Source organism: Pseudoliparis swirei, chromosome 5, assembly GCF_029220125.1.
Source record: "Pseudoliparis swirei isolate HS2019 ecotype Mariana Trench chromosome 5, NWPU_hadal_v1, whole genome shotgun sequence".
Taxonomy (NCBI): Eukaryota; Metazoa; Chordata; class Actinopteri; order Perciformes; family Liparidae; genus Pseudoliparis; species Pseudoliparis swirei.
The window spans coordinates 15,535,611-15,607,699 of record NC_079392.1 but is presented as its reverse complement, the minus strand read 5'-3'; the positions used below and the strand labels follow the sequence as shown (position 1 = coordinate 15,607,699).

Below are 72,089 nucleotides of genomic sequence, written 5' to 3'. Positions count from 1 at the left end.
CACCGCTCTACATGTTAATGACGGTGATGTTGGAGAAAAAGAAACAAGAGTGGGAATTTTCCCCCCATCGTCCGCTCCTCACGATACAGGATGCACTTGGCTGATAAAACGCCGTCCTCTCTCTCCTCCTCTCCTCCCCCTCCTCTCCTCAAGCCCTCGGTGTCTCTCGGCAGCTTGCATGGAGCAGAGATGCGCCTAGCGGCCTTGAAGGGAACTCCACAGCCCCATCACCCCTCGCCCGCCCCCACCGCAGTCTGCACGGGGAGGAGAGACCGCGTCTCCCTGTGTGTCTTCCAGGGGAGAAATGACACATCATGCATAACAAATTACACTGGTTATGACAACATTAAATATAGGGGATACATATCTGAGTCTGGTGTTACGACTCTTGCAATAAAAACGCATAATTCTTATTTAACATGAATGCTGAAAAGTATGAAATAAATACAAATTAAATATATATATACAGGACTGTCTCAGAAAATTAGAATATTGTGATAAAGTTCTTTATTTTCTGTAATGCAATTAAAAAAACAAAAATGTCATGCATTCTGGATTCATTACAAATCAACTGAAATATTGCAAGCCTTTTATTCTTTTAATATTGCTGATTATGGCTTACAGCTTAAGAAAACTCAAATATCCTATCTCTAAATATTAGAATATCATGAAAAAGTATACTAGTAGGGTATTAAACAAATCACTTGAATCGTCTAATTAACTCGAAACACCTGGAAACACATTTTCAAATGTTTGATTTTGTTTTGCTGTTATAAATCTTTTTTTTACTTGGTCTGAGGAAATATTCAAATTTTATGAGATAGGATTTTAGAGTTTTCTTAAGCTGTAAGCCATAATCAGCAATATTAAAAGAATAAAAGGCTTGCAATATTTCAGTTGATTTGTAATGAATCCAGAATGCATGACATTTTTGTTTTTTTAATTGCATTACAGAAAATAAGGAACTTTATCACAATATTCTAATTTTCTGAGACAGTCCTGTATATATATATATATATTATATGAATAACCAAGTGATTGTTTGGAAAAAACAATCTACATCTCCCTGAAAGGACCCGCCATTGCAATTAATATGACCCCTTCTCAAAGGGACAAGAACAAAAGGGAGAAAGCAAGAAGAGAAGCGACAGAGGAGGATTCAGACAGAAATAATTAAATAGCAACAGATGTTGCACACAAGAGATGAACAATGGAGTAGAATAATATCTGGCAAATAAACTGCAAACTCATATAGGGCTGCAACTGATGATTATCTACGTTATCAATTCATTAGACAATCTTTTGTGAGATAAACAATTAATCATGGGATCTATAAAGTCAGAGAAAAATGGAAAACATATTATTACAATTTCTTAAAACTTCTGTTGCTCATTTTGTTCAAACATCATCACCGACCGTCAGAAGCAGCACACTGAGACTGAAGAACACTCAGGCTGAGTGCTTACTGAGCACTGACTGTGCTGTTCATCTGCACACATGACATCTATTGCTTCTGTCCATTCTGGAGAGGGAGGCTCCTCTGTTGCTCTCCTGAAGGTATCTTCACTTTTTTCCCTGTGAAGGTTTATTTTTAATTTTTTGGGGAGTTTTTCCTGATCTGATGTGAGGTCCTGGGAAAGGGATGTCGTATGTGTACAGATTGTAAAGCCCTTAGGACAATTAGTAATTTGTGGTTTTGGGCTACACAAATTAAACTGCATTGAATTACTGCAGCGGCTTTGGATCCGACCCTCAGCCCTTTGCTGCATGTCATCTTCTCTCCTGCCATTCAGCTGTATCTAAAAGATGAATACAAAATACTATAAAATAAACTTTTGTTTTCCTGTTTACACAGAACAGATATGTTCAAATGCAGTAGACATATCTACGTCCACATTAGTAATCATTCCTCAAAATTATTAGTTCACTTTAATTATTTCTTTTCTTTAGTCCAAGTTTAATGAAAAAACTATGTTAAGTTAAACATATATAAGAATTTATAAACAAATCCACTAATATAACATTAGTATGATCATTAGTGTAATTTAAGTAATGAATTCTACTTCTAATAAAATACACTATTTTATTTTAAGATTGTATTCATTGTTTCAAGAAAATTGTAGAGAAGAAAAGAAAAACAACTATGAATTGTGTATACCAATGGGATTTATTTTTTCAAAACATTGCACTGTAACAGTTTAAATGTTTTACTGAGTTAATACAAACATTCCAACTTTACAAGAGGAGAAATGCAACATTACAACGTAACATGCAGACAAGCATTTAAATTCTTAATTTCAACTTGACTGGACAGAGGAACTGGGTTCAACATATCGAAACAGAACACTTATCTGTCTTGAGCATACACTGTAAAATACAAGTGATGGAACATTCATACTTATGCAACATAAACTTCAAGCAATTTTAAAATTGGTACCTTAGAAATAAAACATTATTTTAACTGCAAACAGTCTTTGGTGAGAAATGAGGATTAAAACCATGTGCCACTGCAGAATTACAATCCTAACAATACACTAGCACTGGAATGTATATATTTGCACTCAGACAGGTAGAAAAAGGAGACACAGCAGAAACATTGTGAAATGGGAACACCTGGGAACACCTTACATTGTGTGTGCTGCACACAGCACTAATCCAACAGGCCCCTCCCCCCCTTACAGAAACATAACATACTAAGTTATCTCTGCTAAACATGATCAGTGCAATACACGTTCTCAACTGATTTGTGCAAACAACTAAATATATCTGGTAATGACACAGTTGTTTGACAAAACATGGAATTATAAGTAATGACCACTTAAAAGTGTAAGCTGAAATAAAATCGGGTTTACAATGTACAGCCATGATGTTGCCGGATCAATTTGACCCGGTTAATGTTGAATCACCCAAAAGTGGTCCGAAACCAAAAAATCCTAAAAATTATAGTTTGTACCTCATCACCAATGTCATTACTTACAATTAAATCAGTTTTTAGTGGAATTGAGTTAGTCACCCCTTCATAGATCAGAGTTCAATCAGGAGAACTCACTCGTTTTAATGAAAAATACATGTTCAAACTATTTTTTAGGTACATTTAAAAAATCTAAATCTAAATTGCATTCATCTACAAAAACATGTATTTTCTCCTAAATTTTATTTGTATTTTGTAAGTTTTTAAAAAAAAATGGGGTGATGTAGATAAATAGAGATGAGACACCTGTGCTGTTCAGCGTCATATTGACACGCTCACTCAACATTTTTATTTTTATTGAAAGTAAACTTGAGTTATGTTTATTTAGAATGTTAAGATACATAATAACAAGCACCTGGTTCTTTTGTTTGAAGTTTAAAATGTGTACAACTTTATATATGGGGCTGTGAACAGGGGTGTGTGGGTGCTGGTGTGTGTGTTGGTGTCTGTGTGTGTTTGTGAGTGTGTGTGTTGAAGGGAGTAAGAGGGAGTAAGAAAGATTGTCCCACATTTACAAAGAAATAAATGGTCTAAACTTGACACTTCTGACCTCTTTTAGTCTCCACTTACATGATGTTTTTAATGTAGATTACACTAAATAAAGTAAGCAAAATAAGTTGTATACAGAAAAAGTACTAGAGAACTAAAGTAATATTTTTCCTAGATTTTAAAAAGGTTGAAACGGGTCAATTTGATGCGCAATATAACAGGCCAGCAAAGAGGTCTCGTGCCCCGGAGGACCACCAGCATGACACAATGACATGATGTCTTTAAAGTGAAGCCATATTGTAAATAGTCTGTGTGAATAGTTTTGTGTTTTCTATTTCTCAACATGTATATTATGTAGAATCTTTTAATTTTATTTATGTATAATACATATTTATTTAAAAAAAATGTAATTGTCATTTTTTATTTGCACACACCCCATGAAACTTTATTTGCAGTGTGAAGTAATTTCTCAGTCACATTTTTATCATTTTGGTGAACGGTGTGACAGACCACATCCTTTCCACTCAAAAATGTATCATACTAAATTTGGTTTTCGACATTTATTTATATGCATCTAGCATTGTATTCAGATATGTCACTGCTTTTGTGAACCTATGACCTTTGGTAAACCAATTTCAAACACCATAACAGTTCGTCCACATGAGTAAAGGTGTATTTTCACAGGGGATATGAAGAATTTTATAAAATCGAACTTCAATTTTCAGCTTTAGGGCCATATTCTTTTTCTTCACTTGTGCCTGAGGAAAATGGTGCCTCGTTATATAGAGAGCTGAGATTAATTTGGAATTTTTGATGTAAAACACATGGGCAAGTGCCTTTAAAAAGTGAATACAAAATTTGTTTGTAAAATCGAGAAAATGACCCCAGACACCAGAGGGTTAACATCCACAGAGGTTTGAGACATTCAAAAAGAAAGAACACACACACAAAAGTAGAGTAAGGCAGTTCACTTTAACATATTATCCTGACAAAATGTCTACCTGCTTCCAAACCTTGGTCACAGTCTAAATCACCCTTTGAATTGTTCACAGCTTCCAAGTTTCATTTGAATAATTATATTTCGAGGACCAAGGATGTAAAAGACACACAAATGCCAAAAAGTGATTTATGTCTGAATAAAAAACATAATTTAATGTGGTCATCTCACAACACCTCCACTCTCTCCTGACCCCGTTATTATTAAGAACCGCTCCATTTCAATATATAGATGAAAACAGAAGATTCCTTCACCATCTGCAAATCTCACCTGCGGTGAGTCCCTGGTTTAATCTTGACTCAAATTATTTGCAGTGTACATATCTCAACTGGTCTCTATAATATCATTTCATTGATATGCAGACCATATAGAGCTGTATCGACCCATGAAGCGGAACGACCCCAGTGGCCTGACGTCTCTCAACCTCTGACTTGTTGTTAAGAAGTTCTGCATGTGACAACACTTTCTACAACGACACAAAGGCAAGTCTGAGGATGTCTGCTCCACCAAAAGCCACTGTTCAACTTTTGGAAGACCTGCAATGTTAAAATCTCAATGTGCCAAAGATTTGACTCACTCTAATTACTGTTTGACACTCAGATGAAAGTGGAGCAAGAATGTCTCGTTCAGCTTAATTATACCATTAATTACGATTACTATTGTTATCTTGACCTCTGCAGCTCTCTTTATTCTGAATAAGCTAACATAAACCAAATAGGTTAGAAGAAAAGAGAGAATGGTTGTGTTTAAAGTCAGGTGTTCAACTGGGCCACAATCCAGCAGCACATGTATCAGAGCTGACACACGTCTGTCTCTACATACCTTTAAACCACATTCTAGTCCTCGCAATCAGCCTTTGACCTGCTCCACATCCCCTTGGGAATGAAATTGGTAATGGTTATTTAATTCTGTCTGTTTTTTTTAGATGGTTTGACCCGCCCTCTCATAATGGCACTGGTACATGGGTGTGGGCGATGCGTCGCTCACTGTTACCGCTTCAACTGGTGACACACATAACTATCATGATGCTACCCAACTGATTGCTGTTGCACATCTGCCACATACACTCAGACCGTGTGTCATACGGCACACTGTGTTTCATTGAGTACACTGCTATATACAGGGGTGCACATAACTGGTACGCAGGTACGCATGCGTGAAAATAATCAACAATGCGTAATGCCACTTGTGTTACTTCGCGCCTTTGCGTACTTGACCGATCAGATATTGATCGTCTCTAACCAACAGCATGTCATTTCTGTCTCTACGTGTCGCGTTAACACTTCTCGGCTCTCCGTCTCGCGCGCCGCAGAGCTTCGATGCCGGCGTGTGCGCGCACATCGGGACGAAAAAAAGTCACTTGCACTCCCCGTCAACAACTCTTCTCGGCGCGCGCGGCAGAGCTCCACACAGGTGAGCACACTCTCACTAGCACACTAGCAACATTAATATCATATTTATATATATAGATATATATGATATTAATGTAATGAACCCAAATACAAGGACATTTGATGTTCCGATGTTTGTGGGATTTCCACAACAAGTATAAAGCATATATAGTTTTTGCTGCTTTTAGTGTGAACGCAGCATGACACCCATGAGCCTGATTTGCAGTTGATATTGAAAATATAGGCGTTGGAATTAGTTACCAAATTGCTCCAAAAGTGATTTAACCCTATATGTTGCGGGTTAACTTGACCCGTTTAAAAGTTTGAAAATGTAGGAAAAATATTTGTATGTACTTTTTCTGCCTTCCTTATTTAGTGTAATCAAAGTAAAACAAAATACCCTAAAAAATCATGTATTTGCATACATTTTGGGTTGATTAAACATTAACCGGGTCAAATTGACCCGGAAACATCACGGCTATATCTAAGAAACGAACATAACAGGAGGGTTAAGCTACAAATGCGGTTTTCTCAACAAGTTGTTCCTGAGCATTCACTATTAGAGGTGCATATAACTGTGAACTAGATATTACTAACTATGTAATTGGAAGTTTCTAGGCAGAAATGCACCTTGGGAGTCCAAGTGATCATGGTTGGGGTATAAATGAATTCTGGTTAGAAGAAGAAAATAAATACATTTATTGTCATATTATATACAGTTATATACACATAAATAAAATGTATTATCTGCATTTAAACCATCCTTAGTTATTAAGGAGCAGTGGGTTCCAGTGAAGCGCCCGGGGAGCAACTGGGGGTTCGGTAACTTGCTCATGGACACTTCGACATGCAACTAAGGAGGCTAGCGGGGATCGAACGGACTACCTTGTGGTTGCAGAAGGACCACTCTCCCCACTGAGCTAAAGCCGCCCCTGATTACAATAAATAGCACTTGGTTGAGTTCATAGTAACCGGTTCTGTGTTGAAGTTATAATCTCTCCCTTTGGTGCGATATAGCAAAAAGGAATAACAGCAGGTTTCTTTTACAATATCACTTCCACAGATCCAAACAGTGTGACATCAGTCAGACGTTATTTTCTCTGAGGATTTGCATTAGTTTTTTTGTTTGTTCGTCCATGGTAACCGTGTACTTACAATTCTAGCAGAGCCTGAAAAAGAACCCACTTCACATGTGAGTTCAAGAGAGACTGTTGCGATTGCTCCAGACGTCCTCTCCTGCAGATCAACGGCTACTGGCTAAGAAGAGAAAAATCATTAATTGTGGGCCACTTGGGAATGTCAATGCAGACAACCAGTAAGCCATTATGGAAATGGATTTCATCAGCGGGTCAGAGGCTCAATAGCCATTTTGTTAGCTCATTTGGTCACTGACATGTTTACATAAAAAATCTATTTGATTATGATTTTAAAGGAGCTGAATTCAAAATTCAGAGTTGATCTATGGCTGAGGTATTGTCTCCTACGGCTCTCAACATGGTGGCGAGCAGCTGACGGTGCAAGCAGCACGAACAGCGCAAACAAGATTCACTTAAGAGAGGGAGAGTGACTTCACTCTCTCTTCAGGTAGAAGAGGAGTTGTGTCTACCTGTGTTCTACTTTACAGAATCAACAGTGTATTGTTGTTGTCTTAATGCTCCGAATTTAGAATTTAGCACCTTTTTACGTTTGATATTTTGTTGATCCAATCATCGACCCCAACCCTCCCTATAAGGTTTTGGTTAATAATGTCACCTCCTTTGCCCCCATCATAATTACTATGGCTTTGTCACACAGAGTGAAATAGATGTCTTGGAGTATTTGGTGAAATGACTGATGCTGTTGTTGTTACTGGAAGAACAGTCTCCATCCACCGTATGTCGTCTGAAAACCACACATCTAGCCCCGGTACTTCCGGACATACACTATCAAAAGGATTCAAACGTGTCAAACACTAACTGGGAAAATCCCCCAAACATGGTGGATGGGGAGAAATCTTAAGAAAGTCAGAAAGACATCCAGTCAGTCTAAGGATGTTTCATTTCCCATTTAACTTCACTCGCTCAGAGAGAAACTCAAAGTTTCTTCTCTCCTGGGAAAATATTTAGATTTAATAATTTGATTTGTGAATTGCCCTGTGGATTAACCTGCTGGCTGTCTGGTCGCTAAAATCCCAAATTTGCTTGAGTTCATCCCAGCTCGCATTGACCTCTGCCCAAGTGCTCACACCATTATTGTTCATACTGGTGTTAATAACATTTGGCTCAGGCAGGAAGTTAGGCTGAAAGGGGATGTTGAAACATGAGTGGATACTCAGCAGTTACAGAAAAGCTTGTATTTTAGGCCAATTACAGCAGAAAAGGATGCAGTGTTCTGAATTGTAATTGTATTACCTTGCAAGGCGGCTGGACTTAGCGATAGCACAGTATCATAGCAAGAGTTTGATTGAAGGCTAGTCGATCCAATCACCATTTTTTTTGTTTTCAAAACTCTTTCCAATGAAACCTCTTCCATCCTCGTTTGTGTCATTTGTTTTAAAGGAATAATTCCAGAGGCCTGGACCTCGGGGACTTCGTAGCTGCTACAGCGATGATGTTCACAAACATTGGCTCCAGCTCTGCTGCTCAGAGATGTAGATGGGAGTGGGAGGTTAATTTCAAACAAATCATCTTCTGGTTGATACTTATGAAAAGCAATACTAGTTGTATAAACCATAGGAAGTAGACAGTCTTTGTGAAGTCACCCATTGGCTTGTGGACTGTCGTTCGAGTTCTGCGATATTGCCGTCGACATGTTGTTGTTTTTTGCAACCAATAAACCGAATTTACGATATTTGGAATCCGAAGGAGTGAAGTCGAGACTCCGAATACGGCTTTGGTAGCAGCAGCAACCTGTCAATCAAAGTAGCCCACTGAGGCCATAAACTCATGTTTACAATATTTACTGAGGGAATAAATCAAGAGACAAGTAGTGTCTTTTTCTCTTGACTTCTATGCAACCAGAGAAGCCACCTCCTGGTGGTCAATAAAGATAATGCAAGTGTGGGCTTTAATTTGCAGAATTGGAGGTTGCCGCCTGTATACAACCCATATCATAATGAGCAGAACATGCAGGGCTGCCTCTTAGGAAATTAAGTGACGTATTATAAAAAGCGGCAAAGTCTGAATGAAGAGAATCAATGGTCATATAAACACAGGACTGTCACCAAGGGGACTCCTGGTCGAGTGCGTTGATTTATTTTTCTTATCTTTGTCATGAAACCTCCTTACTCAACTGCCTTTCTGCAATGAAGGTGATCTTCTTGCTCTTGTTGTTCTTAAGTAACAAACCTAAAATCATAAAATTATGAACTTTTTCTGAAAACTTAACCAATAGTTTTGTTGCTGGAACAATGCAGGTGCTTGCAAAGACAAGCCGATCGCTCTTATTACGCGACATTAGTAAGAGATTGCACAACATGTGAGCAATAACTTTTCGGAAGATATCATACAAACTGCTTGAGGATATAATACATATTATTACTATTGCATTATTATTCCACTATATCCACTGTTATTATTAGGGATGGGCATCGAGAACCGGTTCTGTTTTAGAACCGGTTCCCAGTGAACCGATTGTTTGGGATCGTCAGCCAAATTCTTTAACGGTTCTGCTAACGGTCCTCTGTGGCGTTGCGCATGCGCAAACTTTTTAGTTTCTTCTTCAGACTGCAGCAAACATGGCAACTAGGCAGAGGCGTTCTAAAGTCTGGCTCTATTTCACACGACAAAAAGTGCAAGTTACTTACACTCTCACCTCATACTAGTAGTATGAGGTGAGAGTGCGCTCACCTGTGTGCGCGCATTACGGCGGAGCGCTGCGCGCGCCACACGCTGTGAGTGCTGCGCTGCGCGTGGAGACAGCATTTAACGGAGCGGAGCATTGTGTGCGCTCTGATCGCTCTTTTAATGAAGTATCGATACTAAAAATATGCTAAATCACATCGTTTTTAACGTACGGGTACTTTGTTAGTATCGCTACACCGTGCAGCGTGACAGCAGCAGATGTAGCGGACTAACATTCAAGCTAACCTAACTTCCCAAACGCTGTCGACATCTGAACGCTGATTGGCTGAGACGCGACACGTCCCATCAAAGATGTTTTATTGCGAAGAGCACCACTTCACATTTTCTCCGCGTCTCACTGCAATCTCAACGGCAGCGGGCCAGGTGAACAAAATAATAAATCGGAACGCGTCTCTGGTATTGTTCAGGGGGCCGGTCCAAATGTGGAGGCGGGCCGTAGTTTGGGGACCACTGGTCCAAGGTAAACTCCTCAAAAGTGATCACAACCACTCACTGTGTGAAGCAATTTGCCTTTATTGTGTGGAGTCGATCAAGTTATCTTCTGTCCCTTCGTTTGAAGCATACATTTTAGCTCTGGCATTGGTCTCCCATTATTGATCACTTCACGTTTGGATAGTAATTGCTTGGAACATGTTTAAATTAAACAATACATTTTATTTAAGTTATGTAAGTTTTATTTTAAGTTCAAGAGGAATATGTATAAATGTTTTTGGTTATTATTTTTTTTTTACATGTGTATGTATACACACTGTATATGGTGTGTGCACAGGCACGTGCACAGATAGAGCCCTAGTGGTGCTCAAGCACCAGCCCCTTTGCCCTGGATGAGTAAAGTGCCCTTTTTGCTGGAGACACGTTTTTTTAATTCATCCGTATTTAAGAATAAACATTACTCTTTCTGTCATCAAGTCCCCCCAAATGTGTTTTAATATCCGACGGGGCATTTATTTGAGTTCTTGTGAGAATTTCGCCCCGACCCGCTCCGCGGCGCTCACGAGGCCCCCCTCCTCTCCCTCCCCCCGCCGCGCCCCCCCCCTCCTCCTCCTCCACTTCCTCCTCCGCGCAGTGCTCCTCGCGCCACCGAACGGCTGCACCTCCTTCTCCTCTGACCCGCAGCAACAGACACACCTGACGGTGTTTGTCCCCTGACGTTGTTTTGTGATAAATCAACCACAACATTAGCGCTGCTGAAAACATGACGTCACTGGTCCGACGGTTCCTAAACAAATAAACAAACAAAAACTCCGTGATTTCAAAGCCTCATCCAGCTGTTTACTGACGTTAGTTATGTTTAGAGAATAGAGAGAGGGAGAGAGAGAGAAGAGAGAGAGAGGGAGAGAGAGAATTCAAGAGAAAAGAGAGAGAGAGGAGAGAGAGAAAAGAGAGAGAGAGAATTCTTATTCCGTTCTATTCAACGGGCTAGTCTAGGATTTTCGTGGCCAGACTGAAAAAAAATCATAAGGCCAAATGTGGAGGCGGGCCGTATCCGGCCGCGGGCCTTAGTTTTAAAATAAATAAATTAGTGCTGTGAAAAATAACGCGTTAACTCAGTTAATCCAATTACAGGTTTAACTAGTTTTTTTTTTTAACGCATTTAACGCATGCGCAGAATGAGCTTCCAATCCGTCTGTTGTTGGTCGTTGGGACGAAAAAAAAGTCACTTGCAAAATGAGCTTCCAATACACCACTTCAATCTGAACTCTGTCCGCTCTCATGCAGACGGTCTGTTCATCGGTAATGATCCTTCCGCAGGTTCACCTACGGAAACCTTGTTACGACTTTTACTTCCTGTAGATCAGGGTCTCAACACGTCGATCGCGACCTGCCAGTCGATCGCGGCGTAGTGTTGGTAGATCGCATGACATTAAAGAGATTGGCCCGCGCCCTGACATGTTCTCTATAGCACGTCTTTGTTCTTTTATTAAACTAAACGTCTGTTGTTGATCGTATCTCCACAGCAGCATGTCATCTCTGTCTACGCGTTGCGTTAACACTTATCGATCTCCGTCTGGCGCGCCACAGAGCTCCGTGCGCGCGCATCGGGACCGAGCAAAAAAGTCACTTGTCAATCTGTCCACCTTTAGATTGTATCATGGTGGAGTTAATGGTTGACAAACAAGAGAAAAATGCTCTGTTTAACCCTCCTGTTACCTTTACATTTACTAACATATTTTACCCTCGGGGTCAATTTGACCCCAGCAATTAAAACCTCCAGAAAATTATTAGAATTAATATTGTTTCCCAAGTTTAAGTGTGAGGTACTTTATGTTTGTTTGTTGACTACCTAAATAGCCCTTTAAATAAATAAAAAGTTGATATTTCTGATATATTTGACACAGTGAAAATAGCCTGGGGTCAAATTGACCCCAAAGAACACCGACATTAAACATTGAATGGGGTCAAATTGACCCGAAAGGTAACAGGAGGGTTAAACATTCTGTTTAGGATGAAGATGTATTAATGTTCCATATGGAAGAAAACTGCTAAATAACTGCTGAGTTGCAGCACCATTGTATAGAAGAATGTATAAATGTATATATCCGTCTTTTGTCATAAATCTCTATGTTCTCACAAAATATACCGAGAATATCGGTAATATGTGATTAATCATGATTAATCCACAAAAACCTGTGATTAACCCGATAAAAAATTTTAATCGTTTCACAGCCCTAAAATAAATAAATATACACTTTTATTAATCCCCAAGGGGAAACTAGTTCTCTGCATTTAACCCATCCTTAGTTATTAAGGAGCAGTGGGCTGCGGTGAATCACCCGGGAAGCAACTGGGGGTTCAGTGCCTTGCTCAAGGACACTTTGACTTGCAGCTAATGGGGAGAGCAGGGATCGAACCCACGACCTTGCGGTTGAGGGACGGCCCTCTTACCCCACTGAGCTACAGCCTCCGTTTGAGGACCACTGCTCTTGGCTGTTGATGTCTATCAATATCGCTCATTTTGAAAATGACGTAAGAGGGCAATACGGATCCGTGTCAGACCAGCGAGGAGGGCAATACGTGGCTGGCATGACGCCCATTAGCCAATCAGAATGCTTGTACTGTTGTTGCTATCTAATAATTCATCTTTATTCATAAAGAAAATGTAAGCTAGCTGTCTGATGCTGTCAGAGGAGACGCAGGTTGAGGACAGCATCATCAGTGTAATGCTGCTTATGCTTCAACTCTGTCAGAATTTTTTTTTGGCATTGGGTGCCCTTTTTTTTGGTTTGAGCACCTGCCCCCCAAAATGTCTGTGCACGTGCCTGTGTGTGCAGCATTATAGAAAATTATAGAAAAGAAAATTAATGTAAATAAACCCGTTTGTGCTCTTTTTTTCACCCATTGCCCAATAAGAATCGATAAAAGAATCGATAAGGAATCGAATCGATAAGCAGGAATCGATAAGGCATCGGAATCGTTAAAATCTTATCAATTCTCATCCCTAGTTATTATTTGTAGTTGTAACTTTTTCATCAATCCTACTACTCTCATTAAATTAATAATGTATATCATGTTATAACTCCTTTATATTGTTAATTATGTACTTATGTCCATCCTGATAGAGGGATCCTCCTCTTTTGCTACTCCCTGAGGTTTCTTCCCCTTTTACTCCCCTTAAAGGGGTTTTGGGGGAGTTTCTCCTGATCGGTTGTAAGGTCCTGGGACAGAGGATGTCTTTTGTGAATGACAGATCGCAAACACTTTTGTGTTTACCTTTTGTCATTTATGTTTCCTTTACTACGCTCACATTTGTCCGAAGCCCCAGAATTCTGTACAGGAAGACCCCAACCAGCTTCTACAGCTGGCTGCTGGAGCTGAGGGGAAACAACATATGGAAACAGATATTTAGAGTTGTTCAAACTCGTTTTTTTTGGTGGTGGTTTTTACATCCCTGTTCCATTAAGAACAGGGATGTACCCCTTTTCAAACATGCCCCCTTTTTAAGGTTAAAATGGGGGCATGTTTGCTTGATTGACAGTTGCTGGAGCCTATCTCCCCATCCCACAACAGCATATAGCATCCAGTTCTCACTCCCAACTTGTCAGTCAGAGGCTCGGAGCGCTTCCTTAGTTCGAGCGTTTTTGACGTGGCAGGGATGTGTGTTATGCTGAGGGAAAGATCGTGGTTAGGGTTCCAATATGTTTGTATTTTTACGCTACAAGCTTTCACACAAACAGCTCTCCTGGTTGAACCATTGTTAAGTACAGACAAGCTAGATAAAAAGAGAGATACATTGTTCTCTGCTCGGGGAAAGATTACTATTATTACTGATACATTTACATTGAGTATAGTTGTTTGTGCTGTATATGTGCTCTGAATATAATATTGAGAACCTTTATATTTTTAGAAGCTGCATCAACATTTATTCTTTAATTAACAACTCCAAAAGACCTGGAACATCATATGATTTCAAAATAAGAACGACATTTAGTCTGTTTTTCTGATACAGATGAATTATCAAGTATACTTCTTCACTTTATCATCTTCAAAATATCTTTAAAAAGACTTTTGAGACTAGAGTAAATGAAAATGAAAGAAAGCTTCATTTCTAAAACTGTGTGTCTAATATACGTCACATTCACAGGGTTACCAGTATTTACAGCACCGTCAACACATAAACAAGCATGGAATGCTTCACACGGTTCTCCACACAGACAACACTGATGCAACGCACATCTCAAGCACTTACATACACAATTCAAATGCCACGCACACACACACCATAGATGACACATTGGTCGTTCCACACACCGGCTGTAACCACATGAGCACGAAGGCGCATTACATCTACACATTCATGAATGAAACAATCTTAACTCACGCACACCATAGTATTACAAATATCTGCTTTGTACAAATGCTAAACACACATTGCAAAGTCACACCTAAAACAAGTACAATATCATATTATGCCCCTGTGATGTCACATGTCCGATGTCTCCACACACAAATAGAGGCAATGCCACACACATTGTCAGTATCCACATCTGGATCTCGCACACCGTTCCAGCATTCGAGACAAAACACATTCAGACAACCCACAGCTCCGGTATCATTGCACCTACTCACCTGGGGTGCCATCTGTAGACCTGCTACATCTCACACACACACAACACGCAACACACACCCGCACACACCTACACACACATCAACACACTGCTATACACACACACACACACACCTTTGAGACCATGCCTCTTTTCTTTCTTTCTGAAAAACTGAAACAATGTTCCTGGGTTTTTCTCACCGTGTTCTTGTCCATGTGGCTGCAAAAGGCTGCAGGAGGCTGCATGGAACACCTCAGCATTTGACATTCGACGGTGCTTCTACTTCTGGTCGAGCCCCGAAGAAAACAACAATTAGTTGTTCTCATTAGCGTAGCGGTAGACTAGCTGCTAGTTGAGTCAAATAGCTTCTCAGTGTAGTTGAACTCTTTTATTGTTCAAGTAGTGAGGTAGCATCCACACAAGCTACATTTGTATATATGTATATTACATAATACATTATATATTAGTGGGACTGACTTGACAGACTAAATGCGGAGCTACTTGTGGAGTCCTAAAAGTAGGATGGGAGCCAGAGCCTTCAGTTATCAAGCTCCTCTTTTATGGAACCAGCTTCCAGTCCGGGAGGCAGACACAGTCACCTCGTTTAAGAGTAGACGTAAGGCTTTCCTCTATATTAGTGCTTATAGTTCGGGCTGAATCAGGTTCACCTGGTCCAGCCCCTTGATATGCTGCTATAGGCTTATAGGCTGCTGGGGGACATTTTAGGATACACTGAGCTCCTCTCTCCTCTTCTCTTTCTCCTTATGGACAAATTCACATCTCTTCATTGCACATTACGTACTAATTGTACTTCTACCCCGGAGTCTTTATGCATTCTTGCCTCATTGGACCTGGCTGTGTCTGAAGCTGGTCCTGACTCCTTGGCCCTGCTTCCTACATCCAGCCACCTGGCCTCCTTCCCAATGGCCCTGCCTTCTTCTCTGCGCTTCCTGCCTCAAGGGCCTGGCCTCATTGGTTTGGCCTCTTTCGCGATGCCTCCTGCCTCAGTGGCCCTGCCCCCTGCCATAATAATAATAATAATACAGTTTTTTTCGATTGCTAAACGACAGCGGGCACAACTGGAGTCACATGTGCAAAACTCTAACTACAGTCTGCACTACCAACAGTCACCTGAGCTAAACACTTCACATCACCTGCAAAACTCATTCCAAGCAACACAACTCTTAACACATGATTCAAAACACGCTCAGTGCAGCCAAACACTATGCACAGCCCTCACTGAGGTAACACACACTGTCACTCAGAGCACACTGAGAGTAAAATCACTAGCATCAAACACCAATACAGAAAATACTAACTTTTCATCTTTACAGTTTGAACAATTTCAGTGACTTCAAACAAAGTAATATTTTCTTCAAAGAAAGAGTGATATTCTAAAATTTTTTAGAACATAACAATTCTTTAAGGTAAATGAAAATTAGCAGTTTGCTTCAATAGTCTGTCGTAATTTACGGAATTACAGTAATGAGAAAAAAAAGGTAGAAACTAAAAGTACATGCTGTAATTCGAACAAATAATTGAGGGGCTAATCCTGCCTCTCTCTAGCATCAGGCCACATGTTGTCATCAACATCACATCTCATGTTCTCTCTTGCCACCTGGGAAGAACCTTCTGGAGGGCCTGATCCATCCCTGGCAGTCCTCTGGACTCGTGTCCTCACATCCGGCACGCATGGCTTCCAAAAGAGACATTTGGTCATGTGGGTGGTGACCAAACACTTTTGTTGCACCCTCAACCCTCAACCTGCCTCTCTCAATGAGAGACCATGGTTCACGACATGCTCTATAAGTGGAGCCCTTATTTCATCTGAAATAACAGCTCTTTGTCTTCCTCCACGCATCCACCCTCTACCTGCCTCCCTTCTCCCTCCATGAACCCATCTTCCTTGGTCCATTTCCAAAATGAGTCTTTCTGAGCTCTACCTATATATACTGTAATATATATATATATATATATATATGTGTGTGTTCACTAACAAGTCTAAAACAAGACACCTGCTTAGCCTTTCAGCTGAAATTGCAATCAGCAGTGTTTGAAAGGCACAAGGCTGAACTCTATTCCGTTTTGAATGTGTGGTTCACAGTTTTGACAGCAGTGTGTTAGCATTTGAACAAAGTGCTGTAGATCCACAGTGTTGTGCAGGTTGTGGTTAAAGTCATGGGATAAGTGTTAGAGTTTTGAAAACTGTGTTCAAGCAATGAAAAACAAACTAGAGTTTGGTCCACATGAACTGCTGCTGTGCAGACTGTAGTTAGAGTTTTGCACATGTGACTCCAGTTGTGCCCGCTGTCGTTTAGCAAATGAAAAAAACTGTAATAACCTTCAATTTTATATAGCGCTTCTCTAAATACCCGAGGTCGCTTACAGAGTCCAGTAGTCATACACACAGTCATGGTGGTAAGCTACATCAGTAGCCACAGCTGCCCTGGGGCAGACTGACGGCCCTGCTGATTGTGCTTCAGTGCTTCAGTGTGGAGTCGAATTGTGTTGCAGTGTATACGATTTGCCACATTGCCGGTCAATGCAATGCAGGGACGGCTTGTTAGTTTCCACTCATTTAATGCTTAGCGTCTCTCTTCTTCGCAGGTAGTTAGAATTAGGCAACAAAACAACTAAATTAGGTTTTGGAAAAGAGCATTATTGATGTCAACTTGTCTGTCTAACAACTCACATGATGAGCAGGTGACGGACAAGTCAACAACTCACAACCATAACAACTCACAGGCAAAAATGACCATTTTCACTTTTAGTCCTTCATAGGGCTTGACAACCCTGTATCACAAAGATGACGTTCCCCCAGAACTAAAACGAAATTTGCAATTACGTTTGACCGAAACATATTTCTCTCCAGATTATGTTTGTGTTTGACGTAATACAAATACGTCTCTAATCAACGTATCTTTGCCGTTTGTTGTCTCGCTTTTCTACAATGCTGTTATGAATTTGAAAAAGCGTCCTCTAGTCTTATTTATTATTATTTTATATGTTGTTTCGCCTGCGTATTGACAGCAATAGGCGTTGTAATGGATCCCTCTATATGAATTGGCGTGAAGACTTACTGCTGGTGACACTCCTTTATTTTCTTTCTTCAGGTGACAATGCATTTATTAAAACCCGTAAACTGTGTGTGTGTGTGGGGGGGGGGGGTGGTTGTGTGTGTTTGTATGTGTGTATGTGCATGTGTGTGAGTGTCTGTTTGTGTGTGTCTGTGCGAGTGAATATCTGTGTGTGTGTGTGTGTGTGAAAAGATGTGTTAGTTTGCATGCATGTCAGTGGAAGAGGAAGGGTAAACCATGTTTTATTAACGATTCCCAAATTATTTCCCCAATTTTTCCGCATACCTGCTCTTTTTTTTATGAGAAGTAAACATGCCTGTAAATAACGCCATAAAAGGTTTATTGTTTTGAGTTGTGCATTTTCCTTATTGATTTTAATGTATGCCTTTTATATTGTATTGTTTGAATAAATATAGACATTTTAATCTCCTTCGGTTTAACAGATAAATCAGATTTTTATTTTGAAAGGTTTAAAAGGAAGCTCATATTTGTTTCATGTTCAAATGCAAACTTTATAGTATACGGCTACAGATCTAACGGACAGATGCGTATTTTATAAAAAGTTGAATAGTTGACTGGACCCGTATGAGGCTAACTCTCTTAAGGTGGTGATAAGGTGGTGATAGTTTACGAGTTTTAATGAATGCATTGTCACCTAAAGAAAGAAAATAAAGGAGCGCCACCAGCAGTAAGTCTTCATGCCAATTCATATTCAGGGATCCGTTACAACGCCTATTGCTGTCATAACAGGCAAAACAACAGATACAATAATAATAAATAAGACTAGAGGACGCTTTTTCTAATTCATAACAGCATTGTAGAAAAGCAAGACAACAAACGGCAAAGATACGTTGATTATAGACGTATTTGTAATACGTCAAATACAAATGTAATCTGGAGAGAAATATATTTCGGTCAAACGTAACTGCAAATCACGTTTTAGTTCTGGGGGAACATAATTTTTGTGATACAGGGTTGGGCTTGAACAGGGGCATTCATTGTTTTATGGCACATTTGCTGTCAGGTTTGGTCTCAAAACTGTTATCAACCTCTTTTCTCCAAGAGCTGAAAACAAACTTCACAGAACCAAAAGACATCTCCTGATATGTGGTGAAAGTTATATACAAATGTATTTGTTCTCATGGTGGTGGCCAAAATCGATCTAAAAGTGATTAATGCAGCAGTAAATAGTTAGCCTCCAACTGTTCTTGAAGCTGTGGATTGTAAAAACTGACATTTATTTGTATTATTAGAGATTTTTTAATATACTTATTTTATTTCAGAATATAAATTGTGATATAACAACTACAGCCCTGCAAAATGGCCCTGCGATGCTGTGCATCAGCATCAACATTTCTATATCCATGTTAACATATTATAACTAAAAGAGCCTTCACCAAAACACATTAGTTTAGTTTATAGTCTAAACCAGTGGTTCTCAAACTGTGGGTCTCGCCCCTCGAGTGGGGCGCCAAGGCATTACAGGTGGGGCGCAAGCGGAAATGCAGATTTTTTTATCTCAAGAGTAAGACCTTTATCGAGAACTTCACATTTTACAAAGTACACAGACATAAAACTAAGTCATTAATAAATAAAGAGCAAAATCCTGTACTTTCTTGAAAATGTTTACGTTACTGCCATTATTCTTGGCAACTTGCCACATGCTACCTCCGTGTTGCCCTTAAAAACCAGAGTTCAACATTAAGCATTAATTGAGAGTGGCCGTATTAAGCCTGCAACCCCGTTTTCAAAAGTGATTTAGTAAAACTCTTTATTACCAAATATTTGAACTTGTTTTGTTTAGTTTTTCACAGGTTGGAATTTGTTGTTAATATCTTTCAAATATATGTGTTGTATCTCATACCACCATGAGGGTGCAAATAGCACTTTCATCAAACATGAAAAAGTTTCATATAATTCGAGGAATAGAGAACCACAGTATTTCTTGAGTCAGTGGCATTGATGATATAACGTCACATGCTGACAATGACAATGCTGACATGTTGGTATTTAGCACTAAACAACAAGTACTGCTGTGGCTAATGCAAAGGTCAATGGATTGCAGGGCCAAAGTGTTAGACACATTGGAAGTTTGATTAGAGGAAGCCTGAGACGATGGCTCAGATCCTTGGTATCGATAGGAAAAGTCAGGTGAACATCAACATCAGGATACAACTCCTGGGACATAAATTTTTTTAAATGTCTGTATTGCCATGAAATGTCTCTGTAGAATCTCTCAAACAAGAATGTACATATTTATAAATACCTAAAATTGTTTTGATATTTCATTCAGTTTCTTTTCTATTTTGCCTCATCACACTTCTAGCAAAGTTGACTTTCGTTGTCGTGGGGTTATTGTGTCTCTGTGTATAACGCCTTTAAACATTCTACTTTAATTAACTGGCACGGTTTTACACCTCAGGCGATGGCAGGAGGGCATTTTTTCCAAGTGCTTTCATGTACTTTTATTATTCAGTGTCTAGAGGTCCTGGTGTGACCTTTAAACATAGAGAAATGACATGTCACCCAGCGATAATGGCATGTCTTCCCATTCTCTTCGCCTCTTTCATCATCTCAATGCATCTATTTTTTTGCTTGCTGTTGCAGTGATTGTTATTCCTGCACTGAGGGTGGCCTTGCTGATATTTCATCATCTATGGACACAGATTGGCCTGTTATGTCCCCCCTCAACTCGTGGCTGAGATTGACTGAGAGTAAGCTTGACATTATTTGCAAATATCTGTGGATTGTGAAAGCATGGACCAATAGGATTTATTTTGACCCATTAGTTTACACTTAAGTATTGCAAGTACAATTTGTTCAAGTTCATATCAAAAGTTTTCATAAGCTTAATGTTTTAAAATAAATTGATATTTTGTGCTCATAGTTTGAATTTTAACTGTATTATCCCTCTGTTTTAGCGCCTTCTCTTTAAGCCCCCCACCCAAGATAAATATGATGTTCCTTTGCAAAGGTAGTCCTTCAGATGGAGGTATATGTGATGTAATGACTTGTTGAATTACTTGCTTTCCGATCCAGGCAGCCCACAAAAGCTATAATTGTAGTATATACTCCTCTGAACTATATTTATCTTATTTACAGTATATGCCCTAGATCTACCTGTAAATAACCCCTTAAAAGGTTTATTGTTTTGTGTTGATTGCCTTATTTTGTATCTGCTTTATTGGTTTTGATGTATGCCTTTTTATATTGTATTATTTTCATGATTTTGTATATGTTTTAATCTACTTCCGCTTTGAGCTAAATTTGACTTATTTTGAAATGTTAAAAGGAAGCGCACCTTTATTTTGTGTTAATATACAAACTTGACGGTACGGCTAAATGTTACGGACGGATGCGCATTTTATTTAAAGTTTGATAGTTTTAATGGACCCGTATGAGGCTAACGCTCTTACGGTGGTGACAAGGAGGTTCTAATTCAAGAGTTTTGGTTCATCATTATACAACGGAAGAAAAGAAATAAAGAAGTTCACCAGCAGTAAAGTCTCACGCCGATTGATATACGGGGATCCGTTACAGTAAGAGCGAGACCTCTCGAGCTACCTGCTAGTTACACCAAAGGAAGAACGTCACCTTTCCAGCTAACCTGCTACATTGAAGACTACAACAGAATAAACGGACAACTTCTACTGACGGAATGGAGAAGGGCAGCGGTGAACTGAAGACGGGGACGTGGTAAAGTAGCAAGGAGACGGAGGAAGGCTAACGAAAATGGAGGGAAACAATGCTGCTCTGCGCAGCGAGGATAAAGAGCAACAGATAGAAAACCTTCGAAAGGTAATTCAAGAACATAAGGAAATGCTAGACAAGGAAACAGAACAAGGTGCTGTTAGACAAGAACTAAAAGAGTCTTTGCAAAACAAACAGGACATTCTTGCTGAACTTTTAAATGATGAAGATGATGACGCAGATGTAGCTGTTAGACGCCATGACAGGACACGTGTTCCCACTGAAAAGATGCGAGCATACCGTAAAGAGGAGCAGAGCAAACGGGAAAGGAGACTTGTTAGTCTGTACGAACAGTGGAAAGCCCAAGCTCGTCAAGCACGTCAAGAACTTAAATCGGAGCTAACAGAAAGCCACTTGGCATCCCTCGCAGACAATTTGGAAACAAGGAAAATGGATATCATAAAATTGTATGATGAACTGAGAGGGTGCGGCCCACCCGATACTGAGCTAAGGCGTAAAGTTGATGCTTGTGCAGCAGTAACCATTGACATGATCAAAATATTGTATGAGAGACTGACTGGCGTAAATGGAGAATACAATGCAGAATATGAAGGCCAGCGCTTGCGTGAGCTACTTAAGCCCGACTACGCCCGGTCCATTTATGGCTCCTCTGCTTCAGCCCTGACTGGCAGTCATGGCTCCATGCACTCAGGTGTTGCAGTCAAGCGAGCAGAAGCAGCGGCGGAGTTAGCTGCTAAGGAGGCTGAATATAAGATGCTAACGCAGGAAAAGACACAAAAGGAAAAGATCAGAGTTTTAGAGGAAGAACATAGGAGGGAATTAGAAAAACACAAGGCCGAATTAGAACGATTGCAAGCTGAAAAAGATGTAAAGGCGGCCCAAGCCAGACTTGAAGTATATGACAGAGAAGTGAAAGAGGAGTCTGATGCCCAGTCCGTTAAGTTATTTCAGGACCCTATACGCCCCCTTCCCCCTGCCACAATGGACACTCACACCGTTGTCACTCCATCTCCTCCCATTGATGTATCCTGCCTAGCACAAGCTGTTCAGGACAGCCTTGCTATTAACAGACTTCCAATGCCAGAGCCCACAGTGTTTAATGGCAATCCAATTGACTTTGTGGAGTGGAAGGCTTCATTTATGTCGCTTATAGATAGAAAGAACATTCCCACTACCGATAAACTGCACTACCTCAAGAGATATGTAGGTGGCTCAGCTCGCAAATGCCTAGAAGGAACGTTCTATCGTTGTGACAGCGAAGCTTACAGTGACGCTTGGAACAAGCTCAATCAGAGGTATGGCCAGCCATTTATCATTCAAAAGGCTTTTAGAGAAAAGTTATCCAACTGGTTAAAGATACAGTCTAAAGATGCCGAAGGACTGAGAGATTTCTCAGATTTCTTAAATGCCTGTCTGCAGGCAATACCCCATGTAAATGGCTTAAACATCCTAAACGATTGTGAGGAAAATCAGAAGTTGATGCGGAAACTGCCAGAGTGGCTCGCCTCAAGATGGAACCGGCAAGTAACATTGCGTCTCATGGAGGGAAAGGATTTCCCTAGCTTCAAGGACTTTGCCAAGTTCATGTCCGTGGAGGCCGAAACCGCCTGCAATCCAATCACCTCTTTCCTCGCTCTCCATTCAGCTGAATCCTGTCAAGACAAGGGGAGTACAAGGGAAAGCAAAGGAAACAAAGCCAGCACCTTCAACACACAAACAGTGATGGAAAATAATAAGCAGACAATGTCAAAGGAAGAGTTCAAGACACCTTGCATACTATGCCAGGATATCAGTCACCAGCTTTGCAAATGTCAAGATTTCATGAAAAGAAAACTGGAATACAGGAGGATGTACGTAAAAGATAACAGACTGTGTTATGGGTGTCTAAAACCCGGTCACGGCGCGAAAGAGTGTCGGCATCGCCACACGTGTGACTCATGCAAAGGACGGCATCCTACATGCCTTCACGATGATGGCTACAGAAAAAGTGAAGACAAAGAATGGACAAAGAGGGAACATTCAGTGCAACGCAGTGAACCGGAATCCACATCTGCTCTGTCCCTCAATGTCACCAGCCAAGGTCAGTCAGAAAACACCTCCATGATCGTGCCAGTATGGGTGTCAAGCGACAACAATCCATCCAGAGAAAAACTTGTGTATGCCCTGCTGGATACTCAAAGTGACACAACATTCATTGAGCAAGATGTAAGTAAGGAGCTGCAGCTGACTACTTGCCCAGTTAAATTGAAACTCACTACTATGATGGGTGAAAATATGGTCCTTAAAAGTGAACGAATATCTGGTCTGCGTGTGAGAGGTTTCAATTCCACTGTGCACATCAAACTGCCTCCTACTTACACCAAAAACGGCATACCTGTGAACAGACAACATATACCAACGCACGAAACGGCAAAAGGATGGAGCCATCTCACAGCGATTGCAGACCAAATACCGCCTCTCCTTAACTGCGAAGTGGGGTTACTGATAGGCTACAATTGTCCAGGAGCTCTCATACCCAGACGTGTGATAGCAGGAAAAGATGATGAACCCTTTGCTATTCTTTCAGACTTAGGGTGGAGTATTGTTGGCTGTTCAGCACCTCACTCTGATGCACAATTGTCAAACGGTCACTGTCACAGAGTAAACGTGAAGGAGCTGCCTGCAGTGACTCCAATGGATGCAAGAAGAATTCTCGAGACTGATTTCAGAGACAATCAAGGAGATGGCAAAACAGTCTCTCAAGAAGATTTGATTTCTCTTGACGAACAGAAGGGAAATATAAATATAAACAGACATGGACATTATGAAATGCATAATGCACATCATGGATTAAAGCAGATCGCCAAAGAACAGAGTCACACACACCCATTCGGGTCACAGGTCATTGCCAGATTATTTTATGTAAACGATGGCATCATTAGTGTTGAGTCTGCTGAAAAGACCAGTCAGATGAGAAAGGAGGCACATGAGCTGTGTGCAAACAAAGGTTTAAGGCATCACAAATTTGTGTCCAACAACTGTGCTATTCTCCAGAGCATCCCCTCAACAGAACATGCTACAGACATCAAAGTAAAGGATCTCAGATTCAATGACCCAGCGTTAGAGAGAGCACTGGGAATAAACTGGAACATCGAGAGTGACTGTTTCAACTTCAAGGTTTCACTAAAGAACCAGCCCGCAACACGGCGCGGCATCCTGTCATCTGTCGCCTCCGTACATGACCCGCTGGGCTTCGTGGCTCCATACCTCCTCAACGGAAAGAATATTCTTCAGGATATGGGCCATCAAGAAACAGGATGGGATAACCCAATTCCAGGGCAGTTGAAATCACGGTGGGAGAAATGGCCAGATGACTTTGTTAAGATGGAAAGGATACAAGTAGCTCGCTGCTACCAGTCAGCAGGCTCTGAAAAGATGTTAAAAACAGAATGACATCACTTCTCAGATGCCAGCACCACGGACTATGGCCAATGCACATACCTGAGATTGAGGAATGAAAAAGAGGATCTTTACGGACGAAAGAGGTGGCACCAGGTGCAGTACTTGACGGAGCAGTTTTGGAGTAGATCGAAAAAGGAGTGCCTCCACAACATCACAAACAGACAGTGCTGGCATAGCACTAAAAGAAACCTCAGGTTGGTGGTATAGTACCGGATGCTGAGGACACTACCACGAAGCAAAGGGAGACTTGGGACAGTCTCAGAAGTCATTCAAGGCAAAGATGGACTTGTGAGACAGGTTAAAATCTTGTTTGGAGGGAAAGAACGGAACCACAAAGGAGAGCGCACCAGCAGGCCCGCTTTGGAGCGCCCTGTCCAGAAATTAGTTGTTAATTACTAAGCATTTAAGAAATGTAATATGGTTTACTGTGTGGTATAGCCTATACATTTGGAGGGTAATGCTGTAAGTGGAAATTTTGTGTTTTAGGTTTCCATTTTGTAAAACACTGTAATTTGGTGGGAATGTAAATAACCCCTTAAAAGGTTTATTGTTTTGTGTTGATTGCCTTATTTTGTATCTGCTTTATTGGTTTTGATGTATGCCTTTTTATATTGTATTGTTTTCATGATTTTGTATATGTTTTAATCTACTTCCGCTTTGAGCTAAATTTGACTTATTTTGAAATGTTAAAAGGAAGCGCACCTTTATTTTGTGTTAATATACAAACTTGACGGTACGGCTAAATGTTACAGACGGATGCGCATTTTATTTAAAGTTTGATAGTTTTAATGGACCCGTATGAGGCTAACGCTCTTACGGTGGTGACAAGGAGGTTCTAATTCAAGAGTTTTGGTTCATCATTATACAACGGAAGAAAATAAATAAAGAAGTTCACCAGCAGTAAAGTCTCACGCCGATTGATATACGGGGATCCGTTACACTACCATACACAAATGATCAGTCGGTCAGACACAATACATGGTTGAAGATTAAACGAGTAGTTCTAAAGCGTTTTGGTTTGTGACCCCTTTTAAAGAGGTAATATCATGTTTCCGATGTGATAACTCTTTGAGGCCCAACGATGTGAAATTATCAAATATTTTACAATAAAGATTAGAGAGCAATAACTTTTTTTAGCCAAGCTAGCAGATATGGCTCTAAGGAAGAATTAGCATTACATTTGGTACATACTTTCATGTTCAACATAGGATGAATATTTTCGTAATCCCTTAACCATTTCTCGACCATGAGGTTGATATTTTGTTTCAACTATTGTATTGATAGCTATGAACTTTGATACAGATTTTCCTGGTGTCTACAGAATAATCCCATTGGTGCAATAATTACTCTTAGGTGAGCACAGAAATAGGATGCCGAACACAAACTAATCATCATCATTTTACATCCCCACTGAGAGCTGTCGACTCCTACAACAGTGATTCTGGTATCTATAAAATACAATACTTTGTTGTGGACTGTTTGAAGAAAGTAATGTGCACACCCTGGACACTACAACTCTGTTTATGCCTGGCATTAACAAGCGGCTTGAATGATCGATCACAAGTGGACAGGGCCAAATTAAAGTAAGAAAACCACTGAGAAAATCTGACCACATATATTTAGTTTATTATTTTGTTCACATCCAGTTAGTTCTCAAATTGTGTAAGCTGTTGTAGCTGAAGGTTATAAGTTGCAACGTTGAAACAGACACTTTCCGTCCTAACCTTTCTCAATAAAAGCCCTAGATATATAAAGTGCATCACTGCTGCAGAGAGTATTTACATGAAGTTAAGCAAAAGTTCAGTCAGGAAGACTTTCTCTACAATAATTTTCATTCAACATCTCCGTCTCTAATTCTCCCAGTGATTACTCCATCAGCTGATTGATCTGCCTGCTGGATCGTGGAGGTCTCGATCATGGAATATGCCTACTACCAACTATTCATACACTCTTTCATATTCATTGATTGTGTTGTTACTGTGTTTTAATTTGTGTATAATGATTGCTTCTGTACACATGACATCTATTGCACCTGTCCATCCTGGAGAGGGATCCTCCTCTGTTGCTCTCCTGAAGGTTTCTTCCCTTTTTTTCCCAGTGAAGGGTTGTTAGGGAGTTTTTCCTGATCCGATGTGAGGTTCTGGGACAGGGATGTCTGTATGTACAGATTGTTAAGCACTCTGAGACAAATTTGTAATTTGTGAACATGGGCTATATAAATAAACTGAATTGAAAAAAATTGAATTGAATTGATTGGAGGCATGCACTGTACATTAACCAACCAGATTCTCTGCAGGTATGGGAAGCCAATCACATCGTTGTTATCAAACTTTTGAATAGGTTCTCCTCTCTGTGGTTGTCAGCTGTCATTTCAGCTCAAACCAGTTGTTACCCTCCTCCACGCCAGGCTCCTTCAATCAACATCCATCCTGCTGATCATTGGGTTATAGCAACTAGCTTCTTCACCACTTACCTCCATAATAATGAAGTGCTTTGAACGGCTAGTCATGTCACGCATTAAATCCATTCTCCCCCCACCCTGAACCCTTTCCAATTTGCATACCGTGCCAAACGTTCCACTGAAGATTAAATCTGCTCTGCTCTCCATGCAGCCCTCACACACATGGACAAAAAAGATTCAAATGTGAGAATGCTATTCATTGACTTTAGTTCAGCATTCAACACCATCATCCCACAACAACTCATCTGCAAAATTGACCAGCCAGGGCTAAACACCTCGCTGTGTAACTGGCTGCTGGACTTTCTCAGTGAGAGGCCACAAGCAGTACGAGTCAGCAACAACACTTCGAGCAGCATCACACTGAGCACAGGGGCCCCACAGGGCTATGTGCTCAGTCCACTGCTCTTCACCTTCCTGACCCACGACTGCAAAACCACCTACTGCACCAATCACATGGTCAAGTTTGCAGACAACACAACTCTGGTCGGCCTCGTCACCAAGGAGGATAGGAAGGAGGTCAGCCTTCTGTCCGCGTGATGCAGAGACAACAACCACCTTCTCAACAATAGGAAGACCAAAGAGATTGTTGTTGACTTCCGGAGAGGCCACACTGAACACCCTCTGCTGACCATCAATGGTGATGTCATAGAGAGAGTGAGCAGCACCACATTCCAGGGGGTGGACATCAGTGAGTACCTCTCATGAACAGCCAACACCACATCGCTGGCAAGGAAAGCCCAGAGACGCCTCTACCTTCTCTGCAAGCTGAGGAAAGTAATAACCCCTCCTCCCATCATGTGCACCTTTTACCGTGGCACCATTGAGAGCCTCCTGACCAGCTGCATCACTGTGTGGGGCGGGCGCTGCTCGGACTACAACCAAAAAGCCCTGCAGAACATAGTGAATGCAGCTGGATGCATCATTGGTGCGTCACTCCCCTCCCCTCCCCTCCCTAAAGGACATATATAACACCCGCCTCACCCGCAAAGTGACTATGATTGTGAGCGACTCCTGCCACCTCTCACATCGTCTCTGCAGCCTCCTGCCCTCTGGGAGAAGATACCGGAGCCTCCAGACTCGCACCACCAGACTGTCAGGAAGTTGAACTCTGTCCCCACTCTCCCACTCCTCTTTTAGACTTTTACACTCAAATGTCAAATGCTGTTTAAAATTCCATGTCTGACTGCTGCTACAATACAGACACAACGATTTTTATGGTTCTTGATTTATATATGATGTGTTGTCTAAATGTTCTTTGTTGTTAACTATTTGCACTTTATTACTTTATCACATTTCTTACTATTCTTATTACTCACTTTATGTCGGACAAGAGACAAACATACTTTTGATCTTCTGTATGTTCAACAAATAGAAAATTGACAATAAAGATAACTTTGACCATTGACTTTGGACTCAAGGGTGATTTTACCTTAACAGACAACAGCATCTCTACTCCTTGCTTATCCTAATTCAGAATGCAGTCCAAATACGAAAGACTTTGCACTATTCAAATAAATGCAATTGTAAAACAATATTCTAAATCTAAACAAGTCTTTCTTTATTGAAATCATAAATGTGACCTAATTCAAAAGGATAAGAATAATTTGCCTTTTTGTTATTTGGACTATTAATATCAGAAAAGAAAGAAGACAAACCCTTTGTAATGTATTCTTCGATATAGTTCTGGCCATTTTGCAGTACATTTTTATTAGGCAATTTTCCAAATATATTATCAACAACTTGCATATTTTGCGATTCCTTTCCCTCCCTTCTCTCGGCCTCAGATGATTTATGTCGGGCTCTTATGTCGTCATTCTATGCCATTGCTTCCATATGCCTCTCCAAGATGATAGCCACTGGGCAAATCACTGGCTCTGTCATAATCGTGAAAATGAAAGAGGCTGCTTGAGAAAGAAGGGGTCTATGCAAAATCTCTCCCAAAGAAATTTACTGCATCTCTACAGCCCTGGTCTGGTGAAAATGGGAACACAAATTAGATTGAACACATTCATGTAAAATCTTGTCAAATGCCCTGTTGCCCAACACTTTGATACATGGTTTGTAGAGAAATCTCTCGGTGAGAAATTAGATTTATGGGGAACACAAATGTACAAAAAACATATTTATAAATGAACAAAATCCAGCATTAAAAACAGGTTGTGGTTTTAGAAACAATCAAGATGAGGTCTACATATCCAGCTGATCGGATTTCCTCTGGGTACTCGGCAGAACATTAGAACTGATACATGCCCCTCTGTCCCTCCTTTCAAAGTCATTCTCACATTCCCAGGCCTTTGGATCTCTGTGAAGCTTTCCAGATGTTCTCATCCTTTCCTCATCTGAACAGCAATACAAGCCTCAAAAGAGAACTTTTCTTACCCGAAAACTAAAAATGTATCTTTACCCTGCTATTGGCAACTCTACTCACCTATAAGCAGGTGTTGTGTTTAGCATTCTCTGATATGTGTGTGGTAGTAGAAGGAGAAGGGACTGAATTCAATCAAAATACCATTCACATTTACAGGTTGTTGGTGAAATAGAGCAGTTCAAAGAAATCATCAAAACAAAGAAGGTTGATAGATCGGTCATCAGTTTTTCCAAATGTGGAGAAAGCCTTCTGGATGTACTTAACTCTTAATATAAGCAATACCTTTAGAGAGCGCTCCTTTTTAAAACGTATCAATAATTGACATGTTTACAGTAAAATATTCCTAGCTGATAATTATCCAACTCCCAAATAACCCTTCAGGGGGAAAAAAGGGAAGAAACCTTCAGGAGAGCAACAGAGGAGGATCCCTCTCCAGGATGGACAGGTGCAATAGATGTAATGTGTACAGAAGGACAGATTTAGAGTTAAAATACATTCAATGAATGTGACAGAGTGTATGAATAGTTCATAGTAGGCATATTCCACAATGGAGACCTCCACGATCCATCAGGCAGATGGTGGTGGGGAGGAGTGGGCGGAGTCTCAACAGTGGGCGGAGTCTCAGCAGGACAGTGGCGTAGTCAGGAGCAGGAATTCCATGACCCAGACCTCGATTATCCATCAGGCAGATAGGATCTATGCCGTCTCATAGGGTCCGATGACCCCATGAGACGTGAAGTCAAAAGGACTCCGGGGAGAAAGCAGAGTTAGTAACGTGTGATTGAGAGATGAAAATTCATCCTTAAGGAGAGAAAAAAGAGGAGATAGGTACTCAGTGCATCCTAAAACGTCCCCCGGCAGCTATAAGCCTATAGCAGCATATCAAGGGGCTGGACCCGGTGAACCTGATTCAGCCCTAACTATAAGCTCTGTCAAAGAGGAAAGTCTTAAGTCGACTCTTAAATGAGGTGACTGTGTCTGCCTCCCGGACTGAAGGTGGAAGCTGGTTCCATAGAAGAGGAGCTTGATAACTAAAGGCTCTGGCTCCCATTCTACTTTTTAAGACTCTAGGAACTACAAGTAGTCCCGCATTTAGTGAGCGTAGCTCTTTAGTGGGGCAATATGGTACTACAAGCTCCTTAAGATATGATGGTGCATCACCAATCAAGGCTTTGTAGGTTAAGAGAAGAATTTTAAAAGTGATTCTTGATTTTACTGGGAGCCAGTGCAGAGCAGCTAGTGCAGGAGTGATGTGATCTCTTTTCTTAGTTTTAGTGAGAACACGAGTTGCAGCATTCTGGATCAACTGGAGGGACCTAAGAGATTTATTAGAGCAGCCTGATAATAAGGAGTTGCAGTAATCCAGTCTCGAAGTAACGAACGTGAACCAATTTTTCTGCATCTTTTTGAGACAAGATGTGCCTGATTTTTGAAATATTACGTAGATGAAAGAATGCAGTCCTTGAGATTTGCTTTACGTGGGAGTTAAAGGACAAGACCCAATCAAAGATAACGCCAAGATTCTTTACAGTGGTGTTGGATGCCAGGGCAATGCCGTCTACAGAATCCACATCACCAGATAATTGATCTCTGAGGTGCTCAGGGCCGATTAAAATTACTTCGGTTTTGTCTGAGTTTAACATCAAGAAGTTGCAGGTCATCCATGTTTTTATGTCTTTAAGACATGCTTGAATTTTACCGAGTTGGTTGCTCTCCTCTGGTTTTATCGATAGATATAGTTAAGTATCATCTGCATAACAATGAAAGTTTATGGAGTGTTTCCTGATAATATTGCCCAAAGGAAGCATGTATAAGGTAAATAAAATTGGTCCAAGCACAGAACCTTGTGGAACTCAGTGATTAACATTGGTGGTTATCGAGGCGTCATCGTTTACAAATACAAATTGTGATCGATCTGATGAATAGGATTTAAACCAAATTAGTGCCGTGCCTGAAATGCCAATCGACTGCTCCAGTCTCTGTAACAGGATGTCATGGTCAATGGTGTCGAATGCAGCACTAAGGTCTAACAAGACCAGTACAGAGATGAGTCCTTTATCTGCTGCCATTAGGAGGTCATTTGTAATTTTCACCAGTGCTGTCTCGGTGCTGTGGTGTTTTCTAAATCCTGATTGAAATTTCTCAAGGAAACTATTATGATGTAGAAAGTCGCACAACTGATTTGCAACCACTTTCTCAAGGATCTTGGAGAGGAAAGGGAGGTTAGAGATCGGTCTGTAGTTAGCCAACACCTCTGGATCCAGAGTGGGCTTCTTCAGGAGAGGTTTAATAACAGCCACTTTGAAGGAGTGTGGTACGTGGCCTGTTAGCAGAGACACATTGATAATATCTAATAGAGAGCTGCCAATTAAAGGCAAAACGTCTTTAAGCAGCCTCGTCGGGATGGGGTCCAAGAGACAGGTAGACGTGTTCGAAGTAGAAACCATTGAAGATAATTGGTCACGGTTGATGGGAGAAAAGCCCTCCAAATATACACCAGGGCATACAGCGGTTTCCAAGGCCATTCCACTTGAGGACAGATTGGCACTGGTTAAGGTCAAGAGATTATTAATCTTGTCCCTAATAGTTAAAATCTTTTCATTAAAGAAATTCATGAAGTCATTACCACTGAGGTCTATAGGAATACTCGGCTCCACAGAGCTGTGACTCTGTCAGCCTGGCTACAGTGCTGAAGAGAAACCTGGGGTTGTTTTATTTTTCTATTACTGATGAGTAATAGGCTGCTCTGGCATTACGGAGGGCCTTCTTATAAGTTTTAAGACTATCTCGCCAAACTAAGGGGGATTCTTCCAGATTAGTTGAACGCCATATGCTTTCAAGCTTTCGTGACGTTTGCTTCAGTTTGCGGGTCTGAGGGTTATACCAGGGAGCAAACCTCCTCTTCCTCACTGTCTTCTTCTTCAGAGGGGCTATCGAGTCCAGTGTCATACTCAGAGAGCCTGTGGCACTGTCAACAAGATGATCAATCTGGGATGGACTAAAGTTAGACCAGGAGTCCTCTGTTATATTGAGACGTGGTATTGAATCAAATGCAGAAGGAATCGCTTCTTTAAATTTCGCGACAGCACTGTCAGTTAGACATCTGGTGTAGAAACTTTTGACTAACGGTGTACACTCCGGTAGTATAAATTCAAAAGTTATGAGGTTGTGGTCTGACAGAAGAGGATTCTGTGGGAAGACCTTCAGATGCTCAATGTCAACGCCATAAGTAAGAACAAGATCAAGCGTGTGGCCAAAGCTGTGAGTGGGTTTCTGTACTCTCTGGCAGAAGCCAATCGAGTCCAACAATGAGATGAATGCAGCACCTAGGCAATCATTATCAACATCCACATGGATATTAAAATCTCCTACAATAATAACTTTATCAGTTTTAAGAACCAAACTTGATATAAATTCTGAGAATTCAGATATAAACTCTGAATATGGACCTGGTGGCCGGTACAGAATCACAAATATAATTGGCTGTAGTGTTTTCCAGGTTGGATGTGAAAGACTAAGAACAAGGCTTGATTATAGACTATGAGGCCGTTAGTCTCTGACTAGATGATACACAGTTCATCAGGATGAGCAGCTGTAGAGTTACAGAACTTTATAGACTGAAACATTTCACTTCTGGCATCTTTTTATTTTTTAAGCCGAAGTCGGTCTCTAAAGCTGCGCCACTTCTCTCGCTGTGAGCGCTGCGCAGCGCAGTGTGCGCAGACAGCTCGACACGGAGCAGCGCGTGAGCTCTGATCGCTCTCTTAATGAAGTATCGATACTAAAAATATGCTGAATCACATCGTGTTTAACATACGGGTACTTTGTTAGCATCGCTACACCGTGCAGCGTGACAGCAGTAAATGTAGCGGGCTGACATTCAAGCTAACCTGAACCCCCAAATGATGTCGACATCTGAACGCTGATTGGCCGAGACGCGACACGTCCCATCAAAGATGTTTTATTGTGAAGAGCACCACTTCACACTTTTCTCCGCATCTCACTGCAATCTCAACGGCAGCGGGCCAGGTGACCCCCCCCCCCCCCCCCCAAAACAAAAACTCTTCGGATCTCCACGATTCACGTGGATGACCTATTTTGAGTTAAAAACTGTGAATTTCACCGAAAGGTGACAAGTTTGCAGGTATGAACCAGTGTCGAGCACACCAGCGTCAGGCTGGACGCGATGGGGAGACCGTCACCGGTCCCCCTGAACACGAGGAGACCGATGATGATGAGCAGCGGTAACTGAGATTAGTACCGGAACGTTTATTGCAAGTCTTGCATTCATAAAAGTAGGCCAAGAAATAATAAATTAGCCATTATAAAAGAAAATCAACAACCTTTTGCAGAGTGCCGCTCAAAGAACAACATGCTGCTCAGTGTCAGTAAAACCAATTAGCTGATTGTGGATTTTAGAGAAAAGGAGGAAAAGACACCCCCCCCCCCCCCCCCGGTCTATATAAATGCAGCTGAGGTGCAGCAAGTTACCAGTGGTTACTGGGATTTAGCATCACAGAGAAACTGACATGGTCATCACAAATCTCCATCCTGGTTTTGAAAGCTCCTAAACGCCTGTATTTCTTCAGGAATTTCTGAAGCAATATTCCTGCACTGCAAAAACTCGGCCTCAAAAAACAAGAAAAAAAAGTAATAAAATGAGGGAATATTACTTGAAGTAAGCCAAATTATCTGCCAACAGAACAGGAAAATTTGACTTGCCAAGATTTCTTAAAACAAGTAAAAGTATCTAGCCTTGAAGAACCCACAAATATCTTAAAACTAGTGTAGCCAGATGAAAAACAAGTAAATTTGTCTTGATACAATGAAACAATTTAAGAATTATTTTCTTAATATGTAGGAAAATGTGCTTAAATTCAGCAAATACAAGTACCATCATCTTGCAATAAGGATATATGTTAGGCAATATATCTTAAAATAAGTAATGTTACACTAAAAACAAGTACATTCGTCTTGATACAATGAAAAATGTAAGAATTATTTTCTCAATATGTAGGCAAATGTGCTTAAAATCTGGAAATGAAAGTACCATCATCTTGCAATAAGGCTATATGTTAGGCAATACATCTTAAAATAAGTAATTTTACACTAAAAACAAGTACATTTGTCTTGATACAATGACACATTTAAGAATTGTTTTCTCAATATGTAGGAAAGTTTCCTTAAATTTAGCATCCAATGCTCATGCAATATTCTTGGAATATCATGAAATTTACAGAGAAAAATACCATAATATGCTTAAAATCAGTAATTTGACAATGTATATCATACTAGAAATGTGTAGTTCTTCTGTAAACCCAATGAAAAACACAGTACAACCGTATAATATATTATGGTACTTTATTGAAAAGTTCCAATTAACGGTGAACATACAAGACATGACAGTAAGTTTTGTAAAAACAACAGTTATACTGTAAACTTTATTACAGTTACGGTATTTTATTACAAAGTTCAAAGGAAGTTGCTGGCAACTAAAGTCACCAGAATTCCTTTGCAAAAACATGGTACAGTGTATAACAATAGGTTGGCATAGATTTTACAGTCAACATTTGATTATTGTAAATTACAAATGGAAATATCTTAATAACACCTTTTGGAAAACAAGATACAAACCATCGTTGATGAAAACCTTAAGAAACTAACATTCTGTGAAAAACAGGTTGAACTGATCCACTCACATGTGTTGTATACTCACAAAGCATTGTTGAGATCTTGAAGAAACAGGATGTGGACATGAAGGATAGCCCATGAATAAGCAAAAGATTAGCCACTTGCCCAGAGTTGATTAAGAGCAATGAGTCTCTGTGTCCAGACTTGACTGAAGAGGGCACCCAGCATGGTAGAGTCTCACAGACACAAAGTTCAGGAAGTTCTTCTTGAAAACTCGTATGTTGACATCAGGTGATCCTCTCTGCAGCCAAAAAAACAAAGCAAAGGCAAAGTTAGATTGATGCAGTGCTTGAGCATGATACTGAAACAGATACACATTCACTGCCTTCTGGTAAACTGAGCTCCAATGATAAAGTCACCTTTATAGTTAAACAATATTAATAAGTCAGGTTCAATGTTGAATAAGGACTATTTTAGCATAAAGGCATCATTACAATGTGTTACATGTCTGTAATCTTGCAGCCTACAGATGAGTCCACTCAGGCAATCAAGACCATCATCACGTTTCACGTGGTTCGGGTTTCCAACTAGGGTAACAGCCCATCCAATTAATTCCATCATTTAAAAACATGTTTGTATTTTTTTAAGATACACTAACATAAAACCTTTTGATGTACCCCTATAAGCAATAACACAATTTGTATTGCAAAAAAAGGATAAACTAGATTACAGTCGAGCCTGTTGTGGATTTGTATAACTGAAATACTCAGTGTACAATAGCTGATATATCTTCCTCCGCCTTACATTTAAATTGTTTTAATGAGACCCAGTCCAATTGCAAACAATGCCCTCCTGCATTTATCATTACATTTATAGTACATGTCACCTGTGTGCAAAGACAGACTTGCAAACCTATTTAGGGTGGATTTGGGAAAGATAGTACACATGACGATATGCCATAGAATTAATTAAATGTTTCTGCTATACGTGGAACTAAATTTAAGGGGGATATCAGTTCAAACCACAAGAAAATTAATTAAGGATGATCAATTGAGGGAGGTTTGAGTTGTGCTTGCACCTATCATTTGCTATACTGAACTACATCACCGCTTACCTCGATTTAGCCTCGACAAGACTGGTGTCTGAGTCATTAGGTCCAGACTGAAGACAGGTGGGGACCGAATCTCCTGCAGACATGCCATGATGTTCAGGAAACTGGAACTTAAGGCAGGCGTAGTCATCATTACTGCTTGAAGACTCACAGGTCAATCGGTTGTCTGTGGGCTGACATGATTCTCTCTACAGTCAGAAAAAAGACAATTGAAAAGATTAACAATAATATAACTTTAAATAGCATTTACAACATGACAAAGTGGTTACAACAATAACAATTTATTCTGTTGTTAAATTAACACACTGAACTTAAAACCACTTACCACCGTTTATCCTTGACAACTTGTATCCGATCATGGGTCACACTAGTGGAACAGCAAAGAAGGTGTTGAGGTTCATGCTGGTAGTCGTAGTCACACCTAAAAAGAAAGAGTAAGGGGATAAAGGACAAAGGGAGGACATACATCCTCTTCAGTAAAACCAAAATCATCTCAAGCATCAACTTTTGCTCTTTTCAATGCCAAGGTTGTAAATCAAAATGAAAAGGCTAGATTCACACTCAAGTGCCCCATGTTGTCGTCATCATAGCGGCCAAGGTTTGATTTCCGGTGGGCCCTTTGCTGCAGATCCTCCCCTGTGGTGCTTGTGTGCGTCTCTAACACAAATAAAGAAAAAACATCTTAAAAAATGTCATGCTTCTTGCATTTAAATGGATTATAATCTCACCGTGTTGCTGGGTGTCATTAAGGTCACGAAGTTGTTCCATCCAAATTGGATGACTATGTCTGAAAGGTGGCAGGAGAAAATAATTAGCATTTTACGATAAACTAAATGTTCTTAATTATCTGTACATAAATGTAAACATCGACTCAAAGGACAATCTTTGGTGACGTCCTCATCTGATAATGTGGACGGTAAATGAAGATTTGATCATGAAACCATCCCCCCACTGGACAGCTCACGGCGCTTCTGAGGAGGTGTGAGCTGTCATGTCCGCCACAGCCAGGGTTGCCAGGTCTGTGTGACAAAACCAGCCCAATGGCCAATCAAAACCAGCCCAAACCAGCCCAATGGCCAATAAAACAAGCCCAATTTCAGAACTCAAAATATGCCTGTGCCAAACCATATACACTGCTTTTAAAGTCCAACAGCATTGCTATCATTGCCAAATGTATTGTAATATCTACAAAGTAACACCAAATGGTTAGTATGCCAGCATTAAAAGCAGTTTTCCCGTAACAGTTATTTCCCCTATGTCCTAAAATGGCCTTGTGCAATTAGATACAGTATATTATCATAAATAAAATATAGCTCTGTGAACGTGAAGACCAATTCACTGACGGACAAACTAACCTGTTGCTTTGTCTTGAGGCTTTCTCTTCCCTTTTCTCTCTTCCTCCCTGCCTGGACAACATGAATGTACTGTTTTTACTTCATATGCATTTACTGTAGTTAATGCAATACCTTATTTCAACTGAAACACCTTATGTTGCTTCACTATATTTTCATCATATACTTATAGTTCAATCAATGTACGCACTCGACAACTGGAGAACGGAGCAGCATTTCGAATGTGTTTCCCCGTTTTGCTGTGGTTTTGGAGATCACTGTGGTGCGCACGAATCTCGGTTTTGCAGTACCGACAAAAAGCTTTGGTATCATCCCCAGCCACACGTTCTATCCATTCTTTAATTCCGTTGTCACTTTCCCATTCTTTTGTATATTTCTTCCCGTATTTAGCCCACTTACCGGGTGGCATGTTTCTCCAGTGTAGCTAGCTACACTAACTACCAGACCAGAGTCGGGATCGAGCGGGTCGCGGGAGACTGAGAGCGGCGAGAGCTTTAGGTGCGTGTGTGTATGTGGGCGTGTCCCATGTCCATGTGTGTATGTGCTGATCTGGAGTCAGTTTGGTAGGATTTGGGTAGAAATAAATTATTTCATTTAAAATATGGATTTTTATTTAAAGATATTCATGTAATTTTCATGCAAAATAGGTCTACCCGAACCAGCGGACAACAAATTCAACCCGCGGCAACACTTCAAAAGGAGCCCAATTCCGCGGTTAAACCGCGGAATTGGCAACACTGGCCACAGCGCAGTTATAAGCATCACGTTAACAACAGTCACGTGAACAGAGTCCCGACCACGTCAACAGCATCACGTTAAGAGCGTCACGTGAACAGTCCCCACAGCATATGACACAGCTCAGTATAAAGCGGTCACGTGAACAGAGTCCCCACCTCACGTGAACAGACCTGTACAATAACGTGTCTGGTCACGTGACTGTCCGGACTGACCGCTCCGGTATATGTGAGCTTGTCTACACATGTCTGCTTGGAACCAGTTTCAAAGCACTTCAATAGAATGGTCGTTATTAGATGAAGTGTGTAGCACGTGACCCCTCAGGTGTCTTAACCCACCTGCCACAGTAATGAACCTATAATACGAAAGTTAGCTACACATTGCCTGAGCTAACATGTGGTAAAGTAAGCTAATGTTGGCTCCTTCAACACAGAAACCGACAACCTACGTTACATCGACGATGTTAAAGAAACGTGAAGACACTTAACCATCAGATAGCTAAGTTAACTTACTCTTGACGTCCAAGGCGACACAGAACTGCAGAACACCATGCCTCGAATATAAAAGTAGCTACCCGCTAGCTCACATGAGGCTAGCTCAACTCCTCACCAGAGAGCCGAGTAGAAACCTCAAAGTGTCACTAACGTTGCCCGTTGAATACAACTTTTACTCTCTGAAATTAAATTAAATTGCATTCTTACCTCAAGAAGAGCTGTCATGTCAGGAGGCTGTTGTTCAATCTCTGGCGTTTCGTGAGTCACTGAAGTAGGAGAGCAGCGCGCAGCTCAAACTGCGGAATAGTGGCGCGAAACCGGGTTCAACAGTTCAATCTGTGGTCGTTGCTTTCTGATCACTGCACCTGGCCTCGCCTTTGAACTCTCTCTCTCTCTCTCTCTGTTCTCTTGTCTGTCTCTGGCTGTCTGTGCTGTTTTCTTCTCTAGTAACTAGATTATTTGAAGAATACAATACAATAAAATAAAATCGCAGGACAGGACATATTACATTTAAGAATTTAAATAATAAAGGACATTTAAAAAATTATAAAAATGAAAGTAAATACAGTGTATCTAAGTGTATATTAAGTGAAAGCGGTGTAATGTTCATTGATGTTGTTCAATTTGAGGAGGATCTGGCCAGAGGTGATTTATTGTAAAGTCTAATAGTTGCCAGGAATGTTTTCCTGTAACTGGAAGGTTCTCCTGTATCTGGAAGGTTCTCCTGTATCAGGAATGTTATCCTCTATCAGGAATGTTCTCCTGTATCAGGAAGGTTCTCCTGTATCTGTCCTTGTGAAGCGGAGCTGAAGCAGTCTGTTGAAGAACGTGCTCCGCTGTCCCTGCAGTATAGGTGGTGGAGAGGGTGCGGTCCATGTTCTCCAATATGGACAAACATTTCTTCATGTCCTCCTCTCCACCTGTTCCGGATAGTCCTCTTTGCAGCCAATGATGGAGCCGGCCTTCCACACCAGTTTAGTGAGTCGGTTGGTTTCTCCAGTTACAATGCTGCTCCCCCAGCAGAGTACGGAGAAGTTCAGAGCACTGGTCCAACAGCCTGGTAGAACATCACCAACATCTCAGAGCACTGGTCCAACAGACTCGTAGAACATCATAATTGAGATTTTTCATATATTACAAACATTTGAGGACTTCCTTGAAAACCTTCAAAGGAGTGCATTTGTTTTCTTCTCGTTTTTTAAACCGCTACCAAGCAGGGATGCTACGTGCTAGATATTGCCAGCCTACATGGTTGGGCCCCATTTGGGAGTGGCTACAACCTGGAAAAGAAAGCTAAGATCTGATATGTTTAGAAAAAAAGAAGCTAAAATCAGCCCAAACTCTTAACAGGGTCTCAGATTTACAAAGCCACACACCCTCTTCAAGTCCTGGATTTCAGACAGCCAATTAACTTTTGTGGGTGTTTTGGGGGAAATTTCACCCCTTCATCTCATTGTAGGCCCTGTCTTGAGTGTTTGTGTTCAATTTTGGATATCCAGGACTAATATTTAGGAGATTATGACCATTTTTGTACTTATCAAAAATATGCGAATATAAGAGAATAAGGCCCAATTTCACCATTTGGACCTTTTTGGGGGCCCTTAAATTGCAGCTATCAGTCCCAAACTTTAGGGTATTCATATTCAGATGTCCCTCTAGAGGATCCACATCTCTAAGTTGCTTGAAAGTACGAAAAATTAACTAAAAGACTGGTTTTAAGGATTTTCCTCTTGTGAAGGTTTTGGAGGCGATTTCACCCCATGACCTCAATGTATTATATTTAGGTAAATATTATATGTAAGGTTAATTTGAAAGACAATTAGGAGGTTACGGGTCAGTTGACTGAGTAGTGTGTGTGTGTGTGTGTGTGTGTGTGTATGCATGTGTTTAAAAAGATGTTAGTGTCAGAATTTATTTTTATTTATTCATTATCATTTCTGATTACAAATATTTGACACAGTGCTGTCGTTGATTCAAGATTTCAAGATTCAAGATTCAAGATGTTTTATTTGTCACATACACACACAGGGTGTGCAGTGAAATGAAAGTGGCAATGCTCAGCAGGAATGTGCAAGGGCAACAAGTACACACTATTTACAAATAAAAAACAACACAATATTTACAGTAAGTGTGTGTGTGTGTGTGTGTGTGTGTGTGTGCCTAAGAGGGGCAGTTGTGTGGGTCTATGTGGGGGTCCTGGTGAGGTCGGAGTTCACAGTCCTGATGGCCTGAGGAAAGAAACTCCGTCTCAGTCTCTCTGTTCTTGCAGCGTGACTACGGAGGCGCCTGCCTGACCGCAGCAGCTGAAACAGTCTGTTGTTGGGGTGGTGAGGATCCTTCATGATCCTGCCGGCTCTGGTTCTGCACCTCCTGGTGTACAAGTCCTGCAGGGTGAGGAGTGTAGTTCCAATAGTGCGCTCAGCCGAACGCACTACTCTCTGCAGAGCCTTCCTGTCCTGAGCGGAGCAGTTGCCAAACCAGGCTGTGATGCTTCCTGTCAGGACGCTCTCTACAGCTCCAGAGTAGAAGGACTGAAGGATCCTCTGGGAAACTTTAAATTTCCTCAGCTGCCTGAGGTGGTAGAGGCGCTGCCTTGCCTTTCTCACCAGAGTGTCTGTGTTTGTTGACCATGTCAGATCCTCGGTGATGTGGACTCCCAGGTATTTATACCCGCTCACCCTCTCCACAGTAGTCCCGTTAATCCCCAGTGGTGAGTACGTCCTCTGTTGTTGTACCTTCCTAAAGTCCACAATCAGCTCCTTAGTTTTGGTGACATTCATGATGAGGCTGTTGTCCTGGCACCAGAGTGACAGATCAGCAACTTCCTCCAGGTAGGCCTTCTCGTCGTTGTCGGAGATCAGGCCCACCACCACTGTGTCATCCGCAAACTTGATGATGGTATTGAGTTGAACCTGGCCACACAGTCATGTGTGTACAGGGAGTACAGTAGGGGCTGAGGACGCAACCCTGGGGATCCTGTGTTCAGGGTGAGGATTTGGAGGTGTGTCTGCCCACCCTGACCACCTGTGGCCTGGCGGTCAGGAAGTCCAGGATCCAAGCACACAGGGGTGTTCAGTCCCAGCTCAATCAGCTTGCCGGCCAGTCTGGAGGGACTATGGTGTTGAAAGCTGAACTATAATCAATGAACAGTAGTCTCACATAGCCCCCTCTGGCTGTCCAGATGAGAGAGTGTGGTGTGCAGTACCTGGGAGACAGCATCATCCGTGGATCTGTTTGGGCGATAAGCAAACTGCAGCGGGTCCATGGAGGAAGGGAGGAAGGCGCAGATGTAGTCCTTTATCAGCCTCTCAAAGCATTTCATGACCACCGAGGTGAGGGCCACCGGTCGGTAGTCATTCATACATGCTGGAGAAGCATTCTTGGGCACAGGGACAATAGTGGATCTCTTGAAGCAGGCGGGGACCACGGACTCAGCCAGGGAGAGGTTGAATATTGTGGTGAACACTGGAGCTAGCTGGTTAGCACAGGTCTTCAGTACTCGCCCAGATATGCCATCTGGACCTGCAGCTTTCCTGGTGTTCACCCTCAACAGAGCCCTCCTCACACTGTGCTCGGTCACAGAGAGTGTGTGTTCATCCCCAGCGGTAGAACTCACCTCGGCTATGCTAACGGTGTTGTTGTTAGCCGGCGAGCTAGCGCTGTTGTTGCTAGCCTCAAACCGTGCATAAAATGAGTTCAGGTCGTCCGCTAGGGATGCGTCGGCACTCACCATTGCGCGGGTCTGCTCTGGTAGTTTGTGATAGTCCGTAGCCCCTGCCATAGGCGCCTGGTGTCGCGCTGCTCCATCTGTGATTCCACTCTGTCTCGGTACCTTCTTTTGGCGTCCTTCACCGCCCTCCTCAGTCCATAGACCGCTGCCTTGTACTCGTCCATGTTGCCGGATACAAGACCGGAGTTATAGGCAGCAGTACGGGCGTTCACAGCTTCACGGATGGATCTATCAACCCACGGCTTTTGATTAGGAAAGACCCTAACTTTTACCGTGGGGACGATGGTGTCCGCTAGCGTTGCTATGAGGCTCATTGCTACTTCCGCAAACTCGCTGACGTCACTGGAACTGGATTGGATCATGTCCCAGTCAACGATACTCAGAGCGTCCTGTAGCTCAGCCTCTGATTGGTCAGACCACCGCATTACGTTCCTCGTCACTACCGCTTCCCGCGCGATCCTTTGTTTATACTCCGGAAGCAGAAAAATGGCGGCATGGTCTGATTTCCCTAACGGAGGGAGAGAGACAGCCTTGTAGCCTCTCTTGAATGGCGTATAGCAGTGGTCCAACGTTCTTTCCCCTCTGGTAGCACACGTAATGTGCTGGTGAAAGTTCGGCATGACTTTTTAGGTTTGCCTTGTTAAAGTCCCAGCCACCACCACAGCCGCGTCGGGATACTTGTTCTGATGCCGACATAACACATCATGTAGGTCCGATAGTGCTACGTCGGTGTCCGCTTGTGGTGGAATGTAGACGGCTGTGGTGATGACCGAGCTGAACTCCGGGAAGGTAGAATGGACGGCATGAGATCGTCAGATGTTCCAGGTTCGGCGAGCAGGAACGAGAAAGAGTCTTAATGTTCTTGGGGTCGCACCACATGTTGTTTGTCATGAAGCAGACCCCTCCACCCTTAGATTTACCAGACTCTTCCGTTCTGTCTGCACGGAAAACAGAGAAGGACTCGGTTGGACATATGACTCGATCCGGCACCAGCGGGGTCAGCCAAGTTTCCGTCAGACAAAAGATGTTACAATCCCGCATGTCCCGTTGGAATCTGATCCTTGCCCTAAAATCATCCATCTTATTTTCCAGAGACTGGACGTTAGCAAGAAGGATGCTGGGCAAAGGTGGACGGTGGGCTTGAACTCTCAGTCTGTTCAATTCCTCCGTTTCCCTCGATGTTTTCGTCTCCCGTAGTAGCGGCTCCACTGCTGTTGTTGTGGTTCGCTCGTACGATCTCTGCCGGCCACGCTGGATCGATGGAAAAAGTGGACAAAAACCCTTGTTTTGCGCAAAAGTTTATGTCCAAAAGTGTGCTGCGGTCGTATGTTGTTAGTGCCGATGTGTTTGTGGCAAAGAAAATATTAAAAATAAACACAAAACTAAAAGCACAATCTCATGAGCTGCCGCGACGGCGACTGGACACAGCCGCGCCATCTTGTGTACATTTTATGAATAAATAAAAGTACACTTGTTCTCTGATCTTGAGAATTCACATTTATCTTTTATTGACGAGGGAATCTATGACAGATCTGCTCACTGATGTCATCGAAGGTATAGGCGCCAAAGTACTGAATGGTAATATGTCAGAATGTGGACTGGTGAAAAACATATTTCCTTTTGATTCCAACGTACAAGTAAAATACCATCTTGGAGATAGAATAGAATTGCACAACAGTTCAAATGACTCAGTGTTTTCCCCAGATATGTCTATTATATACAATTGTGTTCTGTATTTGGTCTAGGAATACATAATTGCTCCGCTGTGTTTTAATATTGACACCAAAACAATAAACTCCATTGAGTTTTTATTAGTGCTGTGAAAAATAACGCGTTAACTCAGTTAATTAAATTACAGGTTTAACTAGTTTTTATTTTTTTACGCATTTAACGCATGCGCAGAATGAGCTTCCAATCCGTCTGTTGTTGGTCGTCTCTAACCAGCAGCATGTCATTCTGTCTCTACGTGTCGCGTTAACACGACTCCGACCTCCGCCTCGCGCCGCAGAGCTCGGATGCGGCGTGTGAAAAAAGTAACTTGCACCCCCCACCCCGTCAACAACTCTTCTCGGAGCTCTTGCCTGTCTTGAGAGCCCTGTAAATGTATATATGTGATTAATCATGATTAATCCACAGAAACCTGTGATTAACCTGATTAAAATTTTTCATTGTTTCACAGCCCTAGTTTTTATCTGTTTTTAATTTGTAAAGAGATGGAAAGGATGGGAAGCTTGAAATAAGAAAGTCTGACTAACAAAGCAGTTCTGTACTTGTCAGTGTTGACCAAACAGCCTTATGATTATGTCAATTCTTGTTTCAAGCATTAACTTGCTCAAAACAAGTAATAACATCTCATTAACAAGTTTTAATACCTTATTAAGATAATTAAGGACTAAAACACTTAAAACAAGTGAAATGCTCCAACATGAAAACTGCCTTGTAAGAAGAAATATCTTGTCAGTCAAAAAACAAGCATATATTGCCTTAATTTGAGATATTTCATCTTACTTAGATTTTAATTTTTGCAGTGTGTGCCAAGTTGTTAGCTCAAAGCGCTATAACACTACTTTACTCATTCACATCCAGGGGCTACCATGTAAGGTGCCACCTGCTCATCAGGACTATCTAACATTCACACCAATGGAACAGCCTGCCGGAAAAACTTAGGCTAAAGTATCTCGTCATAATTTAGCCGAGCCGGGGATCAAATCACCGATGGTCTGATTGAAGGACGACCTTGCTCACCACTGAGCCACAGTCACCACAGAAGAGTAATAGAAAACATTTGACTGGAAACATGACATACATGGGACGTTCATAGCCAAGGACAGGAGGGCTCTACTGCGAGTAATTAAAGCTACCCAGAACATTACTGGTACCATCTACTGAGCATTAGTGATTTTAGGGACAAGATCTGATCCTGTAGTCAATGGGGGGGACACATATAAGTGAGGTATATGTTTAATGTGAAGTCTTTTCAAACAGAATGTTTTCATATTACTAGAGAAACATTGTTCAAGAACCCCACCCGATTTTTTTAGGTTTCTGCTCGAAATGACATACCCAAACTAAAAAGGGTGTAGCTCTGCAACCACAAAAGCTATTTGAATAATGTTGGTGTTATAATAAAGGCAACACATGTGAGCTTTCGTTCAGATGTGTAAATATTAGTATATATTTTACTGGTTAAGAGTAAATAAAGATTTTCATAGAAGTTTCAGGTTCAATTCGAAAAAAAGCACTTTCAGGAACTTGTGAACCGTCTCTCTGCAAAGTATGACTCAGAAGAAATAAAGCAGAACAATAGTTGGAGAGTTTTTAGTAAAGAGCATTTAGGCGAGGGCTCTAAAATTTCCATTTGGGCACATTGGAGCACCATCTGTTCCAGTTTACTTTTCTCATGTAGGCCTACCAAACCATATATTTCACTTTTGGTGTTCAATACATCCAAATACATCATTCTGTGGCTTTAAAACAGTAAACCAGAGATTAAAAAAACGATAAAATGCGCGTTCGTGCTGCGCGTAAAGCCGTTTTTTGGATCTGTCACAGCACAGAGCGGATATATCCATCGGGGAATGGCGGATTTAACAAAACATGTCATTGGAATCCTTAGAGCCAATAGAATCGATTGGTACCAAGTCAGACAAGATTGACAGCACTGTGAGCCAATAGGAGACAGAAAGGCGTGGCCATTTTTGAAATATGAAATCTGATTCGCTGAAATTGAAGTTCCTGACAGCTGACTTTTACATACTCCACAAAGGTCCGCCTGATTTTTAAAGGGACAGATACACATACGGAATACATGCCAGCGTGAATGTATGGGAGAAAATATTGTTTTCTTCTTCTAAAGAACAAATGTAAGTTGAATTTGCTGGCTATAAAGCTATGAAGTGATTAATGTGGCTGTGTTCTTTGGCTCATAACTCAGAAGGATTCTGTAAATATATTTAGAATCTGTGTGAAGTCCTCTTGCTTTCTAACATCTCGTTATTTATGAAAGCACGGAGCTATGCTTCGCTAGTTCCGGAAAAGTTCTGAGTGGGCCGACTCCTGACAAAATTATGTTTATGATATTTTAATTATTATTTCAGTTGGTGTTTGAGTTGTGTTGAAATGGCTTACTGATTCTTATAGCCCCAAGTCCAAGAGGGTTAAGAATGCACTTGACAATAGAGAGCAGCACACAGCCACTTCCCCAGGCGTTTCTATTGGAAGCGTAAGTATGGAAAGTAAAGAAAAACTGCACTGCATTAATGTTTTATAGGCTGTATTTTTTACCATTAGTTTTTTTTAGAAATGTTTGTTTAAATATGTTATTTCCTAGTGAAGTTTACTGCTCATTATTCATTGCACAGCAACTTTATCTGTGGTTTCACAGCAACTTTATCTGTGGTAGTAAAGCGCGCCTTGACGTATAAGAGATGTTGGAAGCAGCTCAAACAGCTGATTTAGTCAGGGCCTTGGGGAATTGGAAGCCAGTGTACAAACCTATTGTTCCAGCTTGGAGAGAGCAATCAACTGATATCAAAATGATGAATCTAGAGGCGAGTAAAGTTGAGGGACACAAGTATGGTAGTGAAGGAAAAAGCAGATGAAAAAAGGAAAGATGGAAAAGAGGAAGTTAGGAACAAAAAGCAGAAAGGGCTTCATGAAAAGTGAGATGGGGAAATCAGAAAAGGCCAAATATACTCTCTCTCAGGTCTAAGACATGACAACTCATTGTTCAACACTTCAAATGTGAGATATATCTTCTACTTTTACTTCACAAAGCTGAGTGCCCTTAACCCTTGTATGGTATTCGGGTCTGTGGGACCCATTTTCATTTTTTATCAAAACAAAAATAATATGATTCATTATTTTTTTTAACTCAGACTTATTGGCCTTGGCTAATTTTCTGCGAAGAACATATATCAGACAACATTTTCATCGACAGCACACCGTAAACCCCCCCCGCCCCTACACATTTGTATTACATACAGGGTGTTCGGGTCCATTGGACCCGGACTAATAAAAGTGTGGAAATGGTTGGTCCTGTGTACCTTCAGTCTGTCCTCCTCATGTCTGGGCCTGCTGTAAGTGTGTGTGTGCCCGCGTGTGTATGTGTGCCCGTGTGTGTGTGTGTTCACGCGCGTGTGTATGTGAGTGGGCCTGCTGTAAGTGTGTGTGTGTGTTTGTGGGCCTGCTGTAAGCTAAGTATGTGTGTGTTTGTGTGTGTATGTGAGTGGGCCTGCTATGTGACCATGGTTGGAACGATGAGAAAAAACAGGTCTGAGCTCCCACCTCAATTTCTGCCTACAAAGAACAGGCATGTCAACTCGTCCAAGTGTGTCTACACGGCTGACACATCCCTGGTATCATATGTGCCAAAGAAAACCAAACATGTGGTACTAATAAGTATACTACACAGGGATGGGAGAATCTGTGGCCTGGAGCATCAGAAACCAGAGATACTTATGGACTACAATGCCTCAAAAGGAGGAGTAGACAACTTGGACAAGCTGGTGTCTGCCTACAGTTGCAAGAGGAGGACCCTACGCTGGCCACTGGTGATTTTCTTTGACATGCTGGACATCTCGGCGTACAACGCCTTTGTCATCTGGATGGCATTGAACCCAGAGTGGAACAGAGGGAAGCTCCAGAGGAGGCGCCTCTTTCTTGGGGAACTTGGATGGTGAAACCACAAATCCTAAGAAGACAGCATGTTCCGAGAACCTCAGCCTCTGCAGCCACCGTGAGGAGGATTCAGGAGAACAATGCTGGTGCCCCATCCACCCAACCTACAGAACCACCATCTGCAGAGCCTGAGGTAAGTGTGTGTGATGCTGTTTCAGTATATGTTTGACACTCATACCTTACGAGACAGAGGTTTTAGTAAAATTCATGATCTTTTCATCGTTCTAGGTTGCGGCCGGCAGCAACAAAAAGAAACGGTGCGAAGTGTGTGGACCCAAGATGGACAGAAAGACGCAATATACATGCATCAAGTGCAAGAAGTACATATGCAACACACACACACAGTAAAACTCTGCCACTCATGTGTTGAATAGGCTGGTATGAAAAGGCAATGTGTTCAACAATGTAATGTGTTCAATGTGTAATGTAAACTGTGTGTTGTGCTATGTAAAATTACCTGATTACTAATGAAATTCAATACAAATAAATAAAAGTCAATAGTTATGAACAACCTTGCTTCATTTGTAAATTTGTTGAATATTGTCCACTCATATCTTGATTAAAATTAGTTTTCTTGATTTTATCAACAACAACAAAAACCAGTAGCACTTTAATTCGTAAATGTGTTATAACAACAAATTAGCTGTTTATATTGCTCGTAATTGGGATGAAGAAAACATCTGTTAAGTATTTTAACATCAAATTGTTTGATTGTGTTGAATTAAAAGCCCAAAAATACAGCGGGTCCAACAGACCCACAACACCTTCTGAGTAACAAAAAAATTAATACCATACAAGGGTTAAATCATCCCCTTGGAAAGTTTAGGTGACAGACTATGTTCAAAACACTTAACAGAGGCTCCTCTGTCTAAACTCCTCTGGGAGAGTATATTTTGGTGAGAGACGTGTCCAGAAGCAAGACAAACATCCCGTCTATATTCATGGAAATGCATGTTTTTGAAACTGTTTCAATTGTATTTATACAGGTTTTAAGATTAGACTACTGCACAAACTCAAATCACACATTTGGACAATGGTCTGGTAATTTAGGTGTGATTATTGTTGTGACTTTACAATGTGGCTGAAACAAAGGACCTATGCCAACATGGGATTTCCAAAGCCTGGGCTGGTTTATCTACACCAACCCCCACCAGCACCAAGGCTATATATATCACTGCTGACTAAGGCTGCGGTCGAATAGTCCAAAAATGATCTCCTAGTGTGTTTATATTTATCAGAATTATTGAATTGGACTGTCCTATCCAGGTCCCTTGAAACCTCAGAATAAACAGCACGTAGCAGCTGAAGTATTTGCCGATAAGTATTATGTCTGCCTCTCGAAGACTCGCTACTCCGCCTCACGTAAATCAACACACACACACACATCATGTTGGTACAATGAGAGAGGGGGACAAGGGCCCCCCTTGTGTGAGAAAGGAGCAGACGAGCAGATCCGAGGTCAGGACGACGTCACGGAATGTGGGTGTTAAAAATGTGGGTGTTAAAAAAAATGTAACATGTATTTTTCATTCAAACGAGTGAGTTCTCCTGATTGAACTGATCTATGGAGGGGTGAATAACTCAATTACACTAAAAACTGATTGAATTGTTAGTAATGTTGTTGGTGATGAGGCACAAAGTATAATTTTTAGGATTTTTTTGGTTTTTGACCACTTTTGGGTGATTCAACATTAACCGGGTCAAATTGACCCGGGAACATCACGGCTTCATGTAAGAAACGAACATAACAGGAGGGTTAACATGTCCATAATTGTCACCATTTATGATTAATAATAATAAGGGAACTGCCTTTTTTAGTAAATAAACTACTATAAATGGTAAATGGACCTGTACTTTTATAGCGCTTGTCTAGTCTTCCGACCAGGGCTCTCAAGTTTTGAAGACAGACAAGAGTGACATTTCCATCAGCGCACCCGCATCCCCCCCCCGCAGAACGAAATTTTAGGATATTAGTCAGTCGCGCGCAATTCCACAATGCTTTATTTGCATTGGTTGCTGGATTAAATCTTACCCAGATACAACAGATACGTTTTTTTTGCTGATTGTCTATTGTGTAGCCCATTTCTTTTTTTTGATTGGCTGATAAGTGGCTCCTCACAGCAGAACGCCAGGGGAGCGCTTGATTCCTCTACGGTGAGGGCAGCGCGGCCAGCTCATGTTTGCGCGCTGCGGCACATTAAAACATTAAATAGCCGAGAGTTTCTTTCAGCGTGAGAAATATTATGTGTGGCGGGAGTGCGTGACTTAAAGCCCCACTATGTAGTTTTTCCCTTTTAGCGCCCCCTTCAGGTTTTTAGGTATTTAACGTTTACTTCAGTGTCGTAAATACCCAGTTACGATAGATGCAGCCTCGCATACACTTGTATTGAGTTGGGATCATGTGTTGTCCTGTATTATAATATTATTATTATTTGTACGTGTCACGGGTTATAAAAGGTGACGAGGGGGAGGTGACGCAAGTTTTTTTTGGTTTGGAGCGCGCTGACAGGCGGCGGACTCAGAACGGCAGCAATCCGGCGACTGTTTCTATTTTGGATTCATACCAACGGGCGGGATCACTAATAGAAGACTGCGCAGGAACACTGTGAACTGGCCCAGCACCTACCGGACTAAGGTGAAGTAGCGCGGGGATTGAATGCGGCACCTCGCCATGTTTCCGCCTGGTCGGTCAGTTGTTTGCTGGCTTTTTGGGGGGGGGCGCGTGCAGTCATTTACTTTTGTTTTGGGGGACTGCAAATGTGGAGTACGTGTGATCGAATACAATATTGTTGACAACACCAAAAAGCTACATAAAAAAGCTACCCTTATACTGGAGCTGCGAGCGTGGAGTGGCACTTTATGACATTGCGTAATCACTGCCAGAAAGCAGGTCGAAGTACATCCGCCGGATGGACCGGGCGGCTCCAGAATCTTACATAGCGGAGTTATTTCCCCACAGACCCCCGATGGCAAAAGCGGAGACGCAAATCGTCATATTAAAAGTCATTGTAGCGTCACAATTTTTTTCAAGCTGTTATTTTAAGGTACAAAAACTACATAGTGGGGCTTTAAGACCGAAATGCGTGAGTGTCACGCTCAATGCGTGACACTTGAGAGCCCTGTCTGAACATTCAAAGCACTTTAACACTATATGACATCATTCACACATTGAAGCACACATTGAACCAATGTATGTAAATATTTGTGCCGTTGAGGCATTTTTCCATTTAACTGGCTGCAGGTGATGTGGAACGTTTTGTTGAAGCCACTATCGTATTGGTAGAAGATAAACAATTCTGATTCCAAACCTTTAAGTGTACCTTTTACATTGGGGTTCCGGACTATCTGATCTCTGTACGCCTGCAGTAAGAGCTGTGTTCGCATTCTCGGCATCAAGTCAGACAGGTTTCCAGTGGGTGTTGGCCTCCGCCAGTACTGCCTTTCATCACCGGTCCTAGTTGTGATTTTAATGGACAGGATATCTAGGTGCAGCCTTGGGGGTGGAGCATGTCATGTTTGGGGTTCTCTGGATTGCCTCTACTGTTTGCAAATGATGTGGTCCTGTTAGCATCCTCGGACCATGACCTCCGTCATTCACTGGGGCATTTTGCAGTCAAGTGTGAAGCAGCAGGGATGAGAGTCAGCACCTCCAAATCTGAGGCCACGGTGCTCTGCTGGAAACCGGTGGATTGCTCCCTCCAGGTGGGGACAGAGTGCCTTTCCCAAGCAAAGGAGTTCAAGTATCTCGGGGTCTTGTTCACGAGTGAGGGTAAGATAGAGGAGGAGATCGACAGGCGGATCGGTCAAGAATTTTGGGTCGTGACCGAAAGAACAAGGTCCCGGATACAAGCGACTGAAATGAGTTTCCTCCGTAGGGTGGCCGGGCTCAACCTTAGAGATAGGGTTAGGAGCACGGACATCAGGAGGGAGCTTGGAGTCAAGCCGCTACTCCTTTGCGTCGAAAGGAGTTAACTGAGGTGGTTTGTGCATCAAATTTGGATGCCTCCTGGACGCCTCCCTTTAGAGGTTCTCCAGGCATCTCCAACTGGGAGGAGAGCCCGGGGTAGACCCAGGACACGCTGGAGGGATTATATCTCCCAGCTGGCCTGGGAACGCCTCGGGATCCTCCAGAATGAGCTTGTAAATGTTGCGGGTGAGAGGGATGTCTGGGTCAGCCTGCTGGGACTGCTGCCCCCTTAATCCGACACCGGATTAAGCAGATAATAATGGATGGAGGTCTGATGACACCATAAGGATTTTTTTTGCCAGACCATTACTAATGATTCACCTTGAAAAAATAGTATTCACTTCATGACTTCTTATATTTATAGGTTTTAAAGTATACTTTTTCAGGATTTGTGAGTTTTTAAAAGAAAAACACAGTTGCCAATCACTGCCATTGTCTCGTACATCTTTGCATTGGGATCAGGTAGTCTGTTATAGAAACGCTGTTAACTCTATCGAAGAAAAAACATGAGGGAAATATTCACAAACTGTGCATGCTAGCGAATTGGCATGCAGTTAGTATCCAGCTGGCCAGTACCTTCGCATGCCAATTTTGTCCTTAAGTGCTTTGCCACGTTTCAGTGGCACAGCCGGTTCAGCCATGTTAGGACTTTGCCTCTGATGTGGAGACTGGAAATACATAAGGCAACCTGGTACCAACTGACTGATACTAAATCAACTTTAAACCTACACCATGAGGTCAACAAGTGGAAGTGACTCGGGGCCCACAGCAGTCTTGGTTTATTACTGCATGAGAGAGGAAGACAAAGAGGAGGGGGAGGAGGAGAAGATGAGAGGGTGGGGTGGACAGCAAGGATAAGGGGAGGGAAGGAGACAGAAACAGATTAAAGACTGTGTTGAACAGAAAGCCACAGATAAACACAACGGCTGTGTCTACTACCGCGCACTTCACGAAGTACACTGCAATTCAGTGCACTGCATTGCAGTGCACTGAATTGCTGATAAGTGCTGTCTCAAATGGAACACTTACGTTAACCACTTGGCGGAAGTGACGGACGCCAATCTGTTCACGGCACCCGCGAAATTAAGCCGGGAGTGACGTATGCAAATCTGCTTGCGATACCCTAACCCTTAAACTGACAAAATTAATGTACTTCTTGCCCTCTTGTTGTCCCTTGTTTACCCCTCTCTCCACCCCATGTGGAAACTGCGATACCTCCACAATCGCGGCAGGAGCCTCCGCCTTCTGGCTGAAGTCGAGATGGTATATGTACATTTAATTGTGTGATTTTGCCTTACCTTCACAGCATAGCTTCATGTAGTAGTTGCAATTAAATTCTCCTAGCTAGGTATGCTAAATTCTCAATTATCTTTGTCAGAAGTAGCCTTCTTCTTTGCAATCCACATACACACCATATGGAAATAAAACATGACAAATCTGTACATGCTTGTCCCTAGATTCCAATTAGTTTTAAGAATTATCCACTGAAATGATAGGCATCATCTGCTTGAATTCACACAGTAATAGGCCTACTTTGACTGACTGTACTTTTATACACATCTCTGTTGTAGTTAAGTTTACCCTGATACAGGAATCAATGAGCAATTGAACACACAGGCATATTAATTATTGTTACAAACATGCATCAATTCTAATATAAATCAGAAAACGCAATAAAAGACTACAAAACCTCAATGACAACATTTTATTGATAAAATGACTTACATATTAATATAATCTTCCCTTCCCCTCCCCACACACTCTACAGCAGCCACCCAGTCGGCGCTGCCGTATCAATGTTGCAATGCCACTGCTGCGTTGTATTGTGATGGCCACAGTGACATGAGGGTGGACTTCAGGCTGACCGAGAGTCATTCAACGCCCTCATGGCTGTGCTGGGCACTGACTGTGACCACGGTTGGGGCCCGAGATCTCCTGTCTAGTTTTTATTTTTTGACTTGCCAGCACCACCTCCTATCGGGTGGTGGCCAGGGCCTTCGACATGCCCCGGGCCACCGTTCACCGGCTGGTGCACAGGATGAGTGGGCAGATCGCTGCGCTCCTGTCCACTGTTGTCCGCCACCCTCCAGGAGAGGAACTCCCACGCCTAGGTGCCCGCTACGCCCGTCTAGCTGGGTCGGCAGCCTTCAGCAGAGTGGTGGGGGCTATTGATGGCGGTCCATCTTCTTAAAGGCCCTGGAGGTGGATGTGAGGTGCCAGAGGTCATTGGAACCAGATGTCGGGAGGGCAGCCAGCACCTCCAGGAAACGTCTCTGGGGCAGAAAACAGAAATAGGATAGCCATTCAGTGCTATGTCCCAGACCACGATTACATTTAAAATAATACATACATGCACGACATAAAAAAAACAACACACAACGATGATTGAAAGCTACAATTATTTCTAGAAGGACAAGCTTAGATAGCTATCGTAACGGTATTAATTATCGGGCGGCGTGTGGGCAAACGTTCGCGGTGTCATGTTAACCCGTTATTAAACTGAGCATATCCATTGTTAATCCATTATTAAAATTGCTATTTCGATTGTTTAACAGAACAGCCGTTGTTTAACACTGTCCGATGACTGACATAGCTATCTGTCGTCGGACTTGCCGCTGGCTGGAGCAAGCGCCTGGAGCCGACCTGCCCCCGCTCGTCAAGCGAAGAGTGTCCGATAAAAGTGCACCTTCGTCGGACTGGCAAGAGGACCGGGTGGTGGATTACCCAGATAGCTTATCATAACTGCCATGCAGATCCAATGGCATCTAATGCTACCTAGGTATGCTAACTGTCGGTATATATCATATACATCGTTAACTCCACCAACTACTCATGTCGCTGGCTTTAATCTGAGAATGGCACGTTAGTGGTACATCGTAATACCAGTACAATGTGTAATTACCGCTGATACTTACATGTACTGTAGCTTCATGGTCTACCGCTTGTGCTGTCCGCCATTGTTTTAGAAATCAAATGAAAAGCTGGCGAAAGGGCTCCTCCTCTTCCGCTACGTCGCCAAGATGGCGGCCGCTTAGGGCGAGTAGTGTCCATCGTTTTACACTACATTTTATGCCCGTTTGCAGTGCACCATCCGGGTACTTTCAGTGCACTGAATTCTGCTGGTTTTGTCAGTGTGGCGCACTTCGAGCACTTCGAGCACTGAAAGTCAGTGCTCGAAGTGCTCAAGTGCGCGGTAGTAGACACAGCCACAATCTCTAATTAAGTGCTATCTGATAGGTGTTAGAGAAAAGAAGGGGAAGTAGGAGGTCAAAGAGATTCTGGTGGGAGGAGGAATGGGAAGGAGAGCAGAGACGAGAACTAGACTGTTTGTTTCTGTCATTTTCTAGCAAGGTCAACTCGACATTGCTAGTGCTATATGCATTCTGCACACCTCCTCCTATTCCTTTTTACGACTAGCTCTCTCTCATTTCCTTCTCTTCAACTTCCATCTCTGAACAAAAATTATATTTGTTGTCCTTGCAAGACGGGGGGGGGGGGGGGGGGGAACTGTCATTGCTTTGAATCCTGTATCTTGATGGTTCATATTAATTCCTTCACTCCACACCTCACCAACTTCTACAGTCATTTTACTTTCATGACAAAACATAATGACTCGCTCAGTTCCAAGAGATGGATGAAAAGAGTGCTCATCGGAGAACCCCAGTTCCCCTAACCCTAGGGTGAATTCAATTTCAATTCAGGTCGTTTTGTATAGCCCAATCTCACAAATTACAAATTTGCCTCGTCGGGCTTTACAATCTGTACACAGACATCCCTGTCCCAGAACCTCACATTGGATCAGGAAAAAAAGGGAAGAAAACTTCAAGAGAGCAACATAGGAGGATCCCTCTCCCCGGATGGACAGGTGCAATGTGTATAGAAGGAATCATTACAGAGTAACAACACATTCAATGAATATGACAGTATGAATAGTAGGGATGAGAATTGATAAGATTTTAACGATTCCGATACCTTATCGATTCCTGCTTATCGATTCGATTCCTTATCGATTCTCTTATCGATTATTTTGGGCAAGGGGTGAAAAAAAGAGCACAAACGGGTTTATTCACATTAATTTTCTTTTATATAATGCTGCACACACACAGTATGTATACATACACATTTACTTTTTTTAAATCACCAAAAACATTTATACGATATTACTCTTGAACTTAAAATAAAACTTACATAACTTAAATAAAATTTATTCTGTTTAATTTAAACATGTTCCTAGAAATTACAGTGGTCCTTCCTTTTTTAAAAAGGGTATATGAACTGAGCTGCCAAAAATGAAACTAGCAGTGGCAAATACCAAGTGTGCAACCATCAATTGTATGGATCATCAACAATTCTTGTGCAGAAAAATAAGCATGTCTGCTTTCTCCGGGAGGATACGCGATCTCTCAGGACGTATTGTGTCTCCAGCCGTGGAGAACACTCTCTCAGATGGGGTGGAGGATGAACACAAAGATATGAGGAGGTGTACAAGACGTGCTGTAGCCTGTGACCCAGGCAGACGACCAGCCTCTGAACCGGTCTGACTCTGAACCTCATCAGCTAAATGGGATGGCAATGGAGATTATTTATATAGTGAAAGCTGGTTTACACAATGAAACAAATGGCACGAACAAAATCGCTGAATTTGCTGAGCTGACATAAAGCCACATTAAGAGGGGAGGCAAACACTACCTCGTCTCAATGTAGGGTGACAATGGAAGATTCTGTAGCTAAGCTAGCGTAGCTATATGCTAAATTTAATAATGGATTAAAAATCGATATGCTCACTTTAATAATGGGTTAACACGATAACGCGAACGTTTGCTGATAACACACGCCCTCCAATAATTAACACCGTTACGATCAAACATTTCTCAAAACTGGACTTTAAATCCAAACGTGAAGTGATCGATAATGGGACCAATGCCGGAGCTCAAATGTGTGCTTCAAACGAAGGGACAGAAGATAACTTGATCGACTCCACACAATAAAGGCAAATGGCTTCACACAGTGAGTGGTTGTGATCACTTTTGAGGAGTTTACCTTGGACAGAAAGAGATGAAGCGCCGGCGTTAGCTGAGCTGCTGCATCGAACACATGACATTCCTGTCATTTAATTCCACGCTGTGTTCAAATGCTTCTTCATATTAGTTGTATTTCCTCCCTTCGACGAAATAGATTTTTGACACACGTTACAAGTGGCGTAGTTGTCATTTTGTCGTGTGAAATAGAGCCAAACTTTAGAGCGCTTCTGCCTCGTTGCCATGTTTGCTGCAGTCTGAAGAAACTAAAAAAGTTCGCGCATGCGCAACGCCACAGAGGACCGTTAGCAGAACCGTTAAAGAATTTGGCTAACGATCCCAAACAATCGGTTCACTGGGAACCGGTTCTAAAACAGAACCGGTTTTCGATGCCCATCCCTAATGAATAGTAGGTAGTAGGTATGGGCCACGATCCAGACCCCCATAAGCAATGTATTGTCGTTCCTGAACTGCTTTTCTCGGATTTACTATGTGCAATTGTGCTAATGATCACAATGTTTATATGTGTTTTATATGATCTGACAGTACTATGGCGGTAGCTAGACACTGACAATGTACAGCTTTAAAATTGAGATTCGATATTGGTACATTTGAATCGTAAAACAAGTAGGTATGAATAACTATGGAAAGTTCGATACTTAGCATTTCAAACCTCTTTAAGTATATCAGAGAATATCACGTTGAAATTGTAACACATAGGCCCACATAGACTGGAATGTTCTAGTGTGAACATGTTGGGATACTGTGTAAGTCTGCCCCTCTATAGATTTTGCAAAGTAAAAGTGCTGTCCAATTCTCAATACATTGTTTACCCTAACACCAGATATACTCAACTTGTTTTGCCCAGGGCAACGGCAGGAGGCCAGTTAATAAAGACATAACAAATCCAAAAGGTAGTAATAAGAGGTTAAAAACTCTTATCTATAAAGAAGCTCTATTAGTCTATTTAGATGCTTTTCAATGAACTCTGATTACAGCAAAAACATCCTCACTGTTAATCAATTAATTTTCATTGTGAATCAGAATAAATGTTGAAATGTCTGCACCTTCGTGTAAATGTTTACGTTAAGGCATTAACAGGTTACGCATGTGCGACAGCCGAGATTATTGGCGACTTGCCAGGTTTTACCTCCGTGAGTTGGGCTTTTCTGCTGTTGTCCTTCAAAACAAAAGCTCAACATTGAGCTTTTTTTTCTTGTCTAATAGAGCAATCTGGTTTACTTGAAAGTGATTGCAATTACATGTATTCTATTATTTGAAAAGGGACAGATGCAGGAGTCACAAATGGTGATTCTCATAGTTATTATTATGATAATTATTTAAATCTAAGGATGTCTGTTGAGTTGATGTGAATGTAATCACCAACGGTCTGAGTTCAGAACCAGTCCCAGATGAGAAAACTTTCATGAATACCAAATTTGCCCCGAAAAACTCGTCACCAAATCAAAGACCAGGAGCTGGATTACTGACAGACAGCTCAGACTGCCTCAGACCGTCTGTCTGTGCTTATGAACTAACTACAAGCTCACAGACAGAGTTCAGTCACAGCCATCACACTGACTGGAGTCACATGGCTTGATGGCATTGTGATGAGAGCTGAACTTACATGAGTTACATTGACTGATCATGTTGTCAGTGTTGTGCTGTAATTGGATTGGATTCAATTTATTGTCATTGCTAGAGTAAAGGTACAGAGGCAACGAAATGTAAATAAATACAACATTTATATTGGTAGTTCATCCAGCTGCTCATTGCAAATGTGTTTTTTCTTGTTCATATTGTGTGCGGTTAACAAATATCTTACTTGTTATATTACACTTAAATTCTGTGTTCCTGGTCTCATCAATTTGAACGCTGGACCAAAATGACAATTAGGCCAAATAAAAAGTCATAAGTCCAGTCTGGACAGTCGTTTTCTCTCAACGCCTCAATAGCTAGATCTTGCCGGTCATGAAGGCGGAGGTCAGGGATCTTGGGCTCAAAAAGGTTGGTGACCACTGCACTAGGATATTCTCTAAAACTCGATATAAAGAGGCATGGGCCTTCAATGTGAAATTTCCCAGTAAGATAGGTGTCTCTGCTTCGTAAGCCAAAACAGTCATAGCTTTAGTGGAGGGAGGATGTTGTTCTTAAAAGTATAGCTCAGTACAACAGACAGAGAAGAACATTTTGTCGATAACTTTGGCTCTCAAAAACTCAGTCAAACTGTTTTCCTGGCATCAAGTTAAATTACTGTAGTGTGAAAATATTTTTAGGGCTTTGAGGAATTGTGGTTTCATCATTGGTTATACAATAAAATTGTTTGAACTTACATTGTCTCTTCAATATACTGGATGCCGTTGGTATGATCAGGACATTTTCTTTGCTGTGCATTCACCAGTCCATAAGTAGATACACGGATACAAGCGGCCTTAATGTCGTGTATCTTGGCTTAGCCTTACAGATAGCATGAGAAGCTCCGAGTAGAGATGCTGCTCCTTGGCGTCAAAAGGGGCCAGCTGAGATGGTTTGATCATCTGATCAGGATGCCTCCTGGACTCCTGCCTTAAGAGGCTTTCTGGGCACGTCAAAGTGGTAAGAAACCCCGGACTAGACCCAGATCATGCTGGAGGGAATATATATCTCGTCTGGCCTCGGAGCACCTCAAGGTCACCCATTGTTGCTGGAGAGAGGGACATCTGGAATGCTCTGCGAAACCTTCTGTCACACAACCCGGCATTGGATTGATGGAGGATAATAGATGAATGGAGCAGTAGATATCTTAATGTCTGTTAACGACAGGGATAGAAGTAACAAAGTCCATTTGCTCCCATTACTGTAAGATAAAAACCTAAAAATAGGTATAGGTTTTAAGTAATGAGTACATTAAATTGAGTAGAATATTTTACTGCACTTTACATCCCTGGTTAATGATTTCAGAGCTGAAAATGAAGTGTTGTCCGATGTATTGCTCTAACTCTCGGTCTCCTCTCTCTCCCAGTCCTCCACACTGCTCTCTTTTGATGTAATTGTGTCTGACATCCAGGAATACCGACTTTCTTGGTGAAAGCAGAGCACTTTTATCATGTACAGATTGTTTCTCCCCCCCTGTAATGCACTTTGATCTGCTTCGGCCTCAACGTAATGGATGAGAGACAAGCATCCACCGCCCATGTTGGATATTCTCAAAAGACAATTTGAGTGAAGCACTTGAAAAGAGAGGGAAGTGGAGATTTTATGCTGAAGAACTTTATGTTGCAGGATGTGTCCAGACCAGGTTATTTGGGGGTTCATAGCATCACAGGCAAAGGCAAGGGTTTAAACTTGATTAATTTCAGATGGTATATTTTTGATCGATGTCTAAAATGCAGAGCAGCTAAAACAGGTCTGCTAACTCAAACGTGTTGAAAGGGGGGCCAGTTCTCAAGCGTTATGGCAGTTGCTTCAAATCGTTGCCACAAAAGCATGATTTGTACAGTCTGCTGGCATCGAGGACGACTATATAATCTATTCTTAATGGCAGTTAAGGTTTTGTTTTCTACAAGGGGAACAAAATGCTGTCATTGGTGAAAAAAAAAAGTAAGTTAAGGATCTGTTAGGGAGGTATAGGCATGGGTCTGGTTATTCCCAAATATCCATAATGCCAGAGCAGCATATTACTCATCAGTAAGAGAAAAATAAGAATAACCCCAGGTTTCTCTACCTGATGGATCATGGAGGTCTGGATCGTGGTCCATGCCTACTACGAACTATTCATACACTCTGTCATACTCATTGAATGTGTTGTAACTCTGTAATGGTTCCTTCTGTACACATGAAATCTATTGCTTCTGTCCATCCGGCGAGATGGATTCTCCTCTGTTGCTCTCCTGAAGGTTTCTACAAAGAGAGTTACAACACATTCAATGAATGTCAAATTTATGGACCACAATCCAGACCCCCATAATCCATGAAACGGAAGGAAGAAAAGAGAGAGAGGGGGCATCAGCAGGGCCATATCAGGAGGCATCACGCAGGAGGTGTCATGGATAGGGATGGGTATTGTTTGGGGTTTTTTTCGATACCGGTGCCTAAACAGATACTTTAATAAAAAAATAGCACAATGACGACATTAAAAACCGCTTTGGCCATATTCAATGTAAAAGCCGTTATCATGGCCTTACTGACAAAACGGATATCAGACTGTTAACATACACAATATATGTTCTCCATTATATATATATATAGTTATTCCTGTTACTGTTTTGATGGGCAAAGAGAACAACCAATTAGAGGTACTGAAGATGACATGTGACAAATAAAGTTTAGCTTCTGACAGCGAGTTAGACTGAAACAAAGTGATGCCCAACGTTCCTTATTCCTCCGTAATTATATTCCCGGTAACACCGGGTATACAGCCAGGATCGCTGTACATCCCACACACCTGCTAGCAGACTGTCACGCTCGTAGCTTGTAGCTAGCGCTAGCTACGAGCTACGAGCTAGCTTATGAATGCAAGACTTGCAATCAACGTTACGGTACTAATCTGAGTTAAGGCTGCTCAGCGGGACGGAGACGGGACAGCGGGAACAAGAGCCGGCGACATAACACCGGGGACAGGAGCTGGCGACGGAACACCGGGGACTGAAACCGGTGACGGAACACCGGGGACTGGAACCGGTGACGGAACACCGGGGACTGGAACCGGCACATCGGGGACTGGAGCCGGCGACAGAACACCGGGGACTGGAACCGGCGACGGAGCATCGGGCACTGGAGCCGGCGCAGAGGCAAGGGCCCGGAGGGACTCCAACATTTCCTGGAGAAGGTCAGCGTAAACTGGCCAGACAGGAACCTTGCTGCGGAAACTGGAGACTGCTGAGTCCCTGTTCAGATGCATGAAGTCTGTGTCCATCTTTGGTGGCTTCGGTCTGTCATGAGGTGTCACGAATGTCGCAGCGAGAGAGGACCCAAATGCCGACATAACTTCCAAAGAAATATTTAATTCAACACACTAGACAGGATGACAAAACGCAAACCAAACGGTACGAAGCCACCCTGGGAATACACAGGCAAGGTGGAGGTGGTTGGACAACGGGGAACAAGTCACAGGTGGACACAATGAGTGAGGGGCCAGCAATCACACAGAAGGAAACAATCACAGTGAGACAGATGACACAAGGACTTCAAAATAAAACATAAAACAAGACGGAAACTCCAGATGATGACAGGAGGCACAAAGGGGGCAGGGCCATTGGAAAGGAGGCCAGAGGCTTGATGCGGCAGGCAGGACTGGCTTCAGACACAGCCAGGACCCTATGAGGCGAGAAGGCACACAGATTCCTGGGAAGTAAATCCGTCGATAAGGAGTGAGAGAATCGAGGAGCTCAGTGTATCCGAAAACATCCCCCAGTAGCCTTTAGCAGCATATCTGGGGGCTGGACATGGGCAAACCTGATTCAGCCCCAACTATAAGCGCTATTAGAGAGGAAAGGCTTAACGCTATTCTTAAATGTGGTGACTGTCTGCCTCCTGGACTGAAAGTGGAAGCAGGTTCGATAAAAGAGGAGCTTGATAACTGATGGCGTTGGCTCCCATCCTATCTTTAAAGACTCTAGGAACAACGAGTATATCTGCATTTAGTGATCACAGCTTTCTAGTGGGAAAATATGGTACTACATGCTCCTTAAGATATGGTTTATCACCAAGTTTAATCAAGAATTTTAACGTTCCACAACCATTGATAATTTGGGCCCTCACACAGATGACATCGGAGAGGGACCTGTTGTATTTCTAGGAATTTTTCTTTAAGATGAAAAGCATTTTAAGGGGCTTTATCACATTAAAACTTGACTTTCATATCAAGAGGGGTGAACAATTTGATATGTTAGGGGTCTCGCATTTGGGTATAAAAATGTTTTTCTCTATAGCGCCCCCTTGAAATGGTTTTACATTCGAATTAAGTTTGATAGAAATACAAAATTGGGAGGCGTCGAACACAAACTTAAAAATAACTCGGGTCAATGTTTTAAACTGTACATACAGGAAGGGGTTAACTGCTTTAATGTTGCAGTCAAATTAGCAAGTCATAATTTGATAAAACCTCAAAATTGTTTTTGTTCTGCCTTTATCCAGACACTAACTCATTAATACCTTTCACAGTTTTGTTGTTATTCAGTTTCAATTTCCATTAAAAATGAACCCGTTTAAAAACATGGTACATGTTCTTTTGGAAACCTTAGATACCATTTCAACACAAATTAGGGCTGTTTGAATGGCACCATGGCACAAGTGTGCACTTCCAGATGGCACCAGCTAATGTGTTGGAAATGGTGAATCTTAAATCATGCTGCAGTGACATCTCAAACACAGATATGTCTGCCAGCATGGCCCCTCTGATTTATTCAGCGTGTTTATTATCCTGGTACTATTTGTGAGGGCTCCGGCTGCCTCGGGCCTCCCAGCTCACTCTCCATCTCACTGTACCCTCCAGTTTTGTCAGCTTTGATAAAACAGAGCCAGTTAAAAGTGAACAGCGTTCCCACTCCCTTTGACACTGTAAACAAACATGACACAGATGTGGCAGAAGACAACATAAAAAGAGTTGAAGTTAAAAACAATTTTAGTAATTGAGTTTGCTACAAGGAAGGTCAGCGATTGTTTTTGTCATCAATGCTTTCTCAAAGAAAAAGTGGTCGCAAATCAGTTGTGTGACTTTCTACTTCATAATAGTTTATTTGAGGAGTTTCAGTCAGGATTTAGAAAACACCACAGCACCGAGACAGCACTGGTGAAAATGACCTAATGGTATCAGATAAAGGACTCATCTCTGTACTAGTCTTGTTAGACCTTAGTGCTGTGTTCGTCACTATTGACCATGACATCCTATTACAGAGACTGGATCAGTCGATTGGCATTTCAGGCACGGCACTAAGTTGGTTTAAATCCTATTTATCAGATCGATCTCAGTTTGTATTTGTAAACGATGAACACTCGATAACCACCAACGTTAGTCACGGAGTTCCACAAGGTTCTGTGCTTGCACCAATTTTATTTACCTTATACATGCTTCCTTTGGGAAATATTATCAGGAAACACTCCATAAACTTTCATTGCTATGCAGATGATACTGAACTATATCTATCGATAAAACCAGAGGAAACCAACCAGCTCAGTAAACTTCAAGCATGTCTTAAAGACATAAAAACATGGATAACCTGCAACTTCTTGATGTTAAACTCAGACAAAACCAAATAATTTGTACTCGGCCCTGAGCACCTCAGACCACCATCAATTATCTGGTGATGTGGTTTCTGTAGATGGCATTGCTCTAGCATCCAACACCACTGTTAAGAATCTCGGCGTTATCTTTGATCGGGACTTATCCTTTAACTCCCACGTGAAGCAAATCTCAAGGACTGCATTCTTTTATCTAAGTAATATTTCAAAAATCAGGCACATCTTGTCTCAAAAAGATGCAAAAGAATTGGTTCACACGTTTGTTACTTCTAGACTGGATTACTGCAACTCCTTATTATCAGGCTGCTCTAATAAGTCTCTTAGGTCCCTCCAGTTGATCCAGAATGCTGCAGCTCGTGTTCTCACTAAAACCAAGAAAAGAGATCACATTACTCCTGCATTAGCTGCTCTGCACTGGCTCCCCGAAAATCAAGAATCACTTTTCAAATTCTTCTCTTAACCTACAAAGCCTTGATTGGTGATGCACCATCATATCTTAAGGAGCTTGTAATACCATATTGCCCCAATTGAGAGCTGCGCTCACTAAAAGCGGGGCTATATGTAGTTCCTCGAGCAGTGGTCGGGAACCTATGGCTCTTCCGGTGACGGCATATGGCTCCTAGACAATTGAGTTTAAAAAATATATCTATCTCCCCCCCCCCCCCCCTCGTAGCATCATGCATCACCAGAAGTCGCATTAAAAGCAAGACATATTTAATTTATTATACGTTAAAAATACTATATGGCTCTCAATGAAATATATTTAGAAATATTTGGCTTGTATGGCTCTCCCAGTCAAAAAGGTTCCTAACCCCTGTCCTAGAGTCTTAAAAAGTAGAATGGGAGCCAGAGCCTTCAGTTATCAAGCTCCTCTTTTATGGAACCAGCTTCCAATTTCAGTCCAGGAGGCAGACACAGTCACCTCATTTAAGAGTAGACTCAAGACTTTCCTCTTTGATAGAGCTTATCGTCAGGGCTGAATCAGGTTCACCTGGTCCAGCCCCTTGATATGCCGCAAAAGGCTTAAGGCTGCTGTGGGACATTTTAGGATACACTGAGCACCTATCTCCTCTTTTCTCTCTGCTTATGGATGCATTTTTATCTCTCTATTGCACATTACTAACTGCTTCCTCCCCGCAGTCCTTTTGACTTCATGTCTCAAAGGGTCCATCCAAGTAGATTAGCTCCAGAGCAATCGTTTTTGAGGTCATGTGGAATGGCCTCAGGTTACCTTGTTGCATAACCAAGTATCACCAGAATATACCGATGCACCCTCGCCGACTTCGTCTGGGGCCTCACCAAGTCCATAGCGATGGAACATGACTTTTAGCAAGAGGTATTAGGGGACTTTTAAAATGGGGCTTAGGGCTCATCCTTTGGCATTCAACGCAGGTATGCCAATAGTCTTCCAAAACTCTCTTACTTGGTCCTCCAAGCTTTGACTGCTACGCCCCCACTATAGTCCTCGTGCCCGCATTCTCCACCAGTGTTACAGGATGGTACGGAGTGTTAGGGCAGTGCAGCAATCACAGACAGTCAGGTCTGCAGGATTATTAAAGAAACAAACAAAAAATCAAAAGCGTAGCTCAGTCTTGATCAATTTCCTACACAAGCTCTCAGCCGGGCCGCTATCTGACTTACCAACTTAACCTTCTTCAGGCAGAGGAGAAGTCACTCTTCTCCTCCCGTTGCATTTGTTCTCCTCTGCCCAGTTTCCCTCCTTGACCTTTGTTTGCCTCCCTGACGAGGAGATCACAATCAGGTGTGTCTCTTCTCACAACTGATCCCCATGCCCGCCTGAACGAATGGGTGGAGCCTTCTGACTGAAATGTAGACTCCAGCCACATCCCTTCCCTTCAGCCCTTTACATCATGTATAGTAATGTTTGTCGCAAATTACATCAGAAAGTTCTGGTAAAAAAACTAGTGGATGAAGCTATTTCATGAAACATTAATACCTATTGGAACCATGTTATGCTATGTCAATGAAACTATTGTGGCATCTGCATGGGATGATTTAACTATGATCTCCCCCGAGTGGAAATATTTGTTTCATCCGTCAGATACACACCACAAAATGTGGGAACAAAGCTACTCTTCTGACTAAAAACACCCACAACACCACAATGATGATACTTTCAAACAAGTCTGTTGTCTGTCCCAGTCATATCCAATAATATGTACACAGAGATGTGCTGTATGTGCATGTGCAGTAATGTGGGCCAATGCCCCTACTAGTGCTAGTGTGTGTGTGTGTGTGTGTGTTCCTACATCTGTTCTGTCAGGGGACAGAACCTTACAAGACTGCTGGTTGTGACAGAGACATTGGTACAGCAAGAAACATATGCTGTGTGTTTATCATCAGCAGCACAGACACAAAACAACAGTACACACAACACGTCAGACAAAGTGGAACGACTGCATCACACAAATGAGGGTTCACATATACAGAGACACACACACTAAACCGCATACTGATCATTTATCAGCGGTGCATTATTTATCAGCGCCAGTGTTGCTAGTCCTCAAGGTATTTACAGCGAGGAATACATTAGCAGTGAAGAATGCAGAATTGAAAAAGTGAATATTCCTCCCGATTAATATGCACATCACAGCTCCCACTGGAACAATCAGCCAAGCAGTACTGGTCCCAGTAAACACAGCCTCGGCCTTTTTAAAGCCTTTGACCAAACAGACATACATCTGAAAACTGTCAATCACAGATTCAACCTGAATCTTTATTCTGATCTAATCAGTGCAGCCAGCATTAGTATATAGTATTATCCCAAGCGTCATCTTTCACGCTAGTCAGGTAATTACAACAGAAATTGAAATAATAACAAACAGGGGGACTTTACTCCGAAAAACATTACAACATTTCATTTTCTAAAGCAAATGCATGACAAGTGTTTACCATGAAAGCTTACTGTGCTTCCTGCAGGAGGGCAGATAGAGTTATCCTCTGTCGTCGGTACGGCAGATCACAACTGTCCATTACTGAGGTGTAATGCAAACCATAATATGCTATGTTCACAAATATTGCTCCCAGGGCAATAAGTAAATGCGTAACATTTTCAAAAGATAATGAATGGTAAATAAATATGATCTTTATGAGTCACAAGAACAACGCTGCTTCTGCATTTTGGAGTTAAAGACTCTCAAAGGCCACATTACCACATTCAGGAAGTAAGGTTAATTTTTTGCAAACACGGGGGCCTTATTAAAACATGTTTACATCAAGGGAAGACAGCCCAGCAGGAAATATCAGCAGAAACAAAGTGACAACTTGGATGGAGTTATCGGAGTGTAATGATATGTGTGACATGGTATCATAAATAATGTAGTAATATTTAATGGTATGGTAGATCAAGGATAAGAATACAAGAGCATGCCAACCACTATCTGGCCGTAGTAAGACGGGGGAAAAGGAAAGCACATTGCTTCCAAAAGAAACAAAGTGGCAATGCACCATGCTAAAATCAAATGCTGCTGTCTGATCAGTAAAGGGGTGAAAGGTCACACTTATGACAAAAACTAACTACTGTAACTACATTGACATCAGATAAACAGAAGGTGCTGCGTGTCGTTTCAGCAATTGTGCTATCCAGATGACAAGGTTTATTTTACGATCGTCTGAGTGGCAGAATATCATGCACCGGGCACTTTCACAATTATGGAAAACACCTTTCAAATCATAGCTATGTGACTTTGGACATATCAACAAGAGACTTTCTGACACCATGAGGGCCCATTAAATGCTGCTGCTCTGCCACTGAGGCTCGGGCTTCTTTGCTGCTGATGAATAGAGTAAAATAGTGCATGCAGTGGCCAATACTCCTGAGTCAGACTAGTCAGTTTTGCTCATTACCTCCCATTATCCCATTCAGAGAAAAGTCAAACAACGCCATCATGATCAGATTTAGCAAAAAGAAGTAATGTGGAAACTTCTCCTTCGTCTATAAGGATCTAATGAATGCATGGTGCAGTAAGTGAGGTGGATGGCAATCTAATACTCCAATGTTCATATACAATGACCAGTGCATTAACCCATCCTAAGCATTAGGAGCAGTGGTTAGCTGTCATCTTCTGGGGAGAAATGTAGGGTCACCGTGACGTCACCCCTTGGTTCCAACAAACTGATGGATTCTTTTTGTCAAATTTGACAGGTACTTTATTCTATCGGTCATCATCATTACTTTTTGTAAGCAGTTTTTTTCATAATGATTTCTTATTATTGCATTCTGTTACAAGTTGTGCTCTTTTTAAATACTATTATATTGGCGGCGTGGGGGACACCAATCAAAAGCACCCTCATCCCATGCTGTTTTATTCGATGGAACTATTTACTTCACGTTTGCCATGGGCCTGATTTTAAATTGGCAAACATTCTTAGGTGGGAGGGCACTTTGAAGGAGACACAAACAAATGGAAACAATTTTATTTGATTTATTCAAACCTTTCGTTGACCTTTTTTATTGGTATGAATATCTGAGTGTGTATTGGAATGTAAATTTCCGCATTTTATGTATTACTCTAGTCCTCGTCACCTAACCCTGCTTACTACATACTTTATCATTGTGACCAGGCAGAAAATGTGAAGAAACTCTGTTTAACCTCTCAATAAAGAGATACATTGTATGTCTTTGCAAACAACAATCTGTTAGAGCCATGCAATTACTGACAACTCTCAAAGTATGGTTAATCAGCTTTTAAGTAGTAATGTGTAATGTACTTGGGATATAATCTGGCATTTGTCAAAGTAACAGATTGAATTCCATTGAAGGTTGACATCAATTACATAACTAATAATGTTTTCAGAAGAAATAAATTACCATTTTTCTATGATGGTTATTTCTACAGTAGTCTATTATGTTATATTAAATATATTGATATGACTATGAATATATGCAACAGACTACAAACTATGTGTCAAGGCGTGCCTTTAATGGCTGCACTGCCTCCAGATATAAGACAGACCTCATCACAAAATCCTATTATGGCTTTCTTACAGCTCATTTGTTAATTGTCTCCTCATCGAGTCGAGAATATTATGTGTGGATGAGAAGCTTAGCCTTGAGAAACAATGCTGCCTGTTTGTGAGCTATAAATGCGTCGCATCCTTATAACAGGGACAATTGGCTCGTGAGCGTTTCTTTGTCAGGAGAGACATTGTTGTACATGTCGACAAATAAATACGTACAGTTTCTGGCCAATTCTCCAGCAATCTTCAGCTAAGCTTCCATATGATAATACACAGATTGAATAGCAATGTGGCCCAAATCTTGGCGGAGATTCAGTATTCTGCAGCCGAGGCATCAAAATAAATCCATGATGAAAAGTAGTCTGACCCGGTTAGTGATTGTGGCAGCTGTCTCCAATCTGGCCTCGGCTGCTGGCTGGTTGACAATCAGTCAGCTGCTCTGACTGATTGACAATCAGTCAGCAGCCGATGCTGCTCATATAAAAAGGCCAGCAGAGCTGGAGGTAGGGAGCGAAGTGAGCAGACGCATTGTCGAACGGTCTGCTGTGTGTTGACAAATGTTATCCAACGGAACCTCGCTGTTATCTGGTTATCCGGGTAGCGGCGTGAGACCTGCTACAGTGATCATTAGTGATGGTGAGATGAAGCCTCATGAGGCATCGAACCACTTCAGCCAATTGGTTCGAGAAAGGGTTCATTTCTCGAAGCTTCATGTCCTCACGAAACCACCTACTGGCCAAGTGCATAATCACAGGCAGCTGTATCTGAACCACATAATGTGATGCATTGCATTTTTGTGTCTGTTATGGTTGTTGGGAATGACTGATTTACAAAAATGTATGACCAAATCATTTCTGTACATAAATTATCACATATGTGCATAATAACATATTTTTTGAATGTATTCTGTGTGTAAATGTTCCCAAAATGGTAGTATCATATGATATGGCAGGTTGTGTAATAATGTTATTATGTCACTTTAGGAAAATGGCATGGGCTTAAGCAGGTAGAGGACAGTGAAAGTGCTTGTGTAACTAGGATGAGGGGACTGAATATTGTGTGTAACTTGGACAGTGATGTACAGGACAGGGGACATTTTATTCAGAAATAACAGTTTCATCTTATCACCTATTAGGGCTGCAACAACGAATCGATAAAAATCGATTATTAAAATAGTTGGCAACGAATTTCATTATCGATTCGTTGTGTCGCGCGATTATTACGGCGCTCAATAAATCACGGAGTATAAACAAAGTTGATTTGAGCGCAGAGCCGCGCAGGAGAAACAAGAGCGGAGTGGAGGAAGAGGAGAGACGGAACGCTGCGTTGTGAGAGCCAATCAGCGCTGAGCTGCTTCTCTGTTGATGAATCTAATTGGCTGCTGCTGCTCACGTGGCGCTGGATGCGGAAGTCATTCACGTAGTCGGAGACATTCACGGAGCTGAGTGCGCCTACGGGTGACGTTATGAACCCAGACACCAGGGCGCTAGATATCACGACGTGTGTGGCATTTCCACAAGAGTATAACGTAGAAAACGTGGTTATTTATTCCGTGGCGGATAGCGGAACATATTTTTCCACGGAGAAAGGCAACGGAGATAAGCCACGACGCCACTCGCTCTGTGCGCTGCGCGTGCAGACATCATTTAACGGAGCGGAGCAGCGCGTGAGCTCTGATCGGGCACTCTTTTAATGAAGTATCGATACTAAAAATATGCTAAATCACATCGTGTTTAACGTACAGGTACTTTGTTAGTATCGCTACACCGTGCAGCGTGACAGCAGCAGATGTAGCGGACTAACATTCAAGCTAACCTAACTTCCCAAACGCTGTGGACATCTGAACGCTGATTGGCCGAGACGCGACACGTCCCATCAAAAGATGTTTTATTGCGAAGAGCACCACTTCACATTTTTTTCCGCGTCTCACTGCAATCTCAACGGCAGCGGGCCAGGTGAAAAAAATAATAAATCGTAACGCGTCTCTGATATTGTTCAGGGGGCTGGTCCACATGGGGACCACTGCTCAGGAGAGTAAAGCTGTCAGTCTGTCTGTGACGGGTTCATCCACCTGCTGACCAGTGGGTCTCCAGGACCTTTCCATGACTTTAAACCAAATTTCCATGATTAAACATTTTGTGAAAACTCTGTCTATACGTGACACAGTGAGAAGATGTAGTATTTAAACTAACAATGACATTTCCAAAGCATACCGTATGTATACCGTGTAAATTAAAATTTGAATAAAACAAATTTTCATTACTTTTCCAAATATTTTGGGATTTTATTTTTTTCAATTACTTTTCTAGGCCTGCTAATAGCCATTTAAAAATTCCATGACTTTTCCAGGTTTTCCATGACCGTACGGACCCTGTTTTGAA

At 41.8% G+C, this 72,089-nt stretch overlaps 2 long non-coding RNA genes across 5 annotated transcripts; both read right to left on the bottom strand.

The window, feature by feature from the left end:
* Positions 1 to 35,137: 35,137 nt before the first annotated feature.
* Positions 35,138 to 39,368, bottom strand: LOC130194034 (uncharacterized). Of its 4 annotated transcripts, none has more exons than XR_008831774.1 (6): positions 39,324 to 39,368; positions 37,264 to 37,322; positions 37,095 to 37,192; positions 36,861 to 36,956; positions 36,539 to 36,723; positions 35,138 to 35,725 (listed from the first exon to the last, which is right to left on the bottom strand). It is a non-coding gene; the product is annotated as an uncharacterized LOC130194034 (long non-coding RNA). The 4 variants fall into 4 exon arrangements; XR_008831773.1 differs by having other exon boundaries at positions 37,264 to 37,316; positions 39,324 to 39,355; XR_008831775.1 differs by lacking the exon at positions 39,324 to 39,368 and adding an exon at positions 39,135 to 39,168 and having other exon boundaries at positions 37,264 to 37,316.
* Positions 37,540 to 38,228, bottom strand: LOC130194036 (uncharacterized). Its single transcript, XR_008831779.1, has 3 exons — positions 38,078 to 38,228; positions 37,891 to 37,941; positions 37,540 to 37,554 (listed from the first exon to the last, which is right to left on the bottom strand). It is a non-coding gene; the product is annotated as an uncharacterized LOC130194036 (long non-coding RNA).
* Positions 39,369 to 72,089: the final 32,721 nt, after the last annotated feature.